This window comes from Vulpes lagopus, chromosome 9 (genome assembly GCF_018345385.1).
Source record: "Vulpes lagopus strain Blue_001 chromosome 9, ASM1834538v1, whole genome shotgun sequence".
Lineage (NCBI taxonomy): Eukaryota > Metazoa > Chordata > Mammalia > Carnivora > Canidae > Vulpes > Vulpes lagopus.
In genome coordinates this window covers 60,421,484-60,493,572 of record NC_054832.1, presented here as the reverse complement: position 1 = coordinate 60,493,572, position 72,089 = coordinate 60,421,484, and positions in this window count along the sequence as shown.

Here is a 72,089-nt window from a genome sequence, read left to right as displayed (position 1 = left end):
ATTGTATTTTGTCAAATGCTTTTTCTGTGTCTCTTGAAATGATTGTATGGCTCTTTTTTAAAGATTTTATTTATTTATTCATGACACACACACACACACACACACACACACACACGGACAGAGACACAGGCAGAGGGAGAAGCAGGCTCCATGCAGGGAGCCTGACGTGGGACTCGGTCCCAGGTCTCCAGGATCATGCCCTGCTCAGCTAAACTGCTGAGCCACCCAGGCTGCCTGATTGTATGGCTCTTATACTTTCTTTTAATAATGTGTATCATGTTGATTGATTTGTGAATATTGAACCAGCCCTGCAACTCAGGAGTAAATCCCACTTGATTTTAGAGTGTAATTTTAAAAAAATATATTGTTAGATTGGGTTTGCTAGTATTTTATTGAGAATTTTTGCATCCGTATTCATAAGGGATTTTGGCCTATATTTCTCATTCTTAGTAGAGTCTTTATCTGGTTTTGGTATCAGAATAATGTAGGCCTTAGAATTAATTTAGAAGTTTCCCTTCCTCTGTTAATTCACCAAATATTTATTAGATATATACTTTGTGCTAGTAACATGAGTTCTGAGTGCTGAGGATAAAATGAGGTAAAAGTTGGAAATTTCATATAGAAAGAACATGTACTTTTATTTGCCTATCATATATTTATTTAGCATTTATGTGTCAGGGACTCATCTAGGTTATGGAAATACAATGGTAAAATAAGATATTGCTCTCATGGAATATATATCATATGTGGGAAATCTGAAACTAAATAGATGAACAAATGAATGGATAATACTTTCTTGGGTGGTTGTGAATACTATGAGCAAAAGTAAAGCAGAGTAAAAGAATAGAGAGTGATAAAACTAGGGGGTTGTTGAATGATGTTTTAAGTAGGATAGTCAGGGAAGTTTTTTTAAGGTAGAGACTTGAGTAAAGTCAGAAAATTTTAGTTGGAAAGAGAGAAAATAGGCCAATCATGACCACATGCTATGAGAGAAGTGAAGATATATGTGAGAGAGTAGGGACATGCAGAGGACTGGCATCTAAGTCAGAGGCCAGGGAAGCCTGAAGGACAAGTTGATACCTAAGTCAACAATTGAAAGTCAGTGTGAATTAGTAAGACACTAGGATGGGGGAAGAGGGTGTTAAAGGCAAAGTGAGCCATACATGGCAAAACATATATGTTAGATGAGGCAGAAAGAAAATTGTATCTGGTTCAGAATGACTGTGCTTGTAGTTTGTGGTTTTATAACATTACTGGAAGCAGTGTGAAATATGAATATGCAAATTTATTTGAGAGAGAGCACACAAGCAAGGGGGCAGCAGAGGGGGAGAGAGAAGCAGACTCCCTGCAGAGCGTGGAGTCTGACATGGGGTTTGAACACAGGATCCTGGGTTCATGACCTCAACTGAAGGCTTAACCAACTAAGCCATCCAGGCATGCCTCTCAAGGGATAATTTAATGAACATTTTCAACAGGCAATTGGATAGTCTTGTTTGGAGCTCAGACTGAAAAAATTAGAAATTGTCATCATATTAATGATAGTTGAAACCACAGACATGCATGAGATTACCCAGAGAAAATATATAGAACAGGGAGAGAAAATGGGCCAAAGTGAGAGGGAGAAAAGAATCTGCAAGGGAAACTGAGAACTGCTAAAGAAGTCAGTAGTATCACAGAAGCCAAGAGAATTTCAATAATCCTTTTTTTAATACTTTAAGAAATTTCTACTGTATCTTCTGACATGTTGAAATAATTAAACAATAAAGATTAAGCAATTAAATTTAAATAACAAAGAATATAATCCTTGCCCTGACTTCTCACACTGTTTTCCCAAAATAATACAGACTAGTAGAAAGTTTTGTAGCACACATAAAAGCAAGAACTCATGGAGAATTAAAAATAATCAAAATGAATGGTTCATAAGAATATTTTCCAAAGAGTTATGAAGATCAATTGCATCACAACCAGTTGAGGTATATGTGAAAATGAACATTCTCAATGTCTATCCCAAATCCCGCTGAGTCAGTTTCTGCTGTGCATAAGAAGCATGTATTTTAAACAAGTTCCCCTTGTGATGTTTATATATGTTTATGTTTATCAATTGAGAACCAAGAGTCTTCAAGAAACAACAATTTTTTCAAATGTTGAAAATCTTCTGGGGTGCCTGGGTGGTTCAGTTGGTTAAACTTCCAACTCTTGATTTCATCTCAAGTTATGATCTCAGGGTGATGAGATCAACCCATCATGGGGCTCTGTGCTCAGTGCTCAGTGTGGAGCCTGCTTGGTATTCTCTCTCTCCCTTTCACTCTGCCCCCCCCATCCCCACTCATGATCTCTCTCTCTCGATCTAAATAAATATATGCTTAAAAAAAGAGAAAGTCTTCTCAGAGAGTAGAGGGAAAATAAAATACATATTAAGGTTAGCTTGAATAAAACAAAAAGTATTACTAGATAGTGAAAATTGCAATTGACAATTATTGGAAATAATTGAAGAGCATTACTGAGGCAGATTATACATCTGATATATAATAATGTACCTAACAGATTTGTATAACAATATGTAATAATAATTTCTTCTTCATATTTCTAGAGGAAAAATGGCATACTTATGATAAAGAAAAGCATAGAAAAGAAAATTTTCCAGTAATTAGAAAACTATTAACTAGAAATGGAAGTAGGTCATAGAGTCTTTGTTTATATTCTTTTTAGTTTTTTAAATAGGATTCAACATACATAAAAGAACGCTAACAATAAAGGCACAACTTGATGAATTGTTACAAGGTAACATACCTGTGTCAGATCATGAAAGAAAGATCAAGAAAGAAAATATTGCCAGCCCCCAAAATCTTCTACCTAGATCCATCCCCAGTTCCAAGTTTTTCTCCTCCATTAAGGTAACTAATTTGACTTCTAAAACCATAGGTTATTTTGCTTATTTTGGAACTATATATAGATGGGATCATATAATATGCATTCTTTTTTAATATAGTCTCATGTCTGTTTTCTGACATTCAGCATTATGTTTGAATTTTATCTATATTGTATATAATAGCAGTCATTTTCATAGCTGATAGTATTACTTGTATCAATATACCATAACTTATTATGGTGTTGATAGACACATGAGTTGTTTTCATTTTTTGGAAACTATTATATACCCTGACATTTAACAACATATTTTGGTGTCAGATGTACACATTTTTGTTGACTATATACATGGTGGTGGAAGTTCTGAATCATAGAATATACATGTATTTAGTTTTAGTAGGTATTGACAAACTTTTTTTAAAATGGCTATACCAATTTATACTTCTTTTTGTACTATATGTGAGTTCCAGTTTTTTTGCATACTTGTTAATATTTACCTTGTCAGTCTGTGTGTGTGTGTGTGTGTGTGTGTGTGTGTGTGTGTGAGAGAGAGAGAGAGAGAGAGAAAGAGAGAGAGAGAGAGAGAAAGCCGGGGGGAATGGGAAGGGGCAAGAGAGAAAGGGAGAGAGAGAATCTTAAGTAGGCTTCGTGCTCAGTACAGAGCCTGATCTGGGGTTTGATCTTACAACCCTGAGATCATGGCCTGAGCCAAAATCAAAAGTTGGACAACTAATCAACTGAGCCACCCAGGTGCTCCTATATTGTTAGTCTTCATTTTTCGATCTGGTGGGTGGTATTTGGTGGGCTGGTCATTGTGGCTTTGATTTTTGTTTCCCTTTTGACTTATGAGGCTTATTGGCCATTTAGATATCCTGTTTTGTGAAGTGGCTTGCATAAATCCTTTGCCCATTTTTCTATTGGGTAGTCTGTTTCTCTTCTGTTGATTTGTAGGAACTCTTTATATTCTGCGTATACATCTTTTCTTGGCTACATGTATTACAAATGTCTACTCCCATTCACTGGCTTGCCTTTTTACTCTCTTAATGATGTCTTTTAATTAAAAGGAGTCCCTTATTTCAATTATGTCCAATTTATAAATCTTTTCCTTTATGGTCACTGTTTTTGTAACCAGTTTCAAAAGTGCTTTCCTATTGAGGATGTGAAGGTATTTTCTTGTGCTACCTTTTAGACTGAGTTTTATCACCTTTTACATTATTATACATCCCATTTAGAATTGATTTTTGTGTATAAAGCGAAGTAGGGATAAAGATTAATTTCTTTTGAAATGAACATTTAGTTGATTTAGTATTATTCACCATCCATTCTTTATTTCAGCACAGTTCCATCTTAGACAAATCAAGTGATTACATAAGTCTGAGTTTGTTTCTGTATTATTTATTCTTTTCCATTAGTTTATTTTTGAACATGGATGGTAGACTGCCTGGAGATTCTGAGTACTGTAATCTTAAAAAAACTACTCTATTTTAATTATTATAGATTTATAATGTCTCAAAATATGATAGTAAGGGTCCTACAACATTATTTTCCTTCTTCAGGATTATCTTGGCTATTCTTGGCTTTTGGCATTTATATAAAAATTTTAGAATCATTTCCAGAAAATATTTTGTTGGGTTTTGAATTGGCATTGTACTGAATCAATAGATAAATTTGTGAAGAATTAACCTTTTTTTTTTTTATTAAATAATATTGAGTCTTCCAATCCATGCACAGGATATATTCTTCCATTTATTTAGGTCTTTTTTCTTTCTTCTTCTCAATTCAGGTATAATTAACTTCCAGAGTTATATTAGTTTCAGATATACAGTATAATGATTCAACAATTCTATACATTTTTCAGTGCTCATCAAGATAAATGTACTCTTAATCTCTTTTATCTCCTTCACTGATCCTTCCATCCACTGGCTGTCTGGCAACCACCAGTTTGTTCTCTGTATTTGTCTGTTTTTTTTGTTTGTTTGTTTGTTTTGTTTTGTTTTCCTCTTTTTTTCTTTGTTTTGTTTCTTAAATTCTACATATGAGTGAAATCATATGATATGATCTTGGACTGACTTATTTTCCTTAGCATTGTACCCTCTAGGTTGATTCATGTTATTGAAAATGGGAATATTTCATTCTTTTTTATGGATGAATTAATATCCCACTATATATATATATATATATATATATATATATATATATCACATCTTCTTATCCATTCATCTATGAATAAACACTTGAGTTGCTTCCATATCTTGGCTAATGTAAATAATGTTGCAATAAATATAGGTCCATATATCCTTTTTTATTAGTGTTATTGTTTTCTTTGGGTAAATATCAAGTTGTAAAATTAACTGGATCATATGGTAATTATACTTCCAAGTTTTTGAGAATTTTTAAGAAAGATTTTATTTATTTATTCATGAAAGACACAGAAAAAGGCAGAGACATAGGCAGAGGGAGAAGCAGGCTCTCCTTGGGGAGCCTGATGCAGGACTCAATCCTAGGACCCTGCGATCACGCCCTGAGCCAAAGGCAGATACTCAACCACTGAGCCACCCAAACGTCCCAGTTTTTGAGAAATTTTTATACTGTTTGCTACAGTGGTAGCACTAATTTACTCATTCCAATTGTATATGAAAGTCCCTTTTTCTCTACATCCTTACCAACACTTTTTATTTCTTGTGTTCTTTTTATTTTATCCATTCTGGCAAGCATAAAGTAGTATCTCATTGTGCTTTCAATTTGGATTTCCCTGGTGATTAATGATTTTGAGCATCTTTTCATGAGTCTGTTGGCATCTGTATGTCTTTTTTGGAGAAATGTCTTTTCAGGTCTCCTGCTCATTTTTAACTAGATTGATCGATTGATTATTTATTTATTTATTTATTTATTTATTTATATTTTTGCCATATTGGGTTGTGTAAGTAAAATTTATATATTTTGGGTATTAACCTTTATTGGATTATCATTTGCCCACATCTCCCATTCAGTAGATAACCTTTTTGCTTTGTTAGTGTTTTCTTTCACTGTGTAAAAGCTTTTTATTTTGGTGTGGTTCTTGCCAGAGAAGACATATTTAGAAAAATGTTGTTTCCCTTGCTAGAGGAGACATATTTAGAAAAATATTTCTCTGGCCATTGTCAAAGAAGTTAATCCCATGTTTTCTTTTAGGACTCTTATGGTTTCAGGTCTCACATGTAGGTCTTTAATCCATTTTGAGTTTATTTTTGCATATAGTGTAAGAAAGTGGTCCAGTTTCTTTTTTTTCTTACCTGTAGCTGTCCAGTTTTCCCAGCATCATTTACTGAAGAGACTGTCATTTTTCCATTGTATATTCTTACTTCCTTTGTCAAAGATTAATTAGCCATAAAGTGTAAGGTTATTTCTGGGCTCTCTATTCTGTTCTATTGATCTATTTGTCTATTTTTTGTGCCAGTACCATACTATTTTGATTACTACAGCTTTGTAGCACCTCTTGAAATCTGGGATTGTGATTCCTCCAGCTTTGTTTTTTCTTAAGATAGATTTTGTTTTTTGGGATTTTTTTTGTGGTTATATACAAATTTTAGTATTTTTTGTTCTAGTTTTATGAAAAATGTTAGTATTTTAGTAGGGATTGCATTACATCTGTACATTGCTTTGGGTAATATGGACTTTCTAACAATATTTGTTCTTCCAATCCATGAGAATGAAATATCTTTCCATTTGTTTGTGTCATCTTCAGTTTCTTTCATCAATGTTTTATTGTTCTCAGAGTAAAGATCTTTCACCTCCTTGATTAGGTTTAATCCTAGATATTTTATGATTTTTGGTCCAATTGTAAGTGTGATTATCATCTTAATTTCTCTTTCAGATACTTCATTATTAGTAAATAGAAGTGCAACAAATTTCTGTATATTAATTTTGTATCCGGTGACTTCAATGAATTCATTTTTTAGTTCCAATAATTTTTAGTGGAATCTTTAGAGTTTTTGCTATATAGTATCATGTTGTCAGTAAATAGTGACAATGTTACTTCTTCCTTATTAATTTGGATGCCTTTTATTTCTTTTTGTTATCTGATTTCTGTGGCTAAGACTTTTAGTACTGTGTTGAATAAGAGTAGTGAGAGTTGACATCCTCGTTCCTAGTCTTAGAAGAAATGCTCTTAGTTTGTCACCATGAAGTACAATGTTAGCTATGAAATTTTCATATATGGTCTTTAGTATGTTATGTTCCTTCTAAATCTACTTTGTTGAGGGTTTTTATCATGAATGGATGTTGTACTTTGTCAAATGCTTTTTCTAAATCTATTGAGATGATCCTATGGCTTTTATCTTTTCTCTTGTTAAAGTGATGTATCACATCGACTGATTTGCAAATATTGAACCACCCTTGCATCCCTGGAATAAATTCCACTTGATTGTGGTGAATTATTTCTTACAGTGTATTGTTGAATTCAGTTTGCTAATTTTGCTGAGGATTTCTGTATCTATGTGCATCAGAGATACAGACCTGTAGTTTTCTTTTTTTGGTACTGTCTTTATCTGGTTTTGGTATTAGAGTAATGCTGGCCTTATAGAATGAATTTGGAAGTTTTCCTTCATCTTCTATTTTTTGGAATAGCTTGAGAATAATAGAGATGAATTCTTCTTTAAATGTTTGGTAGAGGGGATCCCTGGGTGGCGCAGCCGGTTGGCGCCTGCCTTTGGCCCGGGGCGCGGTCCTGGAGACCCGGGATCGAATCCCACGTCAGGCTCCCGGTGCATGGAGCCTGCTTCTCCCTCCGCCTGTGTCTCTGCCTCTCTCTCTCTCTCTGACTACCATAAATAAATAAAAATTTAAAAAAAAAATTATTAAAAAAAAAAAAAAAAAAACTACCAGCATGTATTTAAAAAAAAAAAAATGTTTGGTAGAATTCACCTGTCAAGCTATCTGGCCCTGGAGTTTTGTTTGTTGGGAATTTTTTGACTGCTGATTTAATTTCATTTCTAGTAATCGGTCTGTCCAATTTTCTATTTCTTCCTGTTTCAATTTTGGAAGGTTATATGTTTTTAGGAATTTATCCACTTCTTCTAGGTTGTCCACTTTGCATATAACTTTTCATAATGTTCTTTTATAATGCTTTGTATCTGTGTTGTCAACTGTTACCTCTCCTCCTTTTTTTCTGATTTTATTTTAACCCTCTCTTTTTTTTAATGAATCTGGGTAAAGGTTTATCAGGTTTGTAGGTATTTTCAAAGAACCCGCTTCTTGTTTCACTGATCAGTTCTATTGTTTTTTAGTCTCTATTTCGTTTATTTCTGCTCTCATCTCTATTATTTCCTTTCTTCTATTGGCTTTGGGCTTTGTTTTTTTCTCCTTTTTCTAGCTCCTTTAGGTGTAAAGGTAGGTTGTTCATTTGAGACTTCTCTTGATTTTTGAGGTAGGCTTGAATTGTTATAATCTTCCTTCTTAGAATAGCTTTTGCTGCATCCCAAATTTTTTGGACCATTGTGTTTTTGTTTTCATTTGCCTCTACATATTTTTTAGTTCTTCTTTGATTCTTTGGTTGACCAATTCATTGTTTTGTAGCATGTTATTTAACGTCTATGTATTTGTGTGCTTTCCAGAATTTTTCTTGTGATTATTTTCAGTTTCATACTCATTCTAAAACATTATATTTTTCCCCCACTTTGTTTTATGTATATGATGTCTTTACATCCTTTAATTTTGTGAATCCTATGACTGATTTTTATAGGTGTGATTGATTTTATTGCTATTGTGCTTTAACCTCCATACTGGTTTTATATCAGACTTTTATTGTGTTTGTATTTACCTGTGAAATTTTTTCCTTTCATCATTTTCTCACTCCTGATTATAGTCTTTCCTTTATACTCAAAGAATGCTCTTTAATGTTTTTTGTAAGACTGGTTTAGTGTTGCTGAACTACTTTAAGTTTTATTTGTCTGGGAACCCTTTCTCTCTCCTTCTATTCCTAATGAGAGACTTGCTGGAGAGAGTATTCTTGGTTACACATTTTTTTCCTTTTAGCACTTTGAATATATCATGCTACTCCCTCTGGCTTGCAAAGTTTCTGCTTAAAAATTAGCTGATGGCCTTATGGGGTTTTCTTGTGTATGTATGTAACTATTGTAGGTATGTAACTATTTTCTTTTTTCTCACTGCTTTAAAAGTTCTATCACTTCTTTTTGCCATTTTAATTATTTTGTGTCTTGATGTGAACCTCTTTGAGTTGATTTTGCTGGGGGCTCTCTGTGCATCCTAGATCATAAGGCATGTTTCCTTCCCTGGATTAGGGAAGTTTTCAGCTGTTATTTTTTTAAAATAACTTTTCTGCCTCCTTTACTCTCTCTTCTGCTAGGATCCCTATAATATGAAAGTTGTTATGCTTGATGATACCACTGAATTCCCCTAACCTATTTTCATTTATTGTTCTTTTTTCCTTTTGCTATGTAGCTTGGTTGCTTTCTCTTACTCTTATCTTCCAGGTCTTCTGGTTTCTCTAATCTGCTATTGATTCCCTCTAGTGTATTTTTAATTTCAATATTTGAGTTCTTTGTCACTGATTTGCCCTTTTTTATATTTTTTATCTTTTTGTTGAAGGTCTCACTGAGATCCTCTACTCTTTTCTCAAGTCCAGTAAATATCTTTATGACCATTACTTTGAATTCATTTTCAGGCATGTTGCTTATCTTCATTTCATTTAAATTTTTTGCCGTGGTTCTGTCCTGTTTTTCATTGGTACATATTCCTTGTCTCCTCATTTTCTCTAACACACTGTGTTTATTTCTTCTTATGAAATTCAGCTACATCTCCTGGTCTTGAAAGGAGTAACTTTATGAATAAGAAATCCTGTGATGCCCTGCACTGCAATGACCCCTGTTCACCAGAACCAGGTATTTCAGGGGTGTCTCCTAGGTGGGTTGAATGCATCCTAGAGTTGTGGCTGAGCCTCATTTGCCTTCAGTCCAGTGGGATGAAATGGCCCACTTTGCATGTTGTGGGTGCAGGGTTTGGTCCTTGTGCTGTGAAGAGGCCAGTTTGGGGCTACTGTGGGCTTATAGTTGGGCAGTGTCGGCAGTCAGATCAGATGCCTGCCCCTCAGCCTAGTTGCTGGAACTGTGGTCACACCAAACTGCAGGTGTTCTCCCTGTGTTCCCCCCTGAGAGATTTTTGTTGGTGAGCAGGGCCAGCAGTCAGATCATATGTTTACCCCCAGTCTGTCTTCTGGGGCTGCACTGGAACTGGTGTGTATATGATTATGTTCCCCTTTCCCTAGGGCAAGAGTTTCTTTAGAGTTGTGCTGGCTCCTCCTGGGGCTGTTTGCAGGATGTGACCTGACAGGAACACCTTTGGAGGGACTCCCTCCTGCTGAGTGGTTGGATCTGCAGGAGAATGTGAGTATAGGGAATGTGTGTTAGCAAGGTAGACAGAAGGTGTTCATACTGGTTACTGCAAGTGTCCCAGTATCTAGGCTGGGGGTAAGGGAGAGATATGCTGCCTGCTAATAAGTCTTTTTTTTTTTTTTTGAGAAGTTTTCTAAAGGTTCCTGCTCCTCCAACACATGTTCTGAAATTAATAAATAAATCTCCTTCTCATATATCTCAGGTAATTTTTAAACTGCTGCTTCTGTGCTGTATCTCTGGTGGGGTTGTTCATTATGCTGGCTTATTGAGAGCAGAGACTCAGTTTCCTGGCCTTCTCCCAGAGTTAAGCCTAATGATTTTTAAAGTACCCAGAATGAAGCCCTGCTGATTGTAAAACCTCCTGAAGTTAAGACCCACTTGTTTTGAAATCCAAATGCTAAGGTACTCATCTTCCCAGTACAGGTCCCCCATGTCTGGGGTGCCTGGCATAGGGTCTGCTCCTCTCTCTTCTCTGTGCTTGTGGCATCCCTCCTGTTTGTGGTTAGTCTTTCCAGGAATTTGGTTCTACCGCAACTACACCCCTTCTATCCTTTGCTATGTGGGTTCCTCTCTACAATTAACTGTGGAAATCTGTCTTGCTAGTCTTTGGGTATTTTCTGGGTTGGTTGCACTAATGTGGCTATTATCTAGGTGTGTCTGTGGGATGGGGTGAGCTTAGGATCCTTCTATTCTACCATCTTCCCAGAAGTTCGTGCCTATTTAGGTCTTTCTTAATTTCCTTCGGTAATGGTTTGCAGTTTCCCATGCAGAAATTTGTGCATCTTTCATGAGACTTGTTCCTAGGTATTTGATACTTTCAATGCTGATGTTACTGGTATTATTAAACATTTTTATTTTCTAACTGGTTACTACTGATGATTGGTGTGTTGTTCATTTGTGTGTGTGTGTTACCCTAATGTCCATGAGTCTTGCTAAATACACTTAATTCTAACCATTAATCTGTAACTTCTTTGGGATTTTTTTTATTTATACGACAATGTCATCTGTAAATAATGAGTTTTATTTCTTCTTTTCCATATTATAACTTTTATTTCTTTATCTTGCTGTATTTGCTTTGGTTAAGATTTAAATATATTGTTAGGGATCCCTGGGTGGCGCAGCAGTTTGGCGCCTGCCTCTGGCCCAGGGTGCGATCCTGGAGACCCGGGATCGAATCCCACGTCGGGCTCCCGGTGCATGGAGCCTGCTTCTCCCTCTGCCTATGTCTCTGCCTCTCTCTCTCTCTCTGTGACTATCATAAATAAATAAAAATTAAAAAAATATATTGCTAAATAAAGACAGTGTTAGAGGGCCTTCTTATTTTGATGTAGATCTCAGAGGCAGGTCTCCAACATTTCACCATTAAAGACGATGTTTGTTACAAACTTTTTTGGCAGATATACTTTATCAGATTAAGGTAGTCTTATTCTGTTTTTAAATTTTATTCATTTATTCATTAGAGACACACACACACACACACACACACACACACACACACAGAGGTAGATTCACAGGCAGAGGGAGAAGCAGGCTCCATGCAGGGAGCCTGATGTGGGACTTGATCCCGGGTCTCCAGGATCACGCCCTGGACCGAAGGCAGCGCTAAACCGCTGAGCCACCTGGGCTGCCCTCTTTTATTCTTTAAATGTGGGAAATTACATTGATTGATTTTCAAATGTTAAGCTATCTTTGAATTACTGAAATGTAACCAATTTTGTTATGATATAAAAGTCTATTTATACAATACTGGCTTCAGTTTGCATATACATGCATATTTGTTTTACCATATATACATATATTTAGGATTATTCATGAAAGAGATTAGACCATATATTTTATTTCCTTGAAAAATTCAATTTTGATATCAAGGTTATAGTGGTCTCTTTGTTTGGCTTTGCGTCTTATCTATTGCACTATTCCTCAGAGAGTCTGTCTTTTTGAAACTCTCTCACCTATATTTCATTGTTATTTTTACTCAGATGCATGGGAAGAGAGGTAGTAGAGCATTCTCTGATATCCTGATTAAGCCTCAGTTTTAGGCAGGCACCTGAGAACCTAGGTTTTAGGGGTATGGCCTTCACAGGTGTTTTGCACCTTCTGTAGATATGGCATTGGACTGAATCCTTTCCCGAACTCCAGGAGTAGAGCTTCTTGGCCCCTATTTCCCTTATATCAGATCTGCTATAGGGCAACCTATAACAGGAAGATAAAGGAAGATAAATGGAGTCTGAATTGGCCTTCCCTCCCCTCATCAAGTATATGTACCACAAATACTCTTTCTTTCTTTCTTTCTTTCTTTCTTTCTTTCTTTCTTTCTTTCTTTCTTTCTTTCTTCCTTCCTTCCTTCCTTCCTTCCTTCCTTCCTTCCTTCCTCCCTCCCTCCCTCCCTCCCTTCCTTCCTTCCTTCCTTCCTTCCTTCCTTCCGAGAGAAAAGAGTGAGTGGGAGGGAAGGGGTAGAAGGAGGAGGAGAGAGAGAATCTTAAGCAGGCTCCATTACCAGCATGGAGCCCAACACAGGGCTCTGTATTAGTACCCTGAGATCATGCCCTGAGCTAAAATCGAGAGTTGGGTGCTTAACTGACTGAGCCATCCAGGTGCCCTGCAAAAACACATGTTCTGAACTAATAATGGGAACCTATTATCTGATACATGGTATATAATGTCACCAAATATTTGTAAAGGGGCTGTCTTGGAAATTTTGTTAAGTATACAAGATATAAAGTAGAATTGTGGTGGATACTCCACTTAAGTCCCTTTTAAGGAAGGATTTGCTGCTCAACCATGGAGAGTGTCATCAGTAGATTGTATTTGGGCACCATCTTTTAAAGAGCCTGCCTCAACTACTGAGGATTGCCTTGCCAGAAGTCACACCCTTCCCAGAAACCTCACATCCTATGACTTAAGAGGTGGAGGTTATTTCCAATGGGAAGTATCACTCCAGGGCTCCCTACCAGGTTGGCCAAGAATTAGTCATCTTTAAATTGCAGTTCAGATTCTCCATTTGCCCAATCCTGGTTCCACTTCTTTTCTTTCAAGGTATGGATCCTTAATAAATATCTAGCTCTGCAAATTCCTCATCAGTATCTGCCTCTAGAGAATCCAACCTGAAACAGCAATGTACCTTAATTTTTAACTTGTAGTTTTGTATCTTCATATCATTCGTAGATTCATGTCATCACATTGTAATGCCCAAGAATGTATTCATTGTTTTTGATTGATTTCGTTGATTAGAATTAATGAGAAATGGGATAGATGACATTGTGGGATGCAGTGCACTCCATTTTTTTTTTTTTTTTACCATTGGTTCCATCCTTGATTACTCCCTTTCCCTCATTCCCCACATCCAATCCATCCAGATGTATTTGAAGTCCTACTTTCAAGTAACTATCTAGCTATTTCTTTAGATATTATGTTCAAAACCCTAGTTCAAGCCATTGTTATCATTTGCCTGGACAACTGCAGGAGATTCCCTATTGTTCTCCCTACTTCTATTCTTTTCTATCCCCAACCAATCCTTTATTAAAATGTTTTTTAATTGAGATATAGTTAAATCCTTTAAAATATTTTTCCAGTTAATCCTCTTTTTACAAAGAAACCAGAGAGATCCTTTAAGGTCCCTTACATAAACATCCTTGATGGTTTTTCATTGCTCTTAGAATAAAGTCCAGACTTCATTGATAGGGCCAACAAAGCTTTGCATGAGCTAGCTGGACTCACTTCTTTGGTATTCCCTTCTATTCTTCTCTTTACTTCATGTCTGCCTGTTCCTCAAGTCCACCTGTTTCTGCCTCAGGATCTTTCCTCACAGTTCTTTAACTAGAATGCTTCACCAGACCATTGGCTGAATCAGAGTTACCTTTCGGTTCAAATAACACCTTTATTGAAAGACTTTTCATGATCATTTTAGCAAAAGTAGCTTTCCTCATTTAATCATATTTTCCTTGTATCATTTTTTATTATTTGAAATTATCTGATTTGTTATTTGATTATCATCTATCTCACAACAGTAGAATATAAGGTCAGATCTCTTATCTATCTTGTTCACTTCTGTGTGTAGTTCCTAGAATATTATTGTTCCTGTTTTTATTTTATTATTATTATTTTTAAAGATTTTATTTATTTATTCATGAGAGACAGGAGAGAGGAGGCAGAGACATAGGCAGAGGGAGAAGCAGGCTCACTGTGGGGAGCCTGATGCAGGACTTGATCCTAGAACCCTGGGATCATGACCTGAGCCAAAGTCAGATGCTCAACCCTTGAGCCACCCAGGTGGCCTATTTATTATTTTTTAAAGAAGATTTCATTTATTTATTTGAGAGAGAGAGCATGAGTGGGGGGAGGAGCAGAGGGAGAGGGAGGAGCAGACTCCCCAATGAGCAGAGAGCCTGATGCAGGGCTTGATCCCAAGACTCTGGAATCATGGCTGACCTGAAGGCAGATGCTTAACCGACTGAGCCACCCAGGCGTCCCTATAGTTCTGGTTTTATAAATATTTATTCAAAGAATGAATGAATGGCATGGTTGAACTTGTCAACTTTTTCCAAAACGTTAGCATCTTGTAAACATGGATTATCATAATCTTTAAAAGTATACTTTTAAAATTATTATAAATTATTCTTATGCAGTTAAACATGTGGCTTTTAAGCCATATTGCTTGGATTTAAATACTAGCTTTATTGATTCCTAAATGGTGTGATACTGAGCAAGTTATGTATCTTATCCTCCTCCCCCGTGGAAATAATAGTAGCTAGTATCTACCTTAAGGGTTATGACAAAGATTATTTGAGATAATCCATGCAACATACTTAGAGCAAAGCCAGGTATGTAGTAAGTGGTCTCAAAACATTAGTTATTAATTGTATGGGGAGTTACATGGAGATCTTGCCTTAAATGTAGGTAGAACCAGCAGTCATCTGGTAAGCTTTGAGGGGCAGTACAAAAGTTCTCTTGCTTCAGAATCTTCTACATGTCTGCTAAATTGCATGAAATTTTGTCTTAGGTAATTTTATTTCCCTTGGATTTAGTTATTGTTTGTCCATACCTATGCAGATTAGACAAGAAATTACCGAGAGAGAGAAGATAGGGAGAGACCAATGTCGAAGGAAACCAACAAAATGGGTACAGGGAGCAGACAGACTGTATTAGGGAGATCCGGAGAGGGTAAGAACATAGGTGAAGGACTATGAGAAGGAGGGCTTCTGTCCTTGAAAGATTTGGAGGAAATAAAGCCCTCAGATACAAAGGAACTGGATCTGGGAACCAAGTAAGAGATTAAGGAATAAATAATATCTAGTTCCTGGGCTGGAGTAGAAGATAGTTAATGTAACTGGGAAACAACTCAGTTGGCCTCCATCTGAGCCAAGAGGTCTGACAGAGTTCCTGTAAAAGGAACAGTATTGGTCTCAGATTTAGTCATTCAGTCATGATAAAAAAAAAAAAAAGTGTTTAAGAGCTAGCATCCAAACAGATCATGGGATCTTTACAGTGGAAGCATAATTGGTACAGTGACAAGGACTTGGACTAGAGTCAGACACTTACATTTCAGCTCTGCTATTTACCATCTGTCTTAATCTGAGTGGGTTACCTAAGTCCTCTGAGCCTCTGGTTCTCTGTCTGATGAAAAAGAACATGATAATATGTTTCTAATAGAAGTTTTTGGGGAAGATGAAGTGATCTAACATGTGAAAGCATTCTGTAGAATTCCAGGTACAGCATAGAAGTTCAATAAGTGATAGTTTCTCTCCCTATTATTGGTCATTTATATGTTGGGATGAATGTTTTTACATTTGCGCTCTATTAATAATAGTTCTTTTGGTCTGCCAAGGGCAAACCATTTGTAGCAGTGAATGGTTTGATTAGGGGAAGGTGGGGAAAAAAAGGAAGAAGAAATGATATCAAATGGCAGGCCTGGATAGAGTATCCTGTGGAATGTCACAGATATGCTTTAGGGTATTCCAGGGTAGTCCTTTAGCAAGTAGAATGAGTGGCTTGCTTATGCCCCAGCTAAGTCTGCTCATCTTACTCTTCACTTCCACAAGGAAGTATTCTCTTATTTCCTTGCTATATTACAGTGACTACAGAGTGAACCTTTAGTCTTGTGATTATTTGATTACCAGCTGTCTTCCTCACCTGGCTGCTTGCTCCATGCGAGCAGGGAACCTATTTGTATGTAGTGTGTCCGCAGTACATAAAATGACTGTGACAACACCCAGCACATAGGCAGGGGGCACCAGGATTGGGAAGAGGAACATTAAAATATTGAAAATGTTGAGATAATTTAGCTTTTCTTTCTTTATAGGTTAGCCTAGGGCTTTCGGAATTGTTAAAATGCTGTACAGATATTATGATTCATTTGAGAGATGTTGGAGATCATCCACATCATAGGTACCACTTTCTTTCTGGAAGATCTTGATATAGTTATTTATAAAAGATCTGCTGGTATCAACAGCAGTGCATGTAATGCCTATAAGGCAACAACTATTCATTATGGTTGTTATAGATGTTTCAAAGAAGAGAATGAACTATTAAGATTATTTATACGTTGATAAATTTTAGAAAAAATATATTAATAATAATTATTTTTCCCACCTATTTTTAAGAACAAGTGGGTTTTTCCCTCATCAATGAAATGATATTCATTACAGTATCTAAGAGTGGAATTTCATTGTGAAAGGTGACATTACATTAATGATAAAGAAAATTTTGTCTAAAAATATTAAGTATGAGACTTATTGAAGAATTAAAATATAAATTTCCTCATTAAAAAGCATACTGACAATGAATTATACTCCCATATTAATTTTTATTAAGATGTTTTTATTCAATCATGAAAAATAACCTGAAAATTAAACACTTTACTTACCAGAACCTTTTTTTTTTTTTTTGGCATTTGCACAAAAATGAAGGTTGTTAAACTTGAATAGCTAAAGGTTTTTCTTGGAGAGTGGATATAAAATATGACATCTTCTTTTTTGGTAGAACACCAAAAATAATGATGTGGAATTAAATGAGTTCACTAGTTTTCAAAAGAAAATAATTCAGGGGAAAAAATGCAAGAGAGGTCATCCCTTAAGGAAAATTTTTACACTTACCTATCTCAAATTGTTAGGATAGGATTGTGATGTTTTCCTAGTAACCTGTCTACATTTTTGAGTAATTGTTTCCATTATTTTGAAATGAAGCAAGCATGAAAAAATATTTTAACTTCTCTTACCAGAGTAAGTGAAATAAGCATTTCCTACATGTTTTCCTTAGCTACCATGTATTGATGTTCTACTGTGCATCAGGTGTTGGCCAATTCCTTTAAATATGCTTTTACTGTCTTCTCAACCATTCCAGATATTATTATTCCTATTTTTATAGATGCAAAAACTGATGCTTTCCCAAGGTCACCAAATGAATAGGAACAGCCTGAATTTTTACTCAGCTCTGAATTTCCTTTAAAATGTGTTGTATTCTCCAAATTTAAATCCTAAAAATATTAACAGGAAAATACGATTTTAAGTACTAAACAGAAATCAAAGAATCCAATACAACCAAGCAACTTCTTTTCTAATATGCTTAATTAGTAATAGTAGCTTATATGAAAAGATTTTTATATAAATCTTTTGATATTAATCTCTTAGATAATGGGCCACTACAGATAATGTCACTGATTTCCAGTCCTCTTACTGCGAATAATTACTTATTGAGCTAATCTTAGTGATGACATTTTTTCTTGAATAGAAAGGAGAATGAAGGTATTTATCAATGTGGACATTTGTCTATTTAAAATCTTTTCCCAGAGGATTATGGGGGTATTATGTTTGTTGAAGCCACAAAGAGGCTGAGATAAACACATCATAAGCCCCCCTACACTTGCTACTAGGCAAATAGCTTATCTGACAGAGGATATTGCAGTTCCTCAAACCAACAATGACAGGATGCTCTCAGGGACAGGAGGATCTCACTTTGCTCTTGCCTTGCATGGCACATGACAAACAGTAGTGAAAAATTCGCAATTATTGGCATTTGTCAAGTCTGGTTCTATGGCAGGAAAACGGAAACAGCAGCAATCATGTTCAATTTAAGTCTCCCGTGATGTCAGGCTTTTCACGGACTCACATGAACATCTGAAGAGACTCGAAAAGGTTTACAGATGTGCAGTCAGCTATGACAGTGATGCTGCCAACGTGGCTCATGGATCAACTAACGATTAAGATATCAAAAGCGATCCCTGTAGCTTGCTGACAGCTGGTTCAATTGTTTGCACCTGTTTCCCCTGCATTACACATGTGTCTGGAATGGATTATTCTGGCTTGCACTAGAAACATTTCACCTTTCCGCACTGTGATGTCCTCCAGGAGCATCACTGCTGAAGACCAGGTGGCTCTCTCCAAGGGTGCACAGGGGGAAGAAACCTGTGTGCTTTTGAAAATGGCTCTGGGATGTTGCGCCTGACAACGTTATCAGTTAAGTTCAGTTCTTGTTAACAGTTAACAGTGATAATATGAACAATGTTTGCTTCCAACAGGAATGAGAGAGAGAGAGCTCTGTTATCTTACAGGGATACTCCACTCTCATCTCTTCTTCAGATAGTAGTGTCACCATCCATCCAGCCATCTTGAATCTGTGGTAGAACTAGAGAGGAGTAAAAGTAAGTAAATCAGTGAGCCATTCCTCTGGTCCCTTGGTCTTCGTGTTGGCTAGGATACCTCTCTTACTCTCAGAGCCAAATTTACCATGAAGCCGAGGAAGCTCAAGCTTCATATTCTTGCAATTGCATGGGCTCTTTCCCAGGTTCTGAGAGTTGCCCTCACCAGGGGTTCACATGGTTACATATTTTTGTAAAATGTGCAAAAGTAAGACATTTTAACCACAGTGGGTTAAGACTGCTGTTTCTTTCCACTTTGACTTCTCCTCTGACATACTTCCCATCATGTGATGTGGTGTTGGGGTGGTTGTGGGCACTTTTAGTGTCTGGCTAAGGGGAAGCTGAGTTGGGGACACATTTAGTTTGGGTTTAGTGGGATATTTTTATGCGGTTTGCAGTCACTTCCGTGTGTATTTAAGTTATTGCTGGCTTCCAGGAATATTCCTGTTATTTATGTCTAATTTCAATTTCATAGTTCTATATTCTTAAGGAGGATCCTTTAAATTATAAAAGTTACTAGCCCCCCAAAGCCTGATGGCTCCCACTTGCTCATTATATCTAGTCACCAAATCCTGTCCATTCCATTTAGCGGTATGCTGGTCAACTAAAATAAAATAAAATAAAAAGCCCTGATTTATAGTGTGTGTTAATTTCTGTGGCCAATTTCCATTGCAGCTACCAAGCTACCAATGGTTTAACAACCAGCTCATGGTATTTCTTTATTTTTTAAAAAAGATTTATTTATTTTAGAAAGAGAGAGAGAGAGAGAGAGAGAGAGAGAGAGAGCGCACATGTGTGAGAGAGGTGGCGGAGGGGGCAGAGGCAGAGGGAGAGAGAATCCTCAAGCAGATTCCTCATTGAATACAGAGCCTAACATGAGACTCCATCCCAGGACCCTGAGTTCATGACCTGAGCCAAAATGAAGAGCTGGACATTTAACACACTGTGCCACCCAGGCACCTCACAGTATTTCTGAATATGTAACAACTGACCATTGCCAGCTGGTACAACATGGCTCCAATATGCCATTAATGCTCCCTCAGAAATAATTTTATGAATTGGCCTCTCTTCTTCATTTCAAATTACCTTAGCTCAGACTTTTCATTTTTCTTTAACACCATCATCCCAAGACCATTCTTAAGAGCTTCTTATCCTGTTTTCATTTACCAAGCTGTTGTGAGCATGGTCTACCTTCTAGAATACCACTAGATTTACTTCTTAAAATGCAAATTTGACCATGTAAGCCTCTCACTTTAATCCTCCTTTGGCTTCCCCATTATCCAGAGGGGAAAAGTTGAAATTCCCAAGCTTGTTTTAAAGTTCCATCATGTTCTGGCTCTTATACATCATCTGGCCTCATCTCCCTCCATAGCACTGGAGCTTCCTGAGTGAACTCAACAATTCCCAAACATGCTGAAACCATCACTCTTCTGGGCCTTTGTTCATGCTGTGCCTCTGCTTGGATTCTGCTTCTTTCCTTTCTCTGCTTGGCAAACTCCTATGCATGCACATGTCTATACACTGGTCTGTTTTTCAGACTGTGAAAGTTTCTCTGAATGATGGCTACCTCAAGGATATCTTCTGCAGGGACTCATTAAACTCATAAATGTTCACTTGAAGACCCGGTACAAAAAGAGGGACAAAGGAAATAAATATCTCTATATCAGAAATTACATTTCCCCAAATTCCCTATGCACCTCACAATCAATACCAAAAATAATGTTGTCCCACTAAATGAGACCACTCTTTCATTGTTGGCTTTAAAACATATCATTCACTATTGCAGGATAAAAGAAACTGAATTTGGATTGGGGATCCTAGGCCAGGACTGTGAAAAGTTAACTTTAGGTTTTCTGTCCAAATCATCTTCCAGAGGTCATCATTAAAATAATGTTCTCTGCTTGTTGAACTGATAACCTGTATCATATTGTCACATTCCAAAAGTATTCTGTATCTCTTGTACTTTCAGTTGCATTCTCTGTGAAGGTTACTCAACTTCATAAGGTTCTTGGGTCCTCCAGCAGGATCTTTCCATACTTTTATAGTACTCATGAGGATGTATATAACCATCTGTTTATATGCCTATCTCCTATGGCTAGACTATATATTCCTCAAGAATGGGAACCAGGTCTTGTTAAACCTGATATCCTCAATGCCTGACAAAATGGGCCCTCAATAGCATGTAGAAATTCTCAGTAAGTATGTGCTTCATAAAAAATGGATGGATGGATATATGAATGAAAGGATAAAGTAGGTGAGGCAGTGATCAAGGTAGGAGAGATAAATTTTTCCGTATTCATACAAGTGGCAATTGGAATACATCCGGGTGATAGAGTCAAATGACAGCTCTGGAAACAAATAGTGGAAGCTCTTGGTTTTGTGTCTATTAATGTTTACAAGTGTAATGCATTTATGAAATTAATCCTTATTCTTGATATGATAATTTTTAAGCATTAAAAAATAGAGATAGTTGGGGGGGCCCTGGGTGGCTCAGTTGGTTGAGCATCCAACTTGATTTCAGCTCAGGTCATGATCTCAGGGTCATGAGGTTGAGCTCTGAACTCAGTGCAGAGTCTGTTTGCCATTCTTTCCCTCCCTCTACCTCTGCCCCTTTCCCACTCATGCACATGTGTGCATGTGCACGCACTCTCAAATAAATGAATGAATGAATGAATAAATAAATCTATCTTTTAGGAAAATTTAAAAAAGAGATACAGTGGAGATAATAGAAAAAACTACTAGAATTAAATCCCAGCTAATTCCTGTAGTGAGTACATGATGAAGACTTAATGAATACTAAGTGTTAAGAAAAGAGGATACACAGGGCCAACTGGCAGATAAGATGGTAAGCTAATAGAGGAGAGAATGAAAGGCAGTGTGCAAAAGAAATGCAGAGGAGGCTGTAGCGATAATGAAGAAAATTGCTATTGGCTCTGTAGGAAGAAACTGGGATGTGGCATAAGAATACAGGAAGGAACAAATACCTTAGACGGAAAGGTATCTAGTAAACTAAGTGAAAAAAAAAAAGAATTTCTGAAGTGGGTGAATAGATGATTGCAGGCACCAATTTCAATAGACTGTTTTGCAGAGCACTTTCACATACGTTACAAATACACGTCATATGATTGATGTTTCTAAACTTTATGGCAGTGTTTCCCAAACTATGTTTTGTGGAACACTAATATTTTCAAGATGGTAATGGTTGTTTCTCTGGAAAAATATTCCACATACCTTATAACCAACCTTTGTTCTCTTACATATTAAAGGCTCTGGGAATTTAAAAAAAAATTTCTCACCCCTTCCCTTTTTGTTTTACATTTATCCCCCTTTTTAACCCAACCTTTCCCAAATAGATCTAACCACTAAACACTTCTTTTGTAAAACATCTACTGAGACAGCAAAGGATGAGAGTTTTCCTCAGAACATAGTTGAATAAATATATGTGTTTCATCTAATTCACTTCAAGGAGGACCCAGAGTGTGACATGGAGGGAAATTTTATTTCAACCAATCTTAATTTTTAGTAACCACAGAGACAAAATATGCAAAAGTGACTTACTATTTGAAGCTCAATTTTCTTTTCTGTGGTATGGTGATGGATGACTGTCCCACCAACGTGTGAAGATGTTGGGACCAGCACCTTTGAAAATACTTTGGAAAAGTTTAGAACAGCTGCTGGAAGGCAGCTTGACTAGACCACTGGACTAGGAGTCAGGAGACCTGGCATGCCTGGCTTTGCCTGGTTAATCTTCCATTAAGTGTGTGCATATACAAAAGTTATATGAACTACCAGGATTTTACCTTCATATATATATTGCATACATGCATGCAAAGGACTGGGCCTAAAGCTGAAGGGTTCTGAACTGAGATTGTTTGACAGTGAGCTGAAAACAAGGTGAGACACAGTCCAGGGTGAAAGGTAGTCACTGCTGGGAGTGCTACAAGATAGACATAGGAGTTAACCAAGGGGAGAGGAAGAATGGACCCACTTTTGCTGGGTGAAGAACCTCTTTGGGTGCTTGGCAACAAGAACAGGAGTGGAGGGCCATAGACTCACACCCCCTTCCCTGGCCCTATCCACATACTTAGCATCCCCATGTCAGCTTGAGCCTATCTTGACTGTCTGTGATGTCTGTACCTTCTGCCTTAGGCCATAAGCCAATGGGCACTGGATTGGGTAGTACATAGGAAACCCTCTCTACGTATTTATAAGAATGGTCTAGAAATGGTCTACTATCCCCTATTTATCTCAGACTTCACTGAGTGGCAGGCCCCATCTGAGCCTGGAACTATAGACTTTCTGACCATTAATGCATATTTGTGGTCTGCTGGGTGCTATGTCTAGGTGTCAAGCCCTCTGACTGCATCTCTTTTACCTAGCTTCCCTACTTCCCCATCTTCCCCAGGCCCTGGGCCCTGGTATGTGGTTTTTCCTTCTATCTCCCTAGAAGGACTGGAGTCTAAATTTGGCCTTTCATCTAATTCCTTTAGATTTTCCTTTTCTGCTAGGGCTTAAACCAAAATCTGATTTCCAGGTTTTTATTAGGACATTTTGGCATTTTACTGTGTAGTCTTCCCATAGCCTTGGGGAGATTCCTAACCATACCCCATGGGGTGAAATCATCTGTTGCAAAATGTTTTTAAAAGGCCCAGAAAGTGAGCTGTGTTGTTATCATTGTTCATGAACTCTATGCAAATGACAAAAATGGCTGCATAACACTGACTGAAATCTCATCACCTTTTAGGAAAACGATTTTGTGGCCTAACATTTACTTCAATTGATATCTAGAGTCACTGCTGCCTCAAAGCCTGGGTGCTCTTCCTTGATCTGCGGCTCAATATTATCCCCACACCATTAGCCCAGGTCACACCTCCCTGGAGTTGGTCTTAAATAGCCAAAGTGTTCCTCCTGCCAAGCTGGTCATACTCCAAAGTCAGTCCCAGCATGTTCTTGTTCCCAGATGGCCCAGATACGCGATTGCTAGCCTGTGCAAAGAGGGAGTAGGATAGGTCCATGGAATGACATCATATGCACATTTAACTAAAACAGGTCCAACTATAGGAGTTCAGAGAGATCGTGTGGAAATAATAGAATAGATTCTACCGACCATTTCACAAACTGATTATGCATCTGGGCACAAGCAGGAAATGGAGGGCAGAAATCAATTTCTCCTGATCAGTCTTAGTTTCCTTTGTTTCTCTATGATGTGAGCATCTCACTGGGCTGAGTATGATTGCAGTATTAAAGATACATATTTTACTTACCACATGGTTTTTTAGTTAAACCCTATTATATCATTTGCTGCTCAAAAAAGAAGTAATAATCTGGGCCAAAGCTGTAAGAAAACTGGTTCTTTTGGATCTTGTAAAGTAGTACTGTCCAATAGAATTTTTTGTGATGGTGGAAAGATTCTATAGTTTTTAGTGTCCAATATGGTAGCAAGTAGCCACATGAGGCTATGGAGTACTTGATATGTAGTTCATGTGACAGAGAAATTTAAACTTATAAAGATTCATTTAAATGAAATAACCTCATGCTGCTGTATTAAAAGGTACTGGTTTTCTATTTCTGTAGAGCAGATTATCACAAACTTAGCAGTTTACTTACTGTTTTATTACCTCACAGTTCTTTAGGTAAAAAATCTGGGATACGTTGAGTTCTCTGGTTCGAATCTCAAAAGACTGCAATGAAGGTGTTGGCAGGGGCTGGGCTCTTACCTAGGAGACTTGGGACAAATCTGCTGCTAGGCTCATTTAGTTTCTTATGGTTAAAAGTCCAAGGCTCTTATTTCCTGGCTGCTGTTGGCCAGAGGCCACTCTCAGTAGCTAGTGGCCAATCTCTGGCCCTTCTACGTGGTGCCTTCTGTCTGCAAGCCTGCAAATGGCTTACCAATTTCTTTTTTTTTTTTAAGATTTTTATTTATGAATAAATACACACACACACAGAGAGGCAGAGACATAGGTAGAGGGAGAAGTAGGCTCCCTACAGGGATGTGGGATGTGGGATGTGGGACTTGATCCCAGGATCCTGGGATCACAACCTGAGCCAAAGTCAGATGTTCAACCACTGAGCCACCCAGGTGTCCCAGGTTACTGATTTATTTCAGTGCTTTGAATCTCTCTGATTTCTCCTTCTGCTACCAGCCTGAGGAAACACTGCTTTCTTCTGCTCACTCAATTGGGTTAGGCCCACCCAGTTAATCTGCCATCTATTTTATTTTAAAGCCCACTGACTACAGGCTGCATCTGTAAAATCCCTTCACAGTGGTATGGAGATTAGTGTTTGATTGAATCTCTCAGGAGGCCAACTTTAGAATTCTGCCTCCCACAGTCACCTTCTTCTTAAGATTTCTGATAGTCATTTTCACCAGACTTGATTTTTGTATTTCGTGTTAACTTTAGGACCCAACTTCCAAGTAAATGCTGATCTCATAGCAGATAGAATAACTTCATTGCTTGGGGTTTTAAATTCTTTTCTGTACTTGAGAATCACTTTAAAAATGTAGAAACCAAAAAAAAAGTATAAACCTAGAAGTTAGTGGCTGGAAGTTGTGGTGGTGGTGGGGGGGCGGGAGGTGGAGCAGGAGAATGTGAGACTGTATCTACTAAGACTTTAACTTTTAACACTTTAGTTCAGATGAGGTGATATATATAGATGAGATGGGCTAGCTGAATTGTGAGGAAGGAGGATGGTGAATCGACTGAGGAGAGCTGGGAGGAGGGGACAAGTGGAAGGACTTAATGTCTACTGAGGCCAGCTTCATTCATCTCTCTCAAAATTATCTACCACTTTGGCATTTGAGCTATAGGTTGCCACTCCATCACTTAACAGAATTTGAGAGCTATTAAGGTCAACAAAACAGCATAATTTGTTAAAAAAGAAAGATCCCTCAAATCCTTTCAAAGTGATATCAGTCTGCATTAATGGAAGCATTATGTTCTAAACCAGCAAAAAAAAAAAAAAAAAAAAAAGGCAAAAAATTATTTCCAGCAACTTGGCACTAGTCTTGCCTGAACATATTTCAACTGCTTTTAGTTTGAGATACCACATGTTGAAAAAGAGACAAATTAGAGAAAATTCAGAGACCGGCAACCAACATGATAAAATGTCTAGTTAAAGGGCCATGGCGTGGCTCAGGGGATTGGTAATGGGATGTAAATCCTCTCTCGTCAGCACTTCATGTTTAGCAATGCCTATCTAATGGCTGTCGTCACTGCTTAGATTCAGAGACCAGCATGGGAGAACTGTCTATGGTTCAGAATGTTGTAGTTCGTGTTTCAAGTAGCATCACCATCAGAGACTTTTTCACCTTTCTGGGCAGAAGTGAAGGGTTTAAACACAAAGGCTAAATCACGTATTCACTTTGACCTGAGCTAGTTGCTTCCAAATTTGGCTGGGTGTCTTCTAATTACTCTGAGCAGTAGGCTTCACTGTGTTTGAATTAGGAGTGAGAGAGATTCCAGTTTTTGAGCTTAAAGAAATATCCACAGTAGTTGAACTAGTTCCAAGAAGTTCACAGTCTGCTTCAAGTTTAGGTTAAAGAAACAGAATGTCAATTTATTTAGCTACAATGAGAAATAAAACAATAATCTGAACTACGGTGCTCATGCTAATGAGATTTGTGCATTCTGTACTTCTAGGAAGACTTCCAGTGAAGCCAAATCATAATCTGAAGGTTACTCTGTGCCAGCACAATGTTTTTTTAGATGATTCTAAAATACGTGGATATGTCTGTCCATCTATGATTTTTTATCAAGTCTGTGTGAGTGTCCAGATTGCTTAGTGGGAGAGGTCTAGAATTCATGAGATTTCTGTTTAAGTCATGGATCTGATATTAACTCACCGAATGATGCTTGGTGAATTGGTAAAATAAGAAACAGGTAACAGATGGCCTCTAAAACCTTTTTAATTGTCAAATTCTTTGATTTTATATATATTCTCTATAGGCAGCTAAATAGATAGATAATTAACTCTCATATTCTACTTGCTAAAGACCTCAAGGCTTTTTACAGCTATCAGTCAATTTAATAAACATTTGTTGGGGTGCCTGGGGAGCTCAGTTAAGTGTATGACTCTTGATTTTGGCTTAGGTTATGATCCTGTCAGGGTCGTGAGATTGAGCCCCATGTTGGGCTCTGTGCTGGGTGTCAAGCCTGCTTAAGATTCTCTCTCTCCCTCTGCTCCCCCACCTCTTTCTCTCTTCCTCTCTAAAAAACAAATAAATAGGGCCGCCTAGATGGGTGAGTCAGTTAAGCATCTGCCTTCAGCTCAGATCATGATTCCAGAGTCCTGGGATGAGCCCTGTGTTAGGCTTCCTGCTCAGCAGGGAGTCTGCTTCTCTGTCTGCCCCTCACTCCTGCTCATTCTCTCTCTCTCAAATAAATAAATAAAATCTTTAATAAACAAACAAATGTTTGTGGATGGCTTCCTATGTGCAAATATCGTATTAGGCAGGAATTAGAGATGGTCTCATCCCACAGGGAATTTATATGACTAATGAAAATACAAATGCTATCATTGTGAATTAATTTAAATATTAATGAATATGAATAATAACATGAATATGATAGTATCATATGAATAATGACTGATGACAATATAAGAGAATTAAAACCAGCAAAAGAGGTGTAGATAGATACCTGTGGTTTAGGATATGGGGTAGGGAAAATATATATTTAATTTATAGAGATTAGAGAAGAGCATAATATTTGAACTGATTTTTAAGCATGGATGTGTTCAGCAAACAGAACCTCTGGTCTGGAGTCAGAGTTGGAACTATGGTAATGGTGATGTGAAATTTGGCTTGTTTGGTAGGACAGGAGGATATAGGAAGAAGCTAATGGCATTTTAGTTTTAGGGCCTCTCAGGTGCGTGGACCACTTCTGTAGTAGTCTACTAGGGCTGCCAGAGCAAAATTCCACAGACTGGGTGGCTTAAATAACAGAAATTTATTTTCTCACAGTTTGGGAGGTTGGAAATCCAAGATCAAGGTGTCAACAAGGCTGGTTTCTCCTGAGGCCCCTGTCCTTGGCTTGTAAAGGACACCTTTCCTCTGTGTCCTCACATGGCCTTTTTTCTGTGCATGCACATCCCTGGTTTCTGTATTCTTCAAAGAACACTAGTTGTATTAGATCAGAGCCCTACTCTTATGTCCTCATTAAACCTTAATTATCCCTTAAAAGGCCCTATCTTCAAATATAGTCCACTGGGGGTTAGGCTCCATGTGAATTGGAGGGATAGGACACAAAATAGTTTTGTTTTTGCTTTTTAAAAATCTTATTTATTTATTTGAGAGAGAGCAAGAGAGATCACAGAGGGAGAAGGAGAAGCAAACTCCCCACTGAGCAGAGAGTGGGTGGATCCTAGGTGGATCCCAAAACCCAGAGATCGTGACCTGAGCCAAAGGCAGACACTTAACTGACTGAGCCACCCAGGTGCCCCACAAAATAATTTATAACAACTTCTAAGGATCTTAGAGGGGACCTGGCCTTGAAATCACATGATATGTTTTTTTTTGAAAAGTAAGATTTTTTTGGTATTCTTTGTCTTTAAGAGTTCCCCCCAAATAGGATAGGCTTTAGGCCCCATGAAATATGGGTCCACCTTCTGCCCTAGAGCAAGATATTCATGAAATCCACTGTTCAGCAGGAGAGATAGACCTGAGGTGGGATGCTGTGTGGGGGAAGTGGGCAAGTGAGAAATCCCCCCATTAATTGACACGGAGGACGTAGGGGCCGATGTGAAAAATCTCAGGTTCGTAGTTGGAATTGGTGGATATGAAGTGGGAGAACGATTCTGATTATTTTTTTTTCTGGCGTGACATAAGTATAAATTAGATTTAGGAAAAGATTTCTTGGTCTCAGAGTCAGGACAAAGCAGTTAGTATTAGTAAAAAGTAAGACCCTTCAGGAAGAGGAGTCATAGATTCTACTCCTTCCTTTTGAGGCCCTCTGCTGTTCCTCCTGTATCCAGCTTCTTGTCACAATCACTTGGGGTGCTTGTAAAGAATGAAGATTCTCAATTTCCATGCCTAATCCCAGATGGAATGAATCAGAATCTTTGGGGGCTGGGGCCCCCAGATCCTCATTTTCAAAGTTCAGATTTGTTTTTTTACTCTCTACAGATTCACTGCCCTATAGATATAGCAGAGTAGAATACCTCTCTTGATTCCAGTATTGCTACCATTAATCTCTATGGATTACATCAAGAAACTACTATTTTTGGAGCAGTTATTTGAAGCTATGTACTGTTCTAATCAACATAGCCACTTGATTTTCACAGTAAACCTTTATGGTGATACCATTACTCCCATCATGTGGATGAGAAACTGAGGCTCAGAAAAGTTAAAACAGATTTTCCAAAGCCATGGAAAGCAGCAGTGTTCCTAAGAGTTAAGGGGAAAAAAGAGAGGGAAGATTTGGTAAGCATATTAATTTGCAAATTTTTCTGTTATGTAAAAAACTACATTAGAGTTATAGATTACCTTAATTGTGTGGATGTTGTAATAAACATGAACTCAGACTCTTGCCTGCTTGGGCATTGCCGAACTATACTGTTCAGCTGATACTCTGATGAAATGGAATGCCAGGAAATTCCAGGCACTTGTGGCAGAAGAAATAGATTTCGTGCACTTTTCTTGCCAATACTAACATCCCTCTATGACACTTACGAGACTGTGGAGACTTGTGTGCTTGGCTAATGTTCACATTTTTGGTTTGATAAGAAATTTGGGCAGTTTTAGAAATAAGGTGTGCAGCTTTTGAAAATATGAACAGAAGCTTACTGTGTGATAATCTCTTTTCTTTCATTAGGCTCTGAATTGGTAAGTAGGTTTTATTTTTGTGAAGCAAAATGAAACAACTCATACTAAAAACACATATTGGGAACACGAGAATATTCCATCTCTTAGTCCTCCACAGTTTGATTTAGAGGAAGATGATTCCCATTCATTAGACCCAACAACATAATGAAGCTTCTTGAGGCAACCCTTGCAATTGCCATGTCAATTTATAATACAAGCAATGTGTGTATTCCTTCAACAAATTTACATTTCAAATACACAGAAAGAAATAAAATATCCATGTTTATTATGTTTAGATTGACTGGATATCAGCTAGAAGAGATGGCAATGAAAAAGAGTTCATTTTGATGTAACTCATTTTAACAAATGTAGTACCCCCAAAATTAAGAGGTTAGTTATTTCACAGATGTTTTATTTCTGCAGATGATGAGAATAAATTTTGACTTCTTTTAATATTTATTTAAATATAAGTTTCTAGTTTCTAAACATTTTTAGAGTTTAAACATTTTGAAATACACTGCAAAATCAAAATAAATAGAATTCACCTGTCATCTATGTTTGGATTTTATTAAATAAGAAGCTAAAGATCCCCTTCCATCCATACATTTTCTCCTCTCAGGGTTAAAACTATTGGCTAGCTATTAATGTATATTCTTCCTTTTTCCTAGGTTTATACTTTGTATACACTTATACATTAGATACCTTAAATTAGAATATTATTAAATATGCTTATCTGGAATGAGTTTTATTTCTTATGGTTTAGACATTTTTTCTAGGTCACTTCATGCAGAATTTTTTTTTTACCATTTCAATGCCCATATTGTTACTGTTGAACCATTCCTCAATTTAATTTTATAATTTTTATATTTTTCCATCTATTTAGTTTTTTCTTTTTTTTTGCTATTGTAAACAGTTTTTCGATGAATATAGACTTGCCAGATATGCACGTTTCAAATTTCAATAGCTATTGCCAACCAAATTACTTTCCACAAAATTTGTGTATTTTCCTCATGATTTGTATTTGTATATTTGTATTTGTATACTTTCTCCATGTTTGCGGGAGCTGGCTGTTAGCAGTCTTGTAAGTCACTGACAATCAGCTGAGGGCAAATTGTATTTTGTTTTACTCTGCAATAAAGAACTGGATTATTCTAAATGTTTCATATACTTAAATTTTTTTCTGGTATGATTCTAAAAGGTACATGTACTCCAGAGTTAAAAATAAGAAAAACAGATGCTTAGTTAGGACTAACCACCACTTAAAATAACTACTATTCACGTCTTTAATCTCAGATTTAAAACACCTTTTATTTGCCAGAATGGGTAATTAATTCAAAATGTTTCCAACATTAACCTCAATTTCTGCTGTGTCTGTAAGGGAACTAGATGAGGAATAAGTAACTCAGCTTGTTTGAGAAATTCAGGCAGTTTTTGTTTTGTTTTTACCATCTGTATTTTGTTATTGGGGAATGATCTTCATCTTTATCACCCCACGTTCCAAATTATACTTTTAACTTTGAAATCTATACAAAACACTGAAGATTATGCTCTTGGACTGTTTCTGACTAGTGCTAATTTATTGGAGCTCTTCCCCTTGTGTCCTCATAAATTAAAACTATTTTTTTTCTTTAAAATAAGTTATTGGAATTTGGTGGATAGGAAACTGAAATGAGATGCTCTTTACTCAATCAAACCAGCAAATACCTCTGCAGGCTTAGTCATAAAACCCGGCACGGAAATAATACTTGTCTCACAATCAGGTCAGAAATGATAACTGAAACCATGGAAGCCTGAAGATAAGCTACCTGTGTGACCGGGGGAAATAGCTGAAAGCCTAATAGAAGGCTTTGTGTTGGAGGACAGTGATTGAAGTTCAAAAGGCTTAGCAGAGGTCAAGTTGGCAATGTCAGGTATTTCCCCAAGTTTACTTCATTCAATTAAGTTGAAACAATCTGCTCCTGTGAGAGTTAGTGGCTTTCCTTACACTGGGAGGCCCAGGCAAAGGGATGCTCTGTTTCCTCGGCACCAGAAGCCATGCCTGGCATAATTTTTAGAAAGAGATTGTGCCGATTTTCAGGAACTCTCTGCAGGGGAATTTATGTGCAGTACAATGCTTGTAAATCTGGTAAATTTACCAGATACATTTGAAAGGGATGGATGAGGCACTTCTTTGTTTGCGTGTATCAGCCAACTCTTAGCAACCTAATTCTTCTCAAACTTTTGTTGTCTCTAACTGGGATGACTCTTCCTGTGTCTGTCATGTTAATTGAGCTGGTTTTCTTCCTTCAGTCTAAACTGCTGTTGATTGCCTTGACCTCTGCCCAGCTGAGGGACTAAATGCCTGGGACTGAAGGCTTTCTTAGGAGTGCCTGTATTCTCTGCTCATGGTTGTGGGATGCCAGCAGACTTTGGGGTAGGAAAGTGCCCCAGATTGCTTCTTTAAAAAGCAAATTTCACGCGCTTAGGATTTTGTCTTTTTCCTTGGTATGTTATTTTTCTTTCCCTTTTTGAAATGTACTGTTTTATTTTTTAGTTTCAGTAATTATTTTACAAACACGAGTGAACTTTGTGGAGGAATAGAAATGGGACATAACCTGACTGCAGCAAATGATCAGATTACAGAGATAAATTGACATATGAGAGGTTCCGGAATACTGGGTAATTACAGCACATACCTCCAGGAAATTCAGACGCACACCCCACACTAACCTCCTGCATATGTGTGTGTATGTGACTATGTAGATTTTAATTACAAGAAAAGCTTAGGAAATTTTTTAAGTTGAATGTCGCCAAATGTCATTATCAATTGGTTCCTTACCATTTAAGATATATTTTTCTAAAAGCTCATAATCCCAATAAGTTTTCATGGGTCAGATGCTGGGAAAAACAAATGTGGCCAAAATGATTTAATCCAGTAGGTCCTAAACTTGGCTAATTCAATTCAGTTGAGCCCACCCAGGCATCCTGAATTAGAATCTCCAAAATAGAGATGCAGCAACCTGGTTTAACACAGTCCTCAGATGATTGTGATAATCTGCCAAGTTTGTGAAGCCTAAAAGTCAGTCTAGAATACTAAATCATTTTGTTTCAATCAGTTTGATGTTGAAAGCATTGTGCAGTTTACTAAAGAACCACTAGGGGCGCCTGGGTGGCTCAGCAGTTGAGCATCTGCCTTCTGCTCAGTGCATGATCCCGGAGTCCTAGAATCAAGGTCCGCTTCTCCCTCTGCCTATGTCTTTGTCTCTTTCTCTGTGTCTCTCATGAATAAATAAAGTCTTAAAAAAAATAACCATTAATGCGTGATTTTGGCAATGCATATAACCACTATGCATTCATGGACTGCCTCATTGGAGCTTTCTAATAGTAACCCTGACTTAGACATTATGAATTCCATTCACAGGTGAGGAAACCGATATCATTAATATTAATAATTAATTAATGCCATAAAGTTAATAACTAGGAAAACCAAGATTCGATTCAGTCCCTAGCCTTCTGGTTATATGCCCAGGGCTTCCAGCACATTGACTTCTTGTAGCTTTAAGGTGAAAATCAGTAAAGGCCTTTTGCCCATGGGATCTCTAGTTTAGACCTAGCATTTTGTCTGTAATCCTAAAATAACTTTAATATTAGTGTTATTTCAGTTGAGAACACATTTATGGGGTTACTATATGCCTAAATGTGTTGAGTGAGGGGCTAGGCCTCTGAGGGGTAGGTAGGCTTTATACTCATAGAATCTTGTTGGGGGGTGAGGTTTACTTAGGACAAGAGGAGGAAAACAAAAGGTTATAGTGACAAAATGTATCATGTGGGCTGTCAGTGCTATAGCAGCAAAGAGACAATTATCTGGAACTAACATTTTTAGGGAACACCCCAGGAGAAACAGGATTTCATTTAGGTCTTAAAGAATGGGGTTTGGAAAGTTCAGGAAAAGACATTACAAGTATGGGAACAGCATGAACACAGGTGTGAGTGTGTGTCTATTTAGTCAGTGATTGTTCATGAGAGGGCTAGTCCAGCCAGGAGCAATGAGAGAGTGGGAGCAAGGTATAAAATATGGGGCCATGTTCTGTCCTTCCAAGTGGACAGAGTCCATAGGGCACTGAGATTGTTGAGTTAGAGGGTACCTTTTAGAGTTGTTTCCCTCTGCTTCTATGTGTTATTTATTATTCTCATGTATGTGCTCCCAACCCCCAGGAAATACTTTAACTTAATGCTTCAAAAGCCTCTGCCATTGTCCAGAATCAAATTAAGCACAGTGAAAATGACCATTGCTCTGAGACACATGGGATTTGGGATGTCAAGAGACACAAAAGCCTCAGCATAATAGGAAGAATCAGCAGGTTCCTGGGATATGACTAATTTTTCTCTGGCTGTTTAGTAACAGGTGGTATTTATCTAAGCAGACTGCCCTGGGCAGCTGGTTGATGGGTTCTTCCAGCTGGACATCTTCTCCCCATTTAGTCCAACCACACCTGCTTCAGACAGCAAACAAGAGCCTTTCTCATCTCCAGTATCTACATGTGGGGGGCTGGGGGTATAGATGAACCGTTCAGCTTCCAGCTGTAGTGTTTCATGATGTCCAAGGATCCCATCTGGCCTCCTACCAGAAAAAAGAAGTTTTAGGTTTAGAGTGGTTTTTGTCCTGTTAGGTTGCTTTCTTTTAAAAAAGAGATTTTTATCATCTGCTGCTATCATGTGATCAGATTTATCTCCCATGAAAACTTCCTTTCCTTGAAGCATGCACTGACACGAGGGTGCCTGTCCCTTCAAGCTCTTATCGTATTGCATTGAGGAATAGTAGAATAGTCTCATGAAAGATTAATCACTTCCTGTAAGCATCTTGTACCTGCAGACAGGCTATTACTGAAATATGTCTGAAAGAAAACAAGGAAGGATGTTAAAATGTATCAGCCAGGTATTTTTTTGGCAGTGTGACTACAAAACTTGTTTGGGTGCCAGCTTTTTTGGAGCCAAAAAAGACTTCTGTGCTGAGTTAATGGATCATAGTTTGTTTTGTACATGAGTAGCAATGTTTTCTTTGTAATGGTAGCCAAAACTTTGACACTGCACAGGTATTTCTCTAGAGGCTGTATGAGTGTGCGCATTCTTATTTTTTCCCCCCATCTAAACTGAATGATAAAGCAGCCATTTGGACTAATTTTAGTCCTGGCAGTTTAGAGAAACCTGTATCCCCAGTGCTGGGCCTGCCAGATAGTAGGTGTTCAGTAAATAGTTGATGACTGACAATCTCTATGTTAAGAGTTGTCAAGGGGTTTATAATAAAAGAATGAGAATTTAGAGGATGACATAGCCTTAGTCCTGAAAATTCCATTAATCAATAGAGTACTGGTTGCAGTACCACCCTGATTTAAAGTTTTCTATTTACAAACTGTGTTCTAGGTTTTGTACTAGAGGCCGGAGATAAATATAAATATAAATAAATATATATATCTATTCCTTGCTTTTAAGAAGCTGAGAATTACTGATAAGGGAAATAGTAACACAACATCAGCAACAAAGACAACATTTATTGGGCACTTGCTTATTGTAGATCCTCAACACTTTGTAGGTATTAATTCATTTGATCCAGAATTATTATTTTTATTATTCTAGTTTTTCAGAACTGTTAACCAAGGCACAGAGTCAAACACCTTTATGTAATTTACCCAAAGTTAGTAAATGGTGCAACTGGGATATGAAGAAAGATCCAAAACCAAACATTGAATTTGGGGAGTGCAGTGCTCCGATGAGGTAAGTACAGGGTGCAGAGAGGAGGCCCTCTCATTTAGTATAATGGGGTTTGGGGAAGGGTTTCAGGAGCAGATGATGGCTGGGCCTTTTTTTCCTCACCTCTGCTTCTGGCTCTGGGATCTGGGATCTGGGACTTCTGTTCCTCTCCAGATCTGGTCCCAGTTTTCCCCATGGCCTTTGCCACTGACAGGAAGCATTGTGCTCTACCTTATGATATCTCTTCATTGATGTCTCAATAAGTTATTCAACTTCCAGCAGCTATCATGATGTCCTTTATGACCGATAGCCTGCTGTCATGGCAAAAATGAGGACTCTGGGTGTCAGATACATTTAGATTTTTTTAAAGATATTTATTTATTTATTTATTTGAGACACAGAGAGAGAGAGAGGCAGAGATGCAGGCAGAGGGAGAAGCAGGCTCCATGCAGGGAGCCCGACGTGGGACTCGATCCCAGGTCTTCAGGATCACGCCCTGGGCTGAAGGTGGCGCTAAACCGCTGAGCCACCTGGGCTGCCCTACACTTAGATTTGAATCTCATCTCTCCCATTTGTAAGCTGTGCAATATTCAGCAGGTTACTTAACTCCATAGGATTCATGATATTCATTTCTTTGATATATTGAAAGAATTAATTGAGATCATATATGTGAAATATCCATCATTTAGAAGGTACTCAAGAAACACTAGTTTTCTTTGTCTTGTAAGATCTTTCTTTTTCTTTCTTTCTTTCTTTCTTTTCTTTTCTTTTCTTTTCTTTTCTTTTCTTTTCTTTTCTTTCTTTTTATGTTTCTCCTAGCACCTAGCATGGTTCCCACAAATAGTAGATAATTAATACAGGTTTATTAATTTGATTTTATGGGTGAGGAGAAATAATTTATGCCAGGGCTATATTATGAAATCATCATACATGCATCTTCCTGGGATACTTTTCTCTCCCTTTTTCTTTCCCCGTTCATATGTGTCTTCCTGCTTAGTTTATTATTTTTTTTATTTTAAAGATTTTATTTTTTTATTCATGGGAGACACACACACACAGAGAGGCAGAGACACAGGCAGAGGGAGGAGAAGCAGGCTCCATGCAGGAAGCCTGATATGGGACTCGATCCCGGGGCTCCGGGATCATGTCCTGAACCAAAGGCAGACACTCAACTGCTGAGCCACCCAAATGTCCCTTCCTGCTTAGTTTAAACCCTGCTTGTCCTTCAGGTCTCAGCTTAGCTGTCATCCTCTCCCAATAAGTGTTCCCTGCCTGAGTTAGATTGCTCTTCTCTCTGCTTCTGTGAACCTTGGGCACTAGGAGCAATGGGTGTCAGACAAGCTTAGTGATTATTTTTTTGTACTGAAGTAAAATCCACACAACATAAAATTAGCTATTGTGTACAATTCAGTGGCATTTAGTGCATTTACAGGGTAGTACAACTATCACCTGTCTAGTTCTGAAACACTTTCAATATCTTCGAATCAAACTCCATATCCAATAAGCAGTAAGTTTCTATCTACTCTCCCAGTAGCCTTTGCCAATCACCAGTCTGCCTTCTGTTCCTGTGGGCCTACCAGTTCTGGACATTCCCTATAAACAGAATCATACTATATGTGATCTTTCATGTCAGGCTTCTTTCACTTGAAATACTGCTTTCAAGGTTATAGCATGGATCAGGGCTTCACTCCTTTTTATGGCTGAGTAAGATTCCATTGTAACTATATAACACATTTGGTTTATTCATTCATCCATTGATGGACATTTGGGTCATTTGACCTTTTGGTTACTGGAAATAGTGGTATTATGAACATTTGTGTACAAGTATTTTTGTCTGTTTTTTCAGCTATTTTGGGTATATACTAAGGGTGGAATTGCTGAGTTTTTTTGATAATTCTATACTTCACTTTTTGAGCAACCATCAGCATTATTATCTTTTAACCTCAGAATGTTGCCTAAGTTAAACCTAAAGATGAGCCTGGGATCTGGAGTTCACTATACTTAGAAAAAGCCCAAAATTTCAGCATTTCTTGAAAACCTTCATTTAGGGAAGAAAGATGCCAAATGTTGAATGTATAAAACTCTTTTGTAAAAATAATTTTGCTTGTGTGAAAGAAAAAGAAAGTACAATAATCCATGAGACATTGTAATGGGGGAGAGAAGAGTACTAATTTTAACCTAGCTCCCCAGAGTTCTCCCAAAACCTCTGGGTTAACTTACAGCAGCTGGACTCCCTGAGATTTCACTGTTTTTTTGTTTTTTATTTTTTATTTTTTTTAGGTTTTATTTATTTACTCACGAGAGACACACAGAGAGAGGCAGAGACATAGGCAGAAGGAGAAGCAGGCTCCCCATGGGGAGCCTGATGTGGGACTCTATCCCAGGATCTTGGGATCATGACCTGAGCCAAAGGCAGATGCTCAACTGCTGAGCCACCCAAGTGCCCTGAGATTTCACTGTTTATTTTAAAGAGTATTCACATAACCTAGTAACTAGTACCATGAGCCATCTATAGGGGATAGGGGACTCAGATTCTGACTTACTGAACAGTCACTCTGTGGAAGGCACCATGCTGCGTGCTGATGCAGGGGCACTTCAGGGAGGATTTTGATTAATTTGGTCCTTTATTAGTTTCTCCACTGGAAAGACTGATCATTTTAGTGAAATTAGGACTTAAACATAAAAAGATTATTAACTGTCCCAGGAAACATGTGATTGTGCCACATGAGTGCTACGGAGGAAGAAGCGCATACCTCCCATGAGGACTATGAGAGGGAGCTTCAAAGTAGAAGCCATATTCAAGTAGGAGCCATATTTAAAGATATGCAGGCTTTGTATCTAAAGAGGAGAAAATGAAGGTTGATTTCCAGTTAAGACATGGCCGGGTTAAGACATAGGCTGGCGAGTTCAGTTGTGAGCAGGCTAATCATTTCAACAAAACTTAAAAGAAAACACATAGCAGGTTATAGTCACTCCAGAGCAAGCCAATGGAGACAGCCAATCTGAAAAGGGGATCTGAAAAATTCCTAAAGGAAACAAAGAAGTAAAAATCTGAGGTGGAAATTAAGGCTAATTCAATCTGCTGAGGAACCCCAGGTGAAGCTATGGAGTTTCTTTAGAAATTGTCTCAGATCTTAAAACCAGATGTAGAAGTGGCTCTGATTATGGCCTGAAAACTACATCCTTCTTCTGTATATCAGAAGAGTAGTTATAAGGCTACCCTGATGACAGTTAGTGTTCTCCATCTCTGTGGACTTAGCGGTATGAAGGTGTCTTTGATAAGTTGCCTACCTGCAAAAAGAGTAGACACTTGTTTCATGAGCTACTTCAGCTCATGATTATTAGACATTTACTTTGTTTTTCTGGGAAGGGCAACCTGGTACAAGTTGTGGACTGGAAATAACAATGTACTTGCTGAAAAAGAAATGATACTCTCTTCCAAAGCCTCTGAATTCCCCCTAGATAAGGAACTATACACCTGCTGCTCTCAGATCATGATTTCTGTTACTGAATAGGATTTTTATCTTTTCCATTTGGGTGATGTGCTTATTGAACAGTTATATTTTCATTTACAATTCTGCTTAGTCTCTGTGCAAGATATGAAAGTGTCTTAAGCAAGCTCTTGCTGTAACAGTGGGATCAGTCTAGTTCTAGGGTAAAAGAGACACAAGATGCTTCCTTGTATCCTAGAAACACTTCACCTTGCAGCTAGTTAAAAAGTGTTCAGAGTTGACAACTGTATTTGACTTTTGTGGTTCCCCAGAAGCTTTTCTGTGATCTCCCTGGATAATATGTAGATGCAGATTAGAGGTACCTTTATAACATCATGTTTTACAGGGGCCTTGACATTAATCTCTTACTTACCTTCCTTGGTAACCAAAAAACAGCTCACAAGCAAAAGCGGGAGCAATTGTCCAAGGAGCTGGGTGGGTTGGGAAAATCCTATTAGGGAGAAGTGACTACTTGTTTATATTAATAATATCAAAGGACTTCCCCACTGCAGTTTCATTTAGGAATGCTTAAGAGTACCAACTCTGGACACACATAGACCTTACCAACTATGTTGGTATGGGATCACTTATTCAACCTTTTTGGACTTCAGTTTGCAACTCTGCAAAATGAGGATAAAAGTATTACCTCCTAGGGTTTTTATGAGGATTAAATGAAATAATGTATATTGTGCACAGAGGACAATGCCTAGCACATAAACTCTTAGTAGCTGTTGTCAGTACTAGGATCATTCTGTGGCCAGCTTCTAAGTCTTACCTACTTTTACTGGTATATTCCCATTTTAAACTTTTTTTTTTTTTAAATTTATGATAGGCACACAGTGAGAGAGAGAGAGAGGCAGAGACACAGGTAGAAGGAGAAGCAGGCTCCATGCAACGGGAGCCCGATGTGGGATTCGATCCCGGGTCTTCAGGATCGCGCCCTGGGCCAAAGGCAGGCGCTAAACCGCTGCGCCACCCAGGGATCCCTATATTCCCATTTTAAATGTGAAGTTTCATTTTGTTAATCTTTTCCATACTTTTAGTAAATATGTGTGCATTATTTCAAAGTCTGGAGAGATTTATATTTCAAAAATGTTTATGTAGAGTGCAGGAGAATTTATAATACAGCCTAGAAATGTATGAAAATTATATTTATATTGGGCAAATTAATAGTTGAAGTAAAGAAAATCTCTGGCACTGGGGTAAAGTTTTCTTTTTCTCTCCCCTGCCCAGTTTTATTGAGATTATAATTTTTTATTATTTTTTTATTTTTGGGGGGGATTATAATTGACATACAACATGGTATAAATTTAAGGTGTATAGCATAGGTAAAATTTTCAGTTATTACTTACTAAAAACCTTTTTAAATAGTATCTGGATGTTTTTCAGTTGTCCCCTACTTGTCATTTGCTCATTCATTTATTCATGAAAGTATTTCTTTAAGATATAAAGGGTCCAGGATTTTAATAAATACTCAGTTTTCTAAATTCATGATTTCGCAGTTGTTAGTCAAACATAATATAATAATTAAATGACAAACTTGGAAATTAATTAAGGCTTTTAGCTGCCAGATGATCTTCCAAAACAAAATGTTGAAGAACTGGGAGAGATAAACTAGGAACATATGGATTTCATTTTTCTTGAAATATATTTTGATTCAAAAATTAAGGGAAAACAGGGACAATTTTTTGAAGCCATTTTTAAAAAAGGTAAATATTTGGCTTAATACTAAGTAATACCCGATTCAAATATTTAAGTTTTAGGCACCATTGCCAACTGCAAAAATATATATTTTTTAAGTAACAATGAAAGGTTACTTACCTATTGGTTTCTCTTTACCAAAATCTGATTTTTTCTTTTTTTTCCCATATGGTAGCAGACCTTGGGGAAAGACATTCCAAGTAAAGCTCCATTGTTCAAATCCTGGACTGGGAGTTTAGAGATTTGGGCACCACATTTCTAGATAAAGACTTCTGAAAATTTCCAGGGACCAGGAACCATGGAATTTTACATTAAAATCTAATTTTAAAACTTGATAATTTGGTCCCCAGAGTGAATGCCATCTTCAGATTTTATCTTTTCCATAATAGGAAAAATATTTTTAGTAAAGTTACATTTGGCTTAAATTTCTTATTAAGTAGTACACATCAGTAATTTTAAGAATTCAGTCTTGTGCATCCGAGTATTTCCTGAAAAAAATAAATAATAAATGTTTCATGATTGCCTAAACTTCCAGTAATTCATAAAACTAACACGTTTCTGCGAGTCTTTGTTTTGTGCAGAATGTCCAAGTCCTTCATCTTCCTTGAATTCACCAGGCAGATTTGCATTTCTCAAGCCTGACAGAATCATTTCTCCTCACAGAGTTGTCTTGCACCTCAGAGACTTGCACCCAAACCAGATTTTCATCTGAGGAAGGAGCTGTTTCAGAGTGTTAAAAAGAGAATAAATCCATTTTTAGAAGCAAATGATATCCCAGTTCCCAGTGTAAAATATCTGTAATTGCCTAGCCTCAGAAAAACAACTGGGTTTTTCTAGAGTACAAAGAATTTTGCTAAACATGGGGGATCTCTGTGAGTAAAACAAAACAAAACAAACAAACAAACAAACAAAAAAACAAAAACCCCTCCCCCAGCCCTCAACATAATCTGTAGACTGTGAAGGATATGAAGTTATGAGAGGAAAACCCAGAAGGGAGAGTAGATGTGGATGCGGGGTCTTCTGTGAATTTCCAGTTCTTACTCCAAGTGGGGAAAATTCACCACAGCTATGGATCATCTCTGTGAAGGCCATTCCTCATCTTTTCTCTGGTCTCTATTCCCCATGAATCTCAGTTTACATCCTCTAGTAGCTAGGGCCAAATGAAGGATTTCCTTTCTCTCAGCAGCAGGCAAGTCTATGACTAGGAGCCGCCTCTGTGAAGGGGTGACCAGTTAGCTGCAGCAAGTGAGGAAGAGTTTGATGAGAGAAGATACACACTTGGAATGTTCACTCACCATGAGCTTCACAAGAAAGGGTTTAGGTTCTCCCTTTATATCCCATCCCCTTGGCATACAAGATTATACACAAAAATCTCTCTGTAAAATTGCCTCCTGGGCCCATGTTTTCAGGCCCTCTTAAAATTGAGCCTCTCTTATAATGAAAGAGGTTCTCTGATACTGCAGGAAATAGGAAATGCAGGGCCACCTACGATGGATGGTCTGTTATTAAATCCTGACCTGCAGGGAAAACAACATTAAGTAAGCCAAACAATGCAGTAAGAAAAAGTACCTGCCAGCATGGCATTGGGTGCAGATTGTTTTCCTAAGGAATACTTAATGATTAAAAAGTGTCCGAGTGATGTTTTGGTATGATTTATACTATAATACTTTACCATCGCTCATTTGCACAGATTAGATCTCTCTAGCTAAACTATATGTTCATCATGGGTATTAGCATGCCTCTCTCTGTGTTTTGTTATGAGTATTTACTTAATTGATAACGGTTTGTAGTAGGTAGCGCATGGGAAAATAATTCATGGCAAGACCTTGGGCATGAGTCAGTATGCTTAAAGCCTGAAAACATATGATGATCAGTGGGTACTGACTTTGTCTTTTAATGCTGAGTAAAGTCTCATAGAATTACACTAAATGAGAAATGAAACTTGACACTTCTGGCTTCAAAATTTAATTTTGAAAAAGGGGATCATGGCATCCCCCAAATGGCACATGTCTGCTGACTAAGCAGGGCAAGATGCTGTAACTAAATCCTAAAAGTGAAGGCTGAAAATAGAAATAATTGGAGAAAAGGAAAGAAAATTGTGTTAGTAAATTCAGTAACCACTAATCCCTGTTTTTTTGATCAAAGGCGTCTAGACACTACCTAACTCCATTCTAGCTTTTATGACTGCTGCAAAGGAGTGAGCATTATTACCTTATTTACAGTGTAGAAGATGTCTGTGTAAACAAACATCTCTTGAACACTTGTCCATTTGTCAGAGTTGCCTGTTCTCTGGGCTTATTTAGAAATCCGATTTGGTGTTAAATAGTGTTCTTTCAGAAGGCTTACACCCAGAGGCCCACGGACATACTCCCGCCAGAAAATGGACATGTTGTTTTTTACTACAGACAATTCTGACCTCAAATATTTTTGTCCTTCTCTCTCCTCACGTCATTCACACTTCTCATGTCCCAATTACAGCTTCTGAAACAGAAAATATGATCCTCATAAATGAGTGCCTCCATCTTTCCCTTAGAGAGAATAATGCCAAACATGTATTTGAGAACTTATATTCCAGTTACCCTGTATCTGTATTCCTTCCAACAATCCTTTGGAGTAAAATATCACTCTCCTTATTTTACTGAGAGGCAAATTGAGAACCCAGGAAGGTTAAGGAGCTTGTCCAAGACCACACAGCTCATAAACCAAGATATCAGGATTAAACTGAGACCTGATTATACAGCCCCTGTTATTCTTACTACCTGACTCTAGGAAGTAGCACTGGTTCAGGCCAATTGGTAGTATGTTGAATGGAAGACAGCTGTTATTTGCTTTGCCTGTGAATGTCCCTTGTTCAAAGTGTCTCTTTTGTCCATCTAGGTATGAGAAACTCTTTGAATGACAAACACTGCGGCACTAGGGAAGGGATGGAAACTCACATTCACAACTTTATATTTTGAATTAGCTAACTGCATTACCTAGCAGGACTCTGAGAATGGGATACATGACGATGGGTTTCATTTTTTTATTTTTAATTTTTATTTTAATTAAAAAAAAGTTTTATTATTTTTTAAGGATGATGGGTTTTAATCTAGAGTGGTTCAGGAAGGGAATTTTTCAGCTGAAAGGGGCTTAATTGCCCTCAAAGAGGCTTTGCAGGGTCCAGTTTCCGCCACCAGGGGTCAATGTGCAGGTGCTAGAAATCTAGGCACGACTCAGCTTTGGGAAAACACGTTTGCATCGAAATGGTAAATGGAAATGAAAACTGTACTTCAGTTAGTAAGGCTTGACAAAAAGCCCCTGTCAGGTTAAACTCCAACCGAAGCTATAAATAAGAAGTTACTTATGATTGGGTGTGTCTGAAAACCTGAGAGTATATCCTAACCAGGTGAAGGCAAAATGTACCTACCATTATTGTTGCTAATAAGTGAAGCATTTAAATGATAATGTGACTGGGTTATAGTACACAGGGAGATACAACAATCTTTTCAAATTTGTTAAAAAATTCCCTACTGATTACACTTTAGGGTGATCACATGACGAGGAGACTAGGAAAGATCAAAAGAAAGAGGAAGACAGAAAGGTGTATTTTGTAAATTATCAAGATGTAAGTACGAGCATCTCAATTTTTTTAAAATGAAAAAGTACTCTGTAATGGGTTAGATAATTGTTAAAGGCCACTTCAGTCTTTTATCATTTCATTCTTTTGGGCAAGACAAAGCATGCAGTAAAATATCCAAGTGATGTTAAATATTTAAGAAAATACATTCTCCAACAAAATGTCACATTCAGTTTTATGGCATTCCAATATTTTATTTTTACCTCAGCTCATTTGTGAACTATTTTGTTTGGTTGTACCGGGACTATTTTGCCACAGATGCTCATATTCTTTTTAAAAAAGTTTTTGTTTATTTATTCATTTAAGTGATCTCTACACCCACTGTGGGACTCACACTCATGACCCCCAAAATCAAGAGTCACATGCTCTTTTGATTGAGCCGGCCAGGTGCCCCCTCATATTCTTTTCTTTAGACATAGCTATTTGGATATTTTTATATGGTTTGAAAATCAGAGGGTTTACAATTTTTGTATTAAAATAATTCCTCCAGGAAACTGTAAGGTATTTCGTTCTCTTCTTATTTTCCTAAATATAAATACGTTCATCTAGTAGTTGGGAAAACATATTCAAAATGATAGTTTGCATCCTTCATGATTTAATAGGAGCATATGTCTGCTCAAGAGCACAGTGAAAGTTAATTGCTGTCTACTTGGAAAGCTCGAAGCAGCAGAGTTTGCCCCTGGCAAGATAATTTTACAAAAGCGGGAACAAATAATGAGCCAGCCTGTCTCTCAGCCATTACTATGTCAGATGAAAGCTTCTCTCTCTCTCTTTCCACACACACACACACACACACACACACACACACGCGATAAACTTAAGAGGCACACAGTCAGAATGACTGTTTATGATCTAAGCAGCAAAAAACCATAACACAACAGATAGTTTCATAAAAGGCTTCTTCTGGGAGAGTGAATTTTGAGCGATGTATTTCTAGAGTTTAAAAGTCCAAATTATCTTGTGGCTAAAATACCTACCTGCATTAGCTTTGACTTACCTCATGTAGGTCTTTCAGCACCGGGACTTAACATTCTGACCTAACATTTAATGTATTAATCCTAATTTTAATCCGATACCAAGACTCTCTGTTGTATTGAATCAATTCAGGTTAATTCAGAATTATGTTGCTCCCACCCAGAATCAATAGGCCCACTGTTGGTTCTCTCCAAAGTTGACCACCCAGTTTTGTGAGAATCTGCAGTGAATTAGAAAATCTGTCATTGCTGAGGAGACTAGGCAGCTCAGATATGGCATGTCATTCTCTCTGGTCTACACAATACCCACTCTTTGTCTACCGTCTCCTAGACTAACCTGACATAACTGAGCCTGCCAGTCAATGAGATCTTTATTCTTCTGGAAGGAATGCCTTGCACACCAGTGTTATTAAGAAATTTCTGGACAATGTTTAGTGGCTGAAGAATAATCCAAGGTTCTATTAAAAAGCCATCTGGGTAATTAATAGCACATTTGTTCTCAGCCTCCTCCCAATTTGTCCATTAGTGGAATAAAAGCTCAGGACAAAGGGTAATGTGGTTCAGTTATATTTTACAAGAATTCTTCAGGAAGTTGAAAACACATGATAGTTTTCCAAAGATACATATGTTTATGGGCTCTTAGGGCAGCAAATGGGAAAATCCATGAGCTTTAAACTGAAGTTTTTTTGCTGCCACTGGCTATTTAAATTGAGAAAAAGAATATGGAATATTGACAGTCTATCTTCAGAATTGATGAGCATGCTGCTAGTGTGCCCCATAAGCATGCATAGGCTGGGATGTCTCCATCATATTTAAATAAAAAAAAATTTTCCCTTAAATATTTACAAATTTGAAAGAATAGAACTTTTATCCTTTTACCTGGTGGTTGGAAGCTTTTCTGGGATTTCTTTCTACTGTATTTTCATGAGTAGTAGCCTTAGGCAGCATATTTTTGCACCATTGCCAAATAAGCTGTTTTCTTATGGATGCTTTTTCTATGAGTCTGCCTCTTTTTTCTCTTTTCACTGCTTGCACAGAGAAACTTTGAAGTTCTAGGTATTTGAGGATTAAAGTTAAAAACACCTCTGCAAAGTTAAATGAGGATGTTTTTCTCTCTTTTAGATTTGTTTTAAGGCAGTGGCCAGCTAAATAGTATAGGAACCGAGAATTTATAGGAATTTCATTGCCACAGAGTATATCCCTGTTTGTAGGAGTGTGTGTGTGTTGGCACATGTGGGGGAGTTGGGATGGGGGCCATGTGAGGGTCACACCATTGTATCTGTACTTATCCTGCAGTGGGTTGGGAGCTCAGGTCGAGGGGGAGAGGGCAGGTTCTTTGGCCTGTGAACACACCTGCCTTGCTCGGCTAGCTGCCTTTCTCTTCCTGGAATGGAATGCAGTCTTTTGTACTTGGTAGTCTTTGCCTTGAGAGCTCTTTCCCTACCTTTTTATATGATTGGGCTTTCCCTTTTCCAGTAAATGTTCTTCTAAGAAAATATGCTTTGGGGATGCCTAGGTGGGTCAGCAGTTGAGAGTCTGTCTTTGGCTCAGAGCATGATCCCGGGGTTTTGGGATCGGGTTCCGCATTGGGCTCCCTATGAGGAGCCTGCTTCTCACTCTCCCTATGTCTCTGTCTCTCTCTCTCTGCCTCTAATGAATAAATAAATAAAATCTTTTTTTTTTTTTTAAAAAAAACCATGCTTTGGAGGGGACAGACCTGAGTTAAGACCTAGCTTCATTCATTCATTCATTTACCCCTTCATTTGATGCTTATTAAATGCCTTTTATGCCCCAGATGCTGTCAAAGGCACAAGGGCTAACATATTTCCAGCACTTGCTGTTTTGTCAAGGAGAGAAACAGTCAAATGCCAACACAGCTGCACAAACCGTAACCATGATAAGTATAGATAGGAGATGTGCAGGATACCCTGATAGCCTATACTCAGAAATTTGAACTGGACAGGAAATCAGGGAAGTGGTTCCTTTTTTTTTTTTTTCTTTTTTTTAGGGAAGTGGTTCCTGGAGGAACTAACTCCTGGGCTGAGCGCTAAGGGATGATGTGGCATTATCTGGTGGAGAGGGGAAGGAAAGCGAGGTGTAGGCAGAAGATGGTGAAGACCTGGTTTTGGGAGGGGGCACGGTGAGTGTGGCTGGATTACAGAGAGTAAGGGGAAGGTGAGCAAGATGCAACAGTACGGGGGACTGGTTCCACAGCCTTAGAGGACAAGCATGAGCACTATCTTTAGAGCACTAGGAGGCCATTGAAGGGTTGTGATACTTTGTGGAAAGTGGAGAAAACCTTGTGGAAAAGCTCTTCCCTTCTGTTCCTTACCTTTCCTCCCCCCTTCCCCTTCCCTTCTCTTCTCTCAGCACCCAGACTGATGTCATTCAGGGAAGCAACTCTGTCATTTCTTTGCATCATAGGATTTCATTGTAGCTTTTGTGGCACCCTTACACTGCACCCTCCGGCATGCCTTCAGCACCAGGAGTTCAGAAGAGGAGTTGGAGGGCTCAGCAGACAGCGGTCACCGATACCCTAGGACAGCTTCAGGTATGGGCTGATCTGACCTGGCAAGCACACGAAGGAAAGTATAATTTTATTCATAAACTAAGCTCTGTTTTAGAATCACAGCCTCTGAGATAAGCCAAGGAATGAAACTGTATAAATATCCATTGGTGACTAAGTGTTTTTTTTTAATTTCACTGAGTTAGGAGGTCAGCTGCCTTGGCTGCCAAAGTGTGATGGGAGCACAGAGCTAGCGGCCTGGGGCCCTCAAGGAGGCTGTTCTTGGCTGGCCCCAGAGCCATCCCAGCCTTGGAGGGCTAGGCCTCGCCTCAGCAGAACAAATATTTGTTAGCACTTTACAGAAGAATACTTTTGAGCTCATCGTATTTACATTGCAAATGCTCTGTAAATAGCAAAGCTGTTATGTGTACCTGAAATTTGTTATTTGTTGGAGGACACTATATTCATAGAAGATGAGAAAAGTAGGTTTGGAAGGGAGAGGAGTGCCATGAAAAAGCAAACAAACCCAGACCATCAGCAGAATCTCTCTGTGCCGAGGCTTATACTTAAAAGGCCACCCTAAAATGAATCCCAAGTAAATGCTCCCTCCAAGTCTTTCCCTTGGCAGGTTAAGTAGATCTAGAATTAGAAACCCAACTGTCAGTACAACCTATCTCAGAAGAGTAAATGGCAACCATGCCCTGGCTCCTGCACAGGGGTCTCTGGAGCATTGCAGGGTTTTTTTTCTCCCTTTAGGACTTTCCTGTGGCCTACAACTCATGAGCATCTCTGGAAGAGAAGATAACACGATCTCTGCCTGCTGAAGACAATGTGTCTTCAACACTTTCAGGGGTTAATTTTCACATCAACACGGGTCAACACACATGAATAGATTTGGGTCATACATAAAGGGCACTTTCCTATAAGTTTTGGGATCATGCTTTTTCATTGTAAGATGAAAACCCAAAAACACAGGAACACATTTTACATAAAGAAGTGTTGATTTGAGAAAAAAAATTACTTCCACAAAACAAAGGCAGTGTTTTTTTTTTTTTTTTAAGATTTTATTTATTTATTCATGAGAGACACAGAGAGAGAGAGACAGAGAGAGAGAGAGAGAGGCAGAGACACAGGCAGAGAGAGAAGCAGTCTCTATGCAGGGAGCCCAGCGTGGGACTCCATCCATCCCGAGACTCCAGGATTATGCCCTGGGCTGAAGGCGGTGCTAAACCGCTGAGCCACCAGGGCTGCCTCAGGCAGTGCTTTTCATACTGTAAGGGAAATTACTCTGGTCTTTTTGTGTATGCAGCTTGAAATTTTTGTTTATGTATATTCTGCATAAGGATTCTCTCTACACAATGTGATGCTTCTGTAAGTATACTCCACCTGTTGTGCCCAAGATTGCGAATCCAAGAAACCACCAAGAAACTGACACCGATGCAAGTAAATACATGAGGGTTTATTAACAAGCTCGAGCTTGGGTCCAAGTATACTCGACACAGCAGAGCAGGGACTTGGACCCCGAGGTTAAGAGGTGTAGCAGTTTTATAGGGGCCAGTGGCCAATGAGATTGTAACACACACAGAAAGTTGCAGTCATGTCGGTCCACACGCAGGTGGCCAATTGAATTACAATTTGCCCTATAGTGACCGTTTGAACTAGCCTATCACTCTGGTCAGAACTGGCACACAGGTTTGGCGGGCAAAAGGCGGGGTTTACATTCTTTGGCAGCTAGGGGTTCTGCATTCCTATATGAGCCGGTTTCCAGTAAGGGTGTGCTCAGCAGCTTGACTAGGGTGGGGGGAGTGCCTTAAGCAATAAGCAGGTCATGTGGGGGTTATACATGAGATGACGGGTGTAGCACAAAATGGAGTTAGTCCTGCTCTGCTTGTCCAGGGGTAGGGGATTTTTGTTAAATTCCTTGGGTCCCACCCACCATTCTCCCAAAACCATTGCTGAACTGAAGTATCTCATAATTTATAATACTATATATATAATGAAATGCTGATATTCTTTCTTGTTTGAAAAGCTTTCTTGAGAGATAATTAGCAAACATACTTAAAGTATACAGTTCAGTGTTTTCTATTGGATACGCAGGGTTGTGCAATCCTCATCATGGTTTAGTTTTTTTTTTATCACAATTTAATTTTTGATCATTTTTGTCTCTCCAAAAACAAGAAGCCCATGCCAGTTAGTAGTCCCTCCTCATTTCCCCCAGCACACTTCACCCCCAGGTACAGGCAGCCACTAATCTACTGTCTATCTCTATAGACTTGCCTACCCTGGACATTTTATATAAATAGGATCACATAATATATGGACTTCTCTGCCTGTCGTTTTCATTTTTCAAGTCTATTTGGGTTATAGTATGTATCAGCACTTCATTTCTTTTTATGGCTGAATAGTATTCCATTTTATGATTATGCTACAGTTTGTTTTTCCATTCACCAGTGAATGGACATTTGTGTTGTTTCCAGTTTTCAGCTGTTATGAATAATGCTGCTTTAAAGATTCGTGTATAGTTTTCTTTTTGTATGTGTGTGTAGACAGATGTTTTTATTTCTCTTGGGCAGCTACTTCAAAATAGAATTTCTTAGTCCTATGGGAACTCTATGCTTAACATTTTGAAAAATGCAAGACTGTATTCCAAAGGGCCGTGCCATTTTAGGTTCCCACTAGCAGTGCATGAGGGTTTCAGCTTCTCACATTCTCATCAAAACTTACAACTGTCTAATGTTTCTTTACATGAAGCATTATTCTTCCTTTACTGCTATTTTGCAATTTAAATCCCTTCCTTATCTGCTCCCCTTATCTTCCCTTATCAAGTCCTTAACATGGTAGCATGAATTAGTTTATCAAATGGTTTTCTTTTGAAAGGTTTTGCCTTAGTGCCCCTCTGTGCCAGGTTGGGTTGGGGAGAAAGTGTGAGGAAATAGAGGGAATAGGCACTAGAGGGATTATGGGGCTCAGGGGGACCCTGACCACCTCACAGACTGTTTGACCACAGGGCTGAGTTAGAGACAGGGTCATGGAGTTTGGGTTGGTAAGTAGACCTCTGGTTCCTTGAAGAAACGGATTGAGGTGTATCACCCGTCTCTAAGGCTAAGTACACTTTCAGATTGCTGGAACTCAGAGTTACCCAGTCTGGTGGAACTCTGTTCCCAGGCTCTGGCTAATCACTACCCTCTACTCAAAGTGTGGTCTGAGAACTCTTGTTACTGGTCCATGACGGAAATTGAGAACAGGTGTTTAGAAACATTTTTAACAATGTGACATTGCTGTGACATCCAAGTGTGATGAACTCATGATTGGTGAACTCATCTCATTAAATGGGGTTTAACTTGTTCACTCGTCAAATTCACAGAGCAAGTTGCATGTGGCAGGAGCTGCATTCTAGACATATGCAACATATGCAGTGGGACCAGGACACATTGGAAATCGAAAATAAGATTAGCCCTTGGCCATGGTGTGAGAACCACTGCAGCAGCCAACTCATGCTTTTCAACATTTTCCTCCCTTTACCTACATTCGACTTTGAGGAATGGTGGAAGCTCAGGGTGTGGGAGAATGATGGCAATTACAGGCACTAACTGAGCACTCACTAAATGTTAGGCTCTGCACTAAACACTTTATTCATATCAACTAATGTAATCTGTACTATTGCTGTTTCCATTCTATTACACTATTATTATTTTTTAAAGGTTTTATTTATATTATTTGTGAGAGACACAGAGAGATAGGCAGAGGGAGAAGCAGACTCCCTGCGGGGAGCCTGATGTGGGACTCGATCCCAGGACCCTAGGATCACGCCCTGAGCCAAAGGTAGATGCTCAACCACTGAGCCACCCCGGTGCCCCCATTCCATTATACTATTATTATTTCCATTCCAGCAAACTGGTGACAGGGGGCATAAGTACTAGCTCTGTGGGTAGGTTTACATCTTGTTGGGTGATCAGGATGAGTCCTGCCTCAGCCTCAAGCCCTTCCAGTTTATGAGGGTCTACTCTTCTCACTGATTTGGATCCTGGCCCCGCTCCTCACGCCAGGTGCTGGCTCTGCCTGCTTCCCTTTGCTAGCTGATTTAGTGGATCACAGCGATGTGGGGAAGTGAGGTGGTGGGGTGGGAATACAAATAGGAAGAATCAAGGCAGGAAAGGAAGCTGAGCCCAGCGGCATGAAAGAGAGCTTGACTAGAGGCCCTTCTCTGAGGAAAGAGTTATAGCCACTGTTGTGGAAAGTGGAAATCTAGGAGGAAGAAGTAGAAGCTTAAAGAACTAAGTGTGAGGTAATCACTTCCCCTGTTTATGCATGACCTTGGGAAAAATCCATAGAACTTTTTGTGCTTTTGGAGTGGGGTGGGTATTTTCTTATGGTAGACAGGGTCCTGAGATGAGAGCCGGGCAGGCTGCCTGGCCACATTTGGATTATATTTGGACAGCTCAGAGCCCTTAACCTCCCTCAAGTTCTAGCTAATGTAGCCTGGGACATGTATTTACACACCAGAGGGAGAGGAGACTTGTAGTTCTCTCTGGTCTTTTGGAGTGCCCAGGTTAGGGATGGAGATGGTCAGTCTGCCCACCAAGTAGCCACACAGGTTTGTGACAGTTCCTTGCTTTCCCGCTCCATCTGCATGTTGGCCGAAGGTAACCCTGCTGAGGTATGTTTTTTAGCCAGCGTTATCTTTGCTCGATGCAGATCTACGGTGGACTTGTGCTAAACTCCTTTGCATTGTGTTCCATCAAAACATTTATTTTATTTTATTTTATTTTATTTATTTATTTATTTATTTTTTTTTTAAATTAATTTTTATTGGTGTTCAATTTACCAACATACAGAAAAACACCCAGTGCTCATCCCGTCAAGTGTCCACCTCAGTGCCCGTCACCCATTCCCCTCCAACACCCGCCCTCCTCCCCCCTTCCACCACCCCTAGTTCGTTTCCCCCAGTTAGGAGTCTTTATGTTCTGTCTCCCTTCCTGATATTTCCCAACATTTCTTCTCCCTTCCTTTATATTCCCTTTCACTATTATTTATATTCCCCAAATGAATGAGAACATACACTGCTTGTCCTTCTCCGATTGACTTATTTCACTCAGAATAATACCCTCCAGTTCCATCCACGTTGAAGCAAATGGTGGGTATTTGTCGTTTCTAATTGCTGAGTAATATTCCATTGTATACATAGACCACATCTTCTTTATCCATTCATCTTTCGATGGACACCGAGGCTCCTTCCACAGTTTGGCTATTGTGGCCATTGCTGATAGAAACACTGGGGTGCAGGTGTCCCGACGTTTCATTGCATCTGAATCTTTGGGGTAAATCCCCAACAGTGCAATTGCTGGGTCGTAGGGCAGGTCTATTTTGAACTCTTTGAGGAACCTCCACACAGTTTTCCAGAGTGGCTGCACCAGTTCACATTCCCACCAACAGTGTAAGAGGGTTCCCTTTTCTCCGCATCCTCTCCAACATTTGTTGTTTCCTGCCTTGTTAATTTTCCCCATTCTCACTGGTGTGAGGTGGTATCTCATTGTGGTTTTGATTTGTATTTCCCTGATGGCAAGTGATGCAGAGCATTTTCTCATGTGCATGTTGGCCATGTCCATGTCTTCCTCTGTGAGATTTCTCTTCATGTCTTTTGCCCATTTCATGATTGGATTGTTTGTTTCTTTGCTGTTGAGTTTAATAAGTTCTTTATAGATTTTGGAAACTAGCCCTTTATCTGATATGTCGTTTGCAAATATCCTCTCCCATTCTGTAGGTTGTCTTTTAGTTTTGTTGACTGTATCCTTTGCTGTGCAAAAGCTTCCTATCTTGATGAAGTCCCAATAGTTCATTTTTGCTTTTGTTTCTTTTGCCTTTGTGGATGTATCTTGCAAGAAGTTACTGTTGCCGAGTTCAAAAAGGGTGTTGCCTGTGTTCTCTTCTATGATTTTGATGGACTCTTGTCTCACATTTAGATCTCTCATCCATTTTGAGTTTATCCTTGTGTATGGTGAAAGAGAGTGGTCCAGTTTCATTCTTCTGCATGTGGATGTCCAATTTTCCCAGCACCATTTATTGAAGAGACTGTCTTTCTTCCAATGGATAGTCTTTCCTCCTTTATCGAATATTAGATGACCATACATTTCAGGGTCCACTTCTGGGTTCTCTATTCTGTTCCATTGATCTATGTGTCTGTTTTTGTGCCAGTACCACACTGTCTTGATGACAACAGCTTTGTAGTACAACCTGAAATCTGGCATTGTGATGCCCCCAGCTATGGTTTTCTTTTTTAAAATTCCCCTGGCTATTCGGGGTCTTTTCTGATTCCACACAAATCTTAAAATAATTTGTTCTAACTCTCTGAAGAAAGTCCATGGTATTTTGATAGGGATTGCATTAAACGTGTAAATTGCCCTGGGTAACATTGACATTTTCACAATATTAATTCTGCCAATCCATGAGCATGGAATATTTTTCCATCTCTTTGTGTCTTCCTCAATTTCTTTCAGAAGTGTTCTATAGTTTTTAGGGTATAGATCCTTCACCTCTTTGGTTAGGTTTATTCCTAGGTATCTTATGCTTTTGGGTGCAATTGTAAATGGGATTGACTCCTTAATTTCTCTTTCTTCAGTCTCATTGTTAGTGTATAGAAATGCCATTGATTTCTGGGCATTGATTTTGTATCCTGCCACGCTACCAAATTGCTGTATGAGTTCTAGCAATCTTGGGGTGGAGGCTTTTGGGTTTTCTATGTAGAGTATCATGTCATCGGCGAAGAGGGAGAGTTTGACTTCTTCTTTGCCAATTTGAATGCCTTTAATGTCTTTTTGTTGTCTGATTGCTGAGGCGAGGACTTCCAGAACTATGTTGAACAGCAGTGGTGAGAGTGGACATCCCTGTCTTGTTCCTGATCTTAGGGGAAAGGCTCCCAGTGCTTCCCCATTGAGAATGATATTTGCTGTGGGCTTTTCGTAAATGGCTTTTAAGATGTCGAGGAAAGTTCCCTCTATCCCAACCCTCTGAAGGGTTTTGATCAGGAATGGATGCTGTATTTTGTCAAATGCTTTCTCTGCATCTAATGAGGGGATCATATGGTTCTTGGTTTTTCTCTTGCTGATATGATGAATCACATTGATGGTTTTATGAGCAAAACACTTATTTTAAAGATTTGTAAAGTTTTCTTATTTTTGGGGGATCTGAGGTGAGTGACCCTTTAGGAAGCACTGCTAACTTTGAGCGGACTTTTGTAGACTTTCCCCTCAAGTTCATTTCAATTCAGGGAGTCATGAGGCCCCTCCTACAGCTCTAGGCAAATGCATTTTGGTCATTTATGTTCACCTGCCACATGGATGCTTTCAAGGAACACCTTATACACAAACCCTTTCACGTTTGCAGGCCAGAGAACAGTATTGTTCTTTACAAGCCTTTCACGTAAATTGCCAGAGCCAAGATGTACTACATAGAATATTTAGGAGACTTTCTCTAAGAGATTCTTTGAGATGCATAACTTGGTGGCTGGAGACGACGTCAGTCTTTTGTAAGTCTGAGATTTTTCAATTTTTAAAATGAAATATTTTGCTTCTGGGGACTCCTCTCCATGGAATTGTAAAGTGCCCTTGTGTCATTGTGTAATCATTCAACAAGAGCCTTGGCTTGGGAGCATTGCAGTGGCTGGGAATTAAGAAACTTCTGTTTCAATTCCAACTGCACCAGTGACTTCTGTGCGACCTTAGGGAAATTAGTTAACCTCCTTAGGTTTTATGTGTTTCAAAATGAGAATCAGACTATTACCTCATAGTCTGGGCTCAAGACTCAATAAGGAGCTGAAGCCCAATGAGCTCCCCAGGTGAAGGCTGCTAAAGCTAGGCTGGTGCTCCAGTGTGAAGCCCCCCCCCCCCCCCCCCCCCCCGCCTCCCAGTTCACCAGTTCAGGAGCACAATTAGTAACTCTGTCAGCCTGCAGTCCTTTGGAAGGCTTATTATATACTAATAATACATTGTATTTGAGGAGCATATCATGATTTTTAAAAGACTATTATGTATTTAGTCTTCTAATTTGATTTTCTCCATCCTGGGGAAGGCAGGATTCATTACCTGAATTCTAGAGCCTTGGTTAGAGCAGGGAACTTAGAAGGGATGTTCCAGGTTAATTTAAAGACAGTAGTTTATAGGGCAATGCATATTCTTCCACAATCTAGCCCCACGGAAAGACAGTCTGTGGCAATATTTACATTTGTAATGTAAATTACTCCTTGGTAGTACACTAGATCCACAGAGTGGCTGTGTTTAAATCTCTATCAGTGAAAAGCCTTAGGCAATTTACTTAGCTTCTCTTAGCTTCATTCTTCTCAATATAAAGTAGGAATAAGGGGCACCTGGATGTCTCAGTGGGTTAAACCTCTGACTCTTGATTTCAGCTCAGGTCATGATCTCAGGGTCGTGGGATTGAGCCCTGCGTTGGGCTCTGCACACAGTGGGGAGGCTGCTTGAGCTTCTCTCCCTCTCCTTTTGCCCCTCCTCCCACCCTCACTCTTATGCACTCTCTCTAAAATAAATAAATATTTAAAAATAAAATAGGGATAATATAATCTCAATCCTCATAATGAGGGTTACATGAAATACTATACATACATATATATAAAGTGCTTAGTATGTTACCTATTATATAGTAAACTCCCAATTACCATGTTGTGTTTATTTTTATTTTCTTATGTACCATCAAGTTATAGTAATATGCCATCAAGTTATTCTTCTTTTAAGTATAAACCTTAAAATGTTTAACACATGTTAGTCTTTTTATAAATCAGAAAAATACAAAGAAGAGAATATAGAAATGATTTGTGTTTTTCCCACTAAATACCTGTTGACATTTTAAAGAACAAAATAACACATTTATAAGGTTAGAAACATCAATATGTAGAGAAGTGTATACCTTGGAAAAATGAGGAACTTCTTTTTTCTTTTGGCAAGGTAATCCCTATTAACTGTTCAGTTATTTTCAGGAAAACATGTATATTTCCACATATATGCTTTGACCTTTTTCCTTTTCACACATAAGATTTCATGCAAAGCATACAGTCCTGTACTTGTTTTTTTCTTCTTCTATATCTGGAATCTTTTCCACATACAGATCTACTTAAATCTCTTTAATGTTCTCCCAGTGTTCTGTTATATATATGCATCATAATTCATTTGTCCTGTTACTTGTTGATGGGCACTGGGTTTTCAGTTTTAGTTGGTTTGTTTGCAATTTAATTATGCTTTACTTAATATCTCTGTACTTGTGTCTTGGAGAATTTCTACAGGTATACCAGTAAGGTAAATCCCTAGCTTAGGGTCACTGAGCCATGAATTTTAGTTTTGATAGTTATTTGATAGATCCTTCTCTATCAATTTATACCAATGTAGCACTTCTGCTAAAGGCTGTTTCTTATACCCTTGCATGTACTAGATATCTCCCAACAATAAGCGTTTTCAAGATTAAAAAAAATGGCATTTGTGATTTATGTTGTTGATCAATGAAGAACATTATCTTTCTTATTGTGATTTCCTTATGAGTGCAGTTGATTGACTTTTCCTATATTTGTCTTTTTTCACCATAGGCTCTATGTTGGTATACTTTGCCCATTTTTTCTATTAGGTTGTTTGTTTTTCTTATTTATTTATATGACCTTTTAAAAATAAATATGTGGTTTCAAGAGATATGTTAAATCATATATAACTTTATGTATATTTTGGGATAAAATAGCTTGGGAGCTATTATATTTTATGTATATTTTGGGATAAAATAGCTTGGGAGCTACAGTAGACAAAATTTGTGTTTGTTGGTCTGGCAAATATTCTCCCTTCCACAAATATTATCCAGATTTTCCTTTTGGATACCAGTGAATTTTTGCTCCATGGATTTTGGGTTTCTCTAGGTGTAGCCACATGACTTGCCCACCAGAGTCAAGTCTTGCAGCCCCCTGGCCATGGTAGAGAGGCAGAGACCCACACCTGACCAATAGGACCCTTTCCTGTGACTCTGCTACACTTGTTTGACAAGAAGGGCTCTTTTTTATTCTGCTGCAGTAGCTGAGAAGGACAGACAGGATGCTCTGGAAAATACAGTACAACAGAACCTCAAGTCAGGAAGTAGGAGGAGGCAAGCATATAATCAATATTGTCCTCTCTAATACCATGGGCCTTGATGTTGGCTTGACTTGGAAATTTGATATGAAAGGATGCACTGAAAATATGGAAGGGAAGGTGGGAGAAATGTTATTAGGATAACTTGAAATTCAAGATAATCCTGGCAGAGCCATGAATGCCAGGCAACAGTTTATTCAAGAAGGGGAAATTGAGGCTCGTTTGAGTCATTGCACTATGACATTGTAAAATGGATAAGTCTTAATGAGAGACTGGCTTAATAAATATGAGTCAGGAGACAGCCTATAGTCTGAGGGACATACTTCCTATATATATGTGATTTAATGTGCTTGAGTCTCATTTTGGTAAGATCACACACATTGATAGTTGCAGAAGCATGTAAATGAAGGATGTCTCTTGTTTTTGTGACTCTCATTCTCTTTCCCTCCCTTTCTGTATTAATTGGGAATCAGGGATTTGTGCTTCCCCATATACCAGAGGGTGAGGAACTACCACATCACACATATTTTAGTAGCCAGAGTTCAAGATGAAAAACACGTAAAGCTAGGACTTAGGAGTACAATTTCATAATGCTGCTTACTTTTGGCATTGAGTACGAGTTTATGACCATATTCCTTTTGGCAAGCCAGACTTTAACTTCCAATAAGCAGAGTTAAGTGGTGAAAATGTGTAAGATAAACTCATAAAATTAAGCTTCTAAAATAAGAATTAGCTAAGTGAAAAAAGCATAAACTCAGCTCAGCTCATAGTGAATAAAGCTAGTAATTTATGTTCACTTAAAAATGTTTTCATTTTTTTTTAATAGTGTGATAGGAGCAGGAATGACAGATCCGCAAAATTCAAACCATGTAACAAAACCAGCCATACTGCTGACATAGTTTGCAAAATGTAGATTGAAATTATTTTCTCTCTTCAGGGTGAACTCGTTAGAAAAGTCGGACTGGAACTACAGGGGCTACATTTTGACCACTGAGCCACAGACTGAATTGAGAGGGGAAGAGCTACAGTGCTTTCCCCTCCCTTTGGCATCTTTGCGATTTGACTGTGAGATGTGAGACTGGAAACCACAAGGGCCACATATCCACTGGCTTTTATGTTCATTTCTTGTGATGAAAACTATTTCCCCAAATTCTTTCTCCCTTTCCCTATTTTCTTTACAGTTATGTCGAATATGGCTATATTATAGTCTAGCATTATTAGGAGTGAGATATTTAAAATATGTGTGAATTTTCTAGGTAATTGTGGCATCCAAACTTTTATGTTTTAATTATTTTTTTAAAGATTTTGTTTATTTATTCATGAGAGCCACAGAGAGAGAGAGAGAGAGAGAGGCAGAGACAGAGGCAGAGGGAGAAGCAGGCTCCATGCAGGGAGCCTGACATGGGACTTGATCCCGGGACCCCAGGATCATGCACTGGGCTGAAGGCAGGCGCCAAACCACCGAGCTACCCAGGGATCCCCTAATTGTTTTTAATAGGGATTCGTTTATTTATTTCAGAGAGAGAAGGCATGAGTAGGGTGAAGAGCAGAAGGGGAGAGAATCTCAGGTGGACTCTTTGCTGAGCCTGATGAAGGGCTCAGTCCTATGACCCTGAGATCATGACTTGAGCTAAAATCAAGAGTTGGTGGCTTTACCAACTGAGCCACTCAGGAGTCCCTGTTTTAATTATTTTTAAAAAGATTTTTATTTATTTATTCATGAGAGACATAGAGAGGCAGAGACATAGGCAGAGGAAGAAGCAGGCTCTCTTCAGGGAACCTGATGTAGGACTTGATCCCAGGATCCTAGGATCACGACCTGAGCCAAAGGCAGATGCTTAACCACTGAGCCACCCAGGCACCCCTGTTTTGATTATTTTTAAGATAACATTTTCTAAGGGGTATTTCTACATCCTTGGTATCATTATTATGACTTACTGTTCTTTGTGCCAGTACAACTCTGTGTCTGCATGATAGCCCTCAGGGCAGCCTATCAGCTTTCACTTATTTGTTATATTGTTGCTATATCCAACAGCCACCATCAGCGCATCTAGTTTAACGTCTCATATATGAAGTAGTGAATATCCTACTTGTGAGTCAGAAGGGGGCATATTTTTTTAGCAAAGTTTAGACCACAACGTGTCAGTGTACTTTGGAGAAGATTGCTATGCTGAGTGCATAGTTGAAATTGATGTTGACCCTACAGGGCTTTGGTGACTGGTTCTTCAAGACTTGGTAAGTAGATTCCTTCCTCTTTTCTAGACTAGTATTCCTTCTTTCTTGTTGCTTGGCTACTTCTTGTCCATTCTTTGATCTTTGACCGCTTCCTGTGACTGCTTTCCAAGGTCTCCTTGTGTACTCATGACACTGACTTCCTGTGCCATCACTTAATGTTTCATATTTTATTGTAATTTCTTATTTAATGGTTGTTTATCTTGGCAGATGCCATGCAGGCTGACATTATGCTCATTATCCCCAGCACAAGCACATAGTTCTCTGCATGTAGTAGGTGATATATATGTATGTAGGTGTGTACACACACACACACACACACACACACGAATGTATTGAATACTTGGTTCTTAAACTGAAGTGAATGTAATCCCTGATTCACTGGGTCATGCAGCTAGGGTGAAGGTCATCCAGGGCCAACCAGGGCCTGAAAAATAATCACTTTGGGAATAAAATGGTGATGCCTTTAACTCCAGAAAAGGATCTTTATTTTCTAAGTTGCTGTCCTGCCCTGCTAGTTGTAGGACATTAAAACTCAGTCATTTGGGGGACTCCCTTCTCTTTCCTTGATGTCCCAAGAGTCTGGAAGGCTTCTATAGTTGGTGCCTGGAGAAATGGGAGGGCTCTCTTTCTCTTAACCCTTTGAAGCCACTTCCTCTCCCCGCCCCCCCCACTTCCTGACCCTATCATCTTAAATAGTTCTTGTAATAAAGACTATAAAACACTAGCCAGGAAGATGGTGAGCTCTCAGCAGTTTCTGCTGTCTGTGCCACAACACAAGTACCTAAGAGGAGAAGGTACCCAAAGGCTTAACCATTTGTTTACAGTGTGAAACGGGAAAGAACAAAATATAAATTAATAATAAAAAAAATCACCCTGTACTACGATGGACTGAATTGTCTGTCACCAAAATTCATATGTTGAAGCCCTAACCTTCAACATAATTGTATGTGGAGATAGGGTCTTTAGGAAATAATTAAAGTCATAAGGGTGGGGCCCTAATCCAATAGATTAATGCCCTTATTAAAAGAAGAGAGACCAGAGCTCTCTCTCTTTCTCTTTGCCATGAAAGGATATAGTGAGATGGCAACTGTCTGCAGACCAAGAAGATGACTCTCATCCGGAACAGAATCTGTGAAACCCTGATATTGGTTTTCCTGCCTCCAGAACTGTGAGAAAATAAATTTCTTTTGTTTAAATCACTTAATTGGTGGTACTTCATTATACAGCCTGAGCTGAGTAAGACGGGTACTTAATGTTGACTTTCTGTCCCAATCCCACAGAATCACTGGGATGCCAAGCAGAACTGATCTGTATATTAGGCACTTGAGACACCGGAGGCATCATGTCAACTTCATTAAATGCTAAATTTAAAATCCATAAAAACTTTATCACATGTGAAAATAATTTTTAGGTTGGATTTTTCTTCTCAAGATTTCACAAGTATCACAATGATTACCAAAAAAGGTATTATTAGTAATAAATGGGTTATTTTTAATTTTTCAAAACTTAGATAATTCTTTCAAAAACAAAATTATAGAAATTATAAACAAAATTATAAAAAAGGCTTTTGATTTCTCAAAGAAAAATGATATTTAATCTGGGGATGTGAGAACATTTTGATATGTTTCATGTAAAATGAAATTGCTGAATTCTAAAATTCCTAAAAGTTGCCTATGTGTCTAGCTCCCTCACTTCCCTCCTACTGTCCTTGTGACCCTGCTTTGAGTAATACAATTGTGATGCTAATTACCCAGAGTTAGCTCAGTCTTCACAGGCACTCTCCAGCAAGATTGCCCTCATTTCTGACACCAGCCACAAGTTTGGGGATTTCCAGGTCATTTGCACTTCCTTTTTTTTTTTTTTTTTAAAGATTTTATTTATTTATTCATGAGAGACACAGAGAGGCAGAGACGCGGGCAGAGGGAGAAACAGGCTCCTTGTGGAGAGCCTGATGCGGGATTCGATCCCAGGACCCTGGGATCACGACCTGAGCCAAAGGCAGATACTCAACCACTGTGCCACCCAGGTGCCCCAAGTCACCTGTACATCTGAGCAACTGGCTACAAATATGGAAGTTCCCACTACCCATCTCAGGTTTGGTAATTAGCATGACTCCTAGAATTCAGGAATGTGATAATTATGATTCCTTCTGTTATATCAATATTTATCAACAAATAGGAAGTTCATCTGAGCTTCAGGTGTCCAGACTTTTCCACTGGGGTTTCATTGTATATACATGATTGGTTTTTCTGGGATGGCCAGCACCCCTCCCAAACTCAGATATGGCCCTTGGGGCTCACCATAAACCATAAATAACAAAGACATTCCTATCACTTGGGAAATCTCAAGGATTTAGAACTTACCTCCCAAGAACAAGAAAGCCAAAGGCCAGCCAAATTCTTTATTATACTTCAGAGAGCTATGATGTCACACTCACTGAGATGAGGGCTCTATCCCCACTTCTGTCACAATTATTTTCTTAGATTCCCCAAAGCATAAGCTAACTTTTAAAATTTTATTAAAATCTTCTCTCTTAAGGAACTTGAGCTGATTTCTTTCAAGACTTGGTTGGAGAACTTTTCTATGCATAGCATTAGCTCCTCTTCTTCCTTAGAGAGAGCTGTTTCTTCTAGTTACCAAGCTCCTAAATTTTCTTTCCCATATCTGATTGAAAGTCCAACAAATCTTGAAAACTGGATTCTTGGTAGACTTTTGCTAGTTTGCTAGAACTTTTAAGATGATTATAGAGAAAGCATCCCACCTTCCTCTGATATAACACAAATGAGACACATGTTTCCAAGGGCATCTTTTTGTTTTAATCAAGGTATAGCATTTGCATTATTAAAGCATGAATTGCTTCTATCGATAAGCCAACTGGATACAAAGCACAGGGACCTAGGATAGAATAAGAGAGATTAATTTAGAAAATGTTTGCCTCTAATTTGACTGAAAACCTGTTTATTTGTTTTTGGTGATACAGAAAGTGGATATGACTGAAATATTTTAATCAATAATTCCAATTTTGCTTTAAAATCATCCTATGTACTCTGCCATATAGGATATAGTGATATTTAATTTTATGTGTCAACTTGCTAGGTTAAGGTGCCTAGTTGTTTGGCCAAATATTAGATGTTACTGTAAATGTATTTTGTAGATGTGACTAACATTTGCACTCAGTTGACTTTAAGGACATTACCCTCAATAACATGGGTGGGTCTCATCTAATCAGTTGAAGGATTTAGAACTACACGCCCCACCCCCCGACCCCACCCCAAAAGAAGAAGGAGGAATTCTGCCTTCTGCTCAAGACTGTAACATAGAAGGCCTGCCTGAAGTTTCCAGCTTGGTAGCCTGCCTTACAAGTGTACAGATTTTGGATATGCGAGCGCCCACAATCACATGAGCCAATTCCTTAGAATTTACCATCACCTATCTATCATCTGTCCATCTACCCTGGAGAACCCTGATACAGATGTAACATTTTGATTTACTTTCATTAGCATTCGATTCTCATATGGAAAGTTTAGAAAGAAAACAGTAATTGCTGAATAAGCAGGGCTGTTAATGGCATGTCCCAGTTGCTTCAACCTCCTTCTACAGATGTCATTGGATAAGAAAACGTAGGCATCTGCCTTTAAGACATTTAGTCTGTTTTTAAGATATCACTGAATTTATTAATTTATTTAAAAGATTTTACTTATTTATTCATGAGAGACACAAAGAAAGAGGCAGAGGCATAGGCAGAAGGAGAAGAAGGCTCCCTGAAGGGAGGCTGATGTGGGACTTGATCCCTGGACTCTGGGATCACACCTGAGCCAAGGGCAGATGCTCAACCACTGAGCCACCAAGGTACCCAGATACCACTAAATTTACTATCACATACTTGGCTAGAGATTAATCCAAATATGGTGGAGAGAATCTTGAGTTGAGAAAACTTACTTTTAAGTTCAACTACAGTAGAAGCTCTCTTGGCCAGTCTCCACTTACCTGACCTGTAGTTTAATGGAAGCTTGCCATTCCCTCCACGAATAAATAACACTCACTGTTGCCTCTGATACACTGAAAGATAACTGCCGGTAGCATCCTTGCTAGTATGCCTGGGTACATCTATTTTCATTAGGTGAGTTGCATGTTTACCTGGAGTTAGTTTAGTTTATCTGAAATCTCTGCTTGCCAGTCATATTGTTATTGTGTTATTTAATTAAATATTATGTGGAATAATGAAATGGAAGTGCTAAGACCAAGTTGAATGCTTTCACTAGGCTCAATAAAAGTGTTTGCTAAAAGAAATTGCTGTTGAAGTAGCCATGAGACAATTATAAAACATGGAAAATGGGTGATAAAATTCTAAAAGGATTCTGCCTTTAGATTGCTTTGCAAAATTCCTTATTCACTTAAAGAAATTATAGTGGAAAATCATAGGCAATGCATAAATGCATTATAGATGCGGTTACGTGGGAAGGAAGATTTGGAACTCCAATCAGTGGGCCCATTCTCAGAGAAACACTTGGTCCAACAGTGACAAAAAAAGGTGAATTTGCATAGATTTAGATATATTAAGAAAAAATGTAATTGTAATACTTTTTAATGATTGTATATTTTAATTAGCTTGTTCTGTTTATCAACCAACTACTGGTTCTGTTTTCAGTGAATAAGAGGACTTCTATTTTATTTGATTATTAACTAGGTGCCAATTGAAGGTATGATGTTGAACAGGTCTCATAATTTTACTGGGGCTATGTTTCCTCAGCTATAAAATGAAGAATGTTATTTAGGTGCTCTTGAATGACCCTGTCAATTTAAAATCCTAGGATTGATATGAGGGGGAGCTGATTGTGCTCAGATTGGATAGCTTTTGCAGGGATCTGATTAAGCAGTTAATACTTGAGTGGTGTCCCAACGATGGGTTTTAGATTGCATCTAATTTCCTATTATCACAAACAAGGCTGAAGTAGACAATCCTTGTACATTGTATTTGAACAATAATTTAACATTTCTGAGAACTACTCTATTTTCAAGGAATGCTCATAACCTCTAAGAATGAGCTGTGTGAAGGAAATACATGCCTCTTTTCCTTTCTCTCTCACACCTCTTTCCCTATTTTTTCTTTCTAAATTGATTTTCTATAGAGAATTGAAAAATATAACACCAAGGGGGAATCTGGGAAGAATGCCTTTTTTTTTTTTAAAGGCAGTCATTTTATGCCTTTGCTGAGAACACTGTAGGCAGTGTGCACAAATATCATGTAAAAAAGGAAATAAAATAATGAAAATAATCTATAATTCTTCTTCCCAAATAGACATTTTTAAAGAGAAAATGTATTTTTATTTATTTTATTTGCAGCTAAATATTCTTTTGTTAAGGTGATGCTAATTTTATAGTCACATTAATATTGAAGGTTGGCAATCAAAAGATTAGAGAGGGCAAGTAGTTTATATGGGAGAAATTCCTTAAATCAAGGAGCAATCAAAATTCATTACAGAGCAAGTAATAATTCAGGTCACAATAGAATTCATATGGGGCGCTTGGGGAGCTCACATAGTTAAGTCTCCGACTCTTGATTTCAGCTCAGGTCATGATCTCAGGGCTGTGGGGTTGAGCCCTGCATTGGGCTCTGTCCCTTTCTCCACCCCCCTTTCAAATAAATAAATATATAAATTCTTTAAAAAAAAAGGCCCCAATAGAATTCTTCTGTTTTGCAAAGTTTATGGAAAGTGAACTCATGTTAAGTAATTAATAGGGAGACAATATGGGGAAAATAATGATTTTGAAGTTAACAGAATTAAAATGAAGTGCTTGTACTGCCATTTACTCTCATTGAAGCATGAACAAGTCAATCTTTTGTCTTAGTTTCCCCATCCATAGAACTGCAACAAAAACACTAACTTTGAGAGCACTAAAAAAATACATTATAAATTGTTTCCCCACTGTACATTATAGTATGGGAGATATGGTGAAAATTTTTTCACTCTGTCTAATGGAGTGGTATATGTATATATATGGAGAAAAACATAATTTCTGTGTATTAGACATGCGTTCTTCCTTAATCTGTCCAGAATAAGGGGCATCTTTGCATATTGTAGAATTTCTGGCAGTAAATCAGCTTCTCTCAAGAATTCAAACTGAAAGACATAGATTTACAGACAGCAAGCTTTTGAACAGAAAATGGGCAGATCAGCCATCTTGTTGGATCAAGTGGAAGCTAATTAATAAATAGAGAAAAATAGACTATAGATAAAGGAACTCTGCAAAATACTGAGATTACTCCATTCTGGATATTGTTTTAAACACTTCGCTTCATTAGCCTTTTTATAGATGATGAAATTGAAGAAACTGAATAAAAGATAGATCTAATTTCAGGCAGTTTCAGTTAGTCTAAATTCTAAACCATCAACCTATAGCATGCAAAGGAGGCATAGAGAAAGGAGCCTTAATTCTCATCCACCTTCTGTGAAATTCTGTTGGGCAATGAGCCCCCGTATCATGGACTTCTGTAGTATTTACTGTATTCTTTCAGCAAACTTCCATTTTCTTGAGAAGATCTCTGTTTTTTAAGAAAATCATCCCTGACTAGAACAGCCAGAAAAATTCTAAAATTCCACCATTCATGGTAAGAAACAAAACAAACAACAAGAAACGATAATGTCCTTTAAAAGCAAGCATGTTAATTGCCCTTGAGTTGCTCAATATTGAAAAGCATCTTAACTATTGGTGCTGGAGTCATTGCATGGGCACACAGCCTGTTGTATGTAATGAGGATAAGAAAGATGCTGGCTTCCTTCACGTCTGACTTGTTTTGAAATCAAGAAGTATAAGACCTTTAGTTTTGTTCTTCAAGATTGTTCTGGCTACTTGATATCTCTCGAAATTCCATGTGAATTTTACGGTTTTATGTTTATTTCTGAAAAGAAAGGCCTTTGGAATTTTGATAGGGATTGCATTGAATCTGTAGATCACTTTGGGTAGTAAGAATATTTTAACAATATTAAGTCTTCTAATCTATGAGCACAGATTGTCTTGCATTTAATTTGTATCTTTGATTTCTTTAAAGTAGCAAGAAATACTATTATTTGCAAATGTTTTGTAGTCTTAAGTGTACAAAACTTACCTCATTGGTTAGGTTTATTCTTAAGTGTTCCTTTTTTTATGCTATGGTAGTTGAGGCTGTCTTAATTTCCTTTTTGGAAATTATTATTATTATTAATTATTTTTAGTGTATAGAAACACAACTGATTTTTCTGTGTTAATTTTTGTATTCTGAAACTTTGCTAAAATCATTTACTATTTCTAACATTTTTTGGTAGAGTTTAAAGGGTTTTCCACTTATAAAGTCATGTCATCTGTGAACAGATAATTTTACTTCTTTTCCAATTTGGTTGCCTCTTATTGATTTTTCTTGTTTAGTTGTTCTGAATAGGAATTCCAGCACTTATTTCAGGGTGCTGTGCTGTTACAATCCAGTATCCTTGTCTTATTCTGATCTTAGAGGACATAGCTTTCAGTCTTTCACCATTGAATATCATGTTAGCTGTGGTCTTTTTATTTTTATTTTTCTTAAAGATTTATTTATTTGAAAGGGAGAGAGAGAGAGAGAGAGAGAGAGAGAGAGAGAGAGAAGAGAGAGAGAGAGAACATGAGCACATGCAAGTGGGGAGAGGGGCAAAGGGAGAAAATCTCCAAGCAGAATCTCTGCTGAGAGGGAGCCCAACTTGGGGCTTGATCTCAAGACCCTGAGATTGTGACCTAAGTGGAAACCAAGAGCTGGACCCTCAACTGACTGAGCCACCCAGGCGCCCCAGCTGTGGCCTTTTTATTTATGGCTCTTATTATGTTGAGGTGGTTTCCTTCTATTCCTAGTTTGTTGCCCACAGCCTTGATTTACTTGATCTTGCTTGATGGATTACAGACTGTATTGGGCACTGACTATTTGTACAAGTACAAATCTTGAATGTGCCTGTCTTGAGCTGGATTTCAACACCTTCTCTAGCCATGACTTACATGTTCTTTCTAGTTTAGAGGTAATGATCTCTAAATCTTAACACCTGAACTGGGTTTTAAACTTACCTTAAGTAGCTTCTATATCTAAGTTTCTGTGACAATTATTCTGTCTTTTGCCAGACTGCCATCTCCATAAAGAAAGGAATGGTTTTACTCACATATTTTTAGTGTCATATATAAAATCTGCCTAGTAAACATGTCTTTGCATTGTTTCTATTATTTAAACCTTCTGTTTTCACTAGCATCTTTAACAGTCAACATAATAGATATTTATCAAGTAAAGGAATAAATGAATTGTGTGTTCTTAAATAGGTAGAGATAATTAAAGAACCATCTATTCTCTCTTTCTCTCTCCTAATGATACAAGCTTGTCTCAGTGTTTCATGGGGTTTTGTAGCTGACAGAAATTAGCTAGTATCTAGACACTTTAGTGAATTTATAGATTATGACTGTTGAAACTATTTTGTTGCATGCTTGGTGACTTTCTGCCACTGAAGATTGTTAAAACCTCAAATCTGTTTTGAAAGTGGCAAATGATTGATACACACTTTTGGATGATAGCTAACAGTCAGAATTTAGAAGATTTTATATAGAAACTAGCATTCTGTTGATAGTAGTAGGAAAGTATAAGAAGAAAGCATGGAACTCCTCAAATTATTTACATAAATTATATGATAAATTTATACATATAAAGGAATCCAACATTAATTTTTACTCTTTTTAATAGCCAACTAATTGAGATATCATTTATATTGTTTGCTCTTTTTAAAAGATAAATTAATTTTATGAATGTATTTAAGTTTGTTATACAAGGAGTCTTTAATGTTCTTAAGATTTTTTAATATAATAAAATTCTTTACCAAAAATTTTCAGCATAAGAGCAACTGAGTGGTTCAAGTCGTGATCCTGGAGTCCTGGAATCCAGTCCTGCATCCGGCTCCCCGCAGGGAGCCTGCTTCTCCCTTTGCCTATGTCTCTGCTTCTCTCTGTGTCTCTCATGAATAAATAAGTAAAATCTTTAAAAAATTTCTTCAGCATATAAATGCAATTTTATGATTCTTTAGTCTTAAAGTGACATGATTTCTTTTTCTAAGTGTGTAGTTAAGACTTTACTTACTGAGTTGATGGTAATAGTTGGCTGTGAATCTGAGCCATAGCTCAGATGTCCCCCAGGTGGGACAGTGGATGAATGAGAAAAGAACACAGGATCTGGAGTTAGATTTAGGTCATTCTTGCCTCTTATCCCTGTGCATTCCAGGATAAGCCATGTAACCTCACTCAGTCTCTTCAGTGCAAAACAGAGAAGATAGTAATAGCACCTTAACCTTAACTTCTTTCATGGGCTCTTTGGATAACCAAGTGAAATAATACCACTTAAAATATTTTATAAACTATAAATTGCTATATTAATATACTAATTGCCAGTTACTCTAATTTTAACAACTCTCCTTTACATATTTCTCTCTTTAGATTTTATTTATTTATTTATTTATTTATTTATTTATTTATTTGAGAGAGTGCATGCTTGGGTGCGCACGTGTGCGCGCGCGCGCACACACACACACACAAGTGTGCGTTGTGGGGAGAGGTGAAGGAGAGGGGACTAGCAGACTCTGCACTCAGTGCAGAGCCAGATGATGTCTTGGTCTCAGGACCCTGAGATCATGAACCTGAGATCACGACCTGAGCTGAAATCGAGAGTCACTCAACCAACTGAGCCACCCAGGTTTCCTCCTTTACACATTTCTTAAGCAGAGATCTTGTTCTCTTGTACTTAAATCCTCACATCACGTAGTGCTTCTCCCATGACACGAAAACAGGGTGATCAGCCTTCCAATGATGTCTGGAGCTGGAGGCAGCATCTGGAAACTAAAATATGAAACTGGAATTCATTTATTTTACTACAGCCTTTCAAAAAAGAAAGAATTTGTACCTTTTTGAAATGAAGTTTAACTTGCCTGCATTCCATAAAAGCAGAGTTATATTTGTCATTCTAACTAATCTGGGCTTTCAAAATTTTTGAAATGTTATTCTGCCATTTAGTATTTCCTAAAAGTTTGCCACTTTAGTTCAGATCTATGAAACTACATTCCATTTTAACCCAGATTGTGAGTTTGCTTTCCAACCCTTTAACAGAAGGTGATAATAGCCAAGAGCAAGTTTTGGGAGAGAGAGAGAGAGAGAGAGAGAGAAGGAAGAAAAGAGGGAAGGAGGGAGGATTTACAAAGCACCATCTGAGAACTTTCAGAAACTTGGGGTCATTTTATGCTTTGCTTTCAAAATAGGTATACAGAGAGACCCCTCTTTTTCTCAAACAATCAGGTGGAATAAAATTACCTTGGAATATGTTAAAATTGTAGATTTTAATAAATGAGAGATGTTCTTATCTAATTATGTAATACATCAGTAGGTATTTCATCTTCTTAGAAGAAGTCCATTTTTTTATTTTAGCCAAATTATATTTAGGTTGGGAGACCAAAAATTCTGATTTAGTAAATCCTTATTTTTCCCTATTTTTTTTCCCCTGAATGGTCACCAATTTTGGAATTTGGGGAAAATGTTCTGGAAAAAAAAACATTCAGGGAGATGTTTATTGAAACCATGCTTTTCAGTTGAAATAAATGGAGATGCACTGAATTAAAGGTAAGCATTTCTCTTAATGGCAAGACTCTCAGGCTCTTTAATTTGCCAGTGTGAATCCTAAAGCTCCCAGCAGACCACAGAATACTTTGCCTTTCATGAAGTACATCTTACAGCCATATGCACCTCTCCAAACCACATCTGTCCGACACTAGCTTGGGAGCCATGGCAATATATTTAATTTAAGCAAATATTAACAACTGCCACTAATATACTACGAGGTTTTGATACTAAGTTTTTTTTTAGTTTAATATGTGTATTTTATTTTTTTTTGAGTTTGATATTAACTTTGGATTCTTCTCCTAGTGATGGGTAGAATGCTTAGCTTGATGTAGAGGAGCTACTTCTGTCCTTGTTAGATTTGGTTGTCTCTGTCACTTGTCAACTTTTCCATGTGTCACAGTTCTCATGTCCCTGTCTGACCTGCATTTGCTGTGTCCTTTTTCAGAACTTTAACATTGATTGCAGAGGAGTCTTGGTACTTCAGTCTATAATTGCTCCAAAGCCACTTTTTAAAAATACAGAATTCCAATTACCCTTTCTTTCTTTCTCTTTTTTTCTTTCCTTGATCTTACAACATGACCTGAGCTGAAATCAAGAGTCAGATGCTTTAACTGACTGAGCCACCCATCTGCCCCTCCAGTGACTATTTCTAACGAGATTTTCCTTTACTATCATGTGCTCTGAAAATGCCTATCACCAGTTACTTTGGAATGAACTCTATTAGCATTTAATTCTCAAATTTATGCTTGCTCTTTGATCTCTGTGTTCCATATACCTGGAGCCATACATTGAGTGGGTAAAGCATTATATCATTTTTAGATTTTCTCCCAAAAGCCATTACTGAGCCAACCTCTTAAATTCAAAAATCAGAGTATTTTTGCCACCTTTTTAGAAACTGTGAGAAGTAGCTCTCTTTTATTAGATACTTAGAAGGTGGCTCTTCCTAGTCTTCTGGAGTTCTCATGTTCCCATGTTTGGTTGCTGGGCAACCAAAACATCTTGCTTTTTTCCAGGCAACCCAATTTTGTCTGGACAGTTCCTTCCATCCATGTGTTGGTCTTGGTGGAATGACGTACCAGTGATGAAGCAATTGTCTGTCAGCTCTCATTCACACTGCTATACCTGGTTCGTGACGTTGGGGCTGGGATTATGCAGATTCCCATGTCTCCCTTGCTAGCTGACTTCCCGTTTATAGAGGGTGCTAGGTGGAGACAGGAGGCTTATTTGCTCTTCCTGTCTTCAGCACCCCAGAAATGGCATTTCACCCCTGCAGCTGCTGTTTGTTCTGCTGTGCAGCTTCTTGCAGCACTTCTTGAGCTGGGCTTAGGCATACTAGGGGGCCCTGGCAGGAATGCTCCCTCCTCAGAATTCTGAGTCTACATTTGCAAGCATTTCAT